A 63,387-nucleotide genomic window follows, 5' to 3' on the forward strand; every position below is an offset into this window, starting at 1 on the left:
TATATATATGTATATATAAGGGGTGGTGGTACCTGATCAGTACTGCCTGGGGAGCCAAGGCAGTTGACTGTACTGTTTTCAAATACCCGAAACAGTCGCCTTAGTAAATAACTGATGAACACCTAGGAGATTTTGATGATGTATTTCTTTGCTGTACATTAATTGTTTATAAACTAATCCTGCTGATGTCATATCTTCATCATTCATATGACACAATCATAGAGAACCCATAATGATCTATTGCTTGCACTTGAATGGCGTTACTTTACATTATTGGTGCATTTATTTCCATCCGAGTGAATTTAAACAGTTTAACTACTTTTGACTATATATATGTTACACAATACAATTATTTCAGGGTTATTCCCGAGTCCCCAAGATGGTTGCTGTCAATGGGTAAATTTAAACAAGCAGAGAGGATTATCAGGAAATCTGCAAAGATAAATAAAGTACAACTTCCAGATGATCTATTCGATGGTTCCTGGAAACCGGAGCCACATGAAAAGGTACTTAGGTTTCATAATTATGTTTGAAAGTAAATTTCAACGGGGGTTGAAGTAGAAGTGTGGCTCTCTATCGACATTACAAATTTGGTTTGAGCTTCATAAAAAGAACAGTCACAATATAACGATGGATATCGATGATGCGTTTAAAGGTATACAGTCACCTGTAATCTAAATATGCCCATATATGATCAAAGGGGCGTTCCTTTGTATTCAAAAAGCCCTTTGAGGGCGCTGTTTTTAAAAAGCGGCCACCCGCTTAAAATCTGTGATTGGTTGGATTTTCTCTTTCCATGGTAACTGTGGCAAGATTGGAACAGGTGACAGTATACCTTTAAAGGGTCGCTGCTGATATAGCGGTCGATTCAAATTTTTGCTGCTTAACCGATCTTAAATCTACCCCTGATTTCACAAAAAAGTTTTCCCTAACTTCATGTAAACTTTCTTTGTTCATTATAATCAGTAGTGCTCCCCTAGCGTGAAAAACAAAGTGGAATACAACTTCAATGTCAGAATGTCAAAAGTCAGAAAAAATAAGTTGTTTAAACTTGAATATGTAAGGCAATCTCTCAAACATTAAATCTTGTGGTCTTGTATTGGATAGTTATGTCCCATGATTAAGTCACAATGGGGAAAGGTTTCCATGACTTCGTTGGAGCGAAGTAAAGCACATCCGTTCGCTAAGCGTCTCCACTGTTCACGGTTCAAAAATAAACGTTTCCCCGAGCTAAACTCCTCTGATGTGGATAAATTAAGGAAAGGCGCTCGAAGCTCTTTTCAGTGGGAAGTTCGAAGACCACATCAATTCAGGACTCTCGTTTGTCGTCACACCATGAGAAGATCATGCTTCTATAGTGGCTCCTTTTCACGTCTTTTTTTTTTCTGAAAACTTTGGTCGGCTCTAAACACCTCAGCCTCTGGGCAACTTATCATTGTTTTGCGATATTTTGTTGACTGGTGCAGTCATATGCTTTATCTTTGGTCGGAAAGCTGCCCATTTACGCCGGCCTATGAGGGCGCAGGAGTCACGTTCCCTCGGGGAAACTTTCAACAGCCTATTCAAGTTTGTCGAACACAGTAACCCATGACCTTCAGTACCCAATCACCGAGCAAAAACGTCACACCTGTAAAGCCTTTCCCTACACCCTGCCTTGGGTACAATGTAAAGTTTAATGACCCATAACGCCATACTGAATGAAATGTTCTTAAGATTTTTTCCCGAAGGCAAAGCTATTTTTATATTTCTTTCCTATCGAACGACATCGAACGCCTAATCCCTTCAAGTACTTAAGTCATGAGACTCAAAGAAATTGTTTATTTAAATTCCGGTGTGTGTTTTTATGGTGTAGGGAGCCTTATCATCGATTTGGTGCCAAGGATTACTCGGTGGAAGTATTTTCTTCCCATTAAAGTAACCTTGAAAAATGCTTGCAAACCTGGAAGTATTTATCAAGGAACAATTCTTAATCTTCACCTCCTTTCGGTGGTAAAACCATTTCAAGCGTGAGGCCTTTATCCACGACGAAGTTGCCCCGAGGACACAAAATCAAATACAAAACGTTTCCCACAAGTTAAAACCGTAATCGCTGTGAGACACTTTTTAAATGGCTTTGCATAGCTCCATTTACAGCCGTTATTTGGACGTTGCAGTAATTTGTCAATTCTTTATTTGCAATGAATATAGGAACGGTATATAACGCTGACTGCCCTCAGCGAACTCACAATCACTAAATTGGTGACGTTTTCACACGTTTCTCTTTAAAACTCCTCCTTCCTATCTTTATTGTCGATCCCTTGTAGTACCCTCCATCAAACAGAATCTCGATTCGATACTTTTTTACAGACTACCATCGATAGCCCCAAAGATGGGATGAAACCTGGAATGTTGAACTTGATACGACTGCCAAATATGAGAAAGAAGACCCTTATTTTGATATTCAACTTGTAAGTTATTATGACTCTGGGGGTCGTTTCGTAAAAGTCAATCCCCATTGCGTTACATGTTCGTTTTCTTAGTCTAACATATACACAATAGTTATACAAGCGCGTCCAAAGTGTTTATGAATAAACTGTATAAGCTTTACCTTTCCTGAAACGTAGAGCTGGCTACAAGACAAGTATGGTGCACATCTCCAAGACATTTATTTTGTATCGATCAATCGCCTTGTCATTCCTGATATCTACTCTTATACTACTGATCTAACTTTGATGAATATTTTTATTTCGAGTTTTGTCTTTTTTCTTTATGGAACGTCTCGAGCGGGTTGTGTGATGTATTGCCGAAATTCATGTCATAATTTTATTACCTGAAATATATGGTCAACGGTATCTCACAAAGCACTCCTGAGAGTTAATCCAGAGATGAGCGCACCTTCAAAAGTAAACAGCTGAGACAGATTTACGTGTTAAAGGGACATAAGCTGTAACTTGTGGCAAGTTTTTCAGTATTCTGCCTCCGTGTATCAACTATACCGTGTATGACCCTAATCCGTTTGTCATGCAGAAATTTCGAGTCTTCTTTTTTCAACACAGCTTGTATGCGTGTAGTGATCATTGTTTATTGTTTACAAATGAATTCTAGTCCGGACTTGAATACTAATTTTCAACAATAATTATGGAGATTATACTCATATAGGTTGTGTTGATATGGTAAATACTTGGCATTAAATTACAGTTTAGAGATTCAATGCAGAAAGTGTAGGGAAACCAAAAAAAAAGTTCTGAAAAAATAGCCAAAAGATACAGCGTATGGAGCTTTAAGGTCAGAAGCCACAGCCGATGACACGTATACGGAGTGGCAGTGCTCAGAAAGAAACTATCTTCCTCTTATATGAAGATAATGTAGCAGATTATGTTTTCATTGCTGTGCAGTCATCGAAAGTTCTCGTCACCTTTTAACTCGGGGTCACCGAAACAATGTGCAAGCCTCTTGATTATGAGAACTTATCGTTGCCATGATAAAGTAAAAATCGTGAGAGAAGTGACTAGCTTCTCCATACCCTGATACACAAGTTTGTGAGATTAAATATTTCTCAAGAAACTTTTTTTTTTGTAATTTCATCTTGCAGTACGGCAAACAGCATGGTGTACTACGGTTTGAATCTGAACACATCATCCCTCGGTGGTAGCGACTACCTCAGTGCCTTCATATCGGCAGCAGTGGAGATCCCAGCCTACTTGATGCCGATCTATCTCTTAGAGGTTCCATATGTGGGACGTCGCTGGTCTTTGTGCGGGACGATGGTGCTGAGTGGTTGTGGGTGCATCGGGGCAGCCTTCGTGCCGCAGTGTGCGTGACCTTTGCCCTCTAACTGCCCCTCATTCGATTCGCATAGGTTCTAATATCCGCCTCAAACTCCTATGCGCCCTAAATTTCTGACCGAGAAAAGCACAGACTCCATTTTATAGTAAAAGTATGCATGACCCGGGGCTAAAACGCCCCCTTTTTTTATAGGCAGAGAAGAGCCATAATATGCATCCCACGAGACAGTGAGAGAACCTGCCATGAAATTCATTTAGGGATGGACCGATATCTCTTAGGAGGGGCAGTAAATTAAAAAGCGGATCCTGCAGAGCTAAGATCGTTCTACAAATAGGCAGCCATACTGCTTTCGAAAGAAAATTTTCACATGAATGTCGACCGGAAAGAAAATATCGGAATTAAATATATCTGAATTTGTATGCCAAGCAAAATCAAAAACACAGGATTGTGAAGTCGTGAAACTCGAAAAATAATTGCTCGTTGGAACCCTTGCCCGCCCTCTTTAGATCTAACCGGCTACCCCTTACTTCTTTTCACGTCAGCTGCACTGGGCATTTGGGATAAATTCACTTCGGAGTGTGTGCGTGTCCACAATTACAAAACAGAACTCAATCGTTATTGAAAGTACCTTCCGAATATGATTTTCGAGGCCGTATATCGCATCCTGACTTTTCATGACATAATTCTTTCGAGGAACGGTAGAACTCATGAAATTATGTGGACTGGATCCGATACATACAAAACAATGGTTGTATCAAATATGGGGAGAAAAACTATACACGATTCCACTATAAAATATATAAGCTTAAAAATGTCGACGAAATATCAATTTCCGACTGGCGTACCATTGCTCACTTATTTCCATCCTTCCTTTCGATGTTTTACTCTTATTTTATCTTGTGCTGCCATGTTAAGGGTACAGACAATTAATTAATTAATTTGTTTATTTATTAGTTATTCATTAACTAACTAATTATTAATTAATTAATTGATATTTATTTATTGGTTTATCTATTTATTAATGCATGCATGCATGCATGCATTAATTCATTCATTCATTCGTTCATTCATTCATTCAATCGGTCGTTCATTTTATTGATTTATTTTTTCCTACGTCACGTCATTAGGCAAAAAATTAGAGATACATGTATGTTTCTAGTCCTTGAAATTTGGCAAAAGTTATCCGGTGATGCGATCCTTTAGAAACCTCTTCGGTGTCACATGAGATTCAGGAACAGTTACATTTCCATAGTAAGTTATGAAGGCAAGGCTACTAACACATCGAGTCTAATCATTTCACTAAATCGTTTCGGTATTATGTCAGCCGTTTGTTTTTGGAACATGAGGATGTTCTAAATCTCCGATTTTTTTTCCTTTTTTCTCCTTACAGGTGTCGGTCTCACATGGTTACGAATAACGTTGGCGATGATCGGAAAATTTGGCATTTCATCGTCATTTTCAATCGTGTATATCTACGCCGCCGAACTTTTCCCAACACCAGTGAGGTAATGGCGCTTTGCTATGTAGTGATTTTACACCTAAAGGATGGACCTTATATCTTGGTGGGAGTGGTCGAGAGGACGTATCCAATTTTTTACTTTCCAAATTTGGCAATCGTTTCATCTGTGCATGCCATGCATGCCTTTCCCCAGAACTTCCCAATTTTCGACCGATCAATGTATGTACTATATTTGTTCATATCAAACAGTAGCACTGTTAAAACGATCTTTATCTCCCTTTTTGCGACCCCTTCCCTAATGGTCCATCCGTAAATGCCGTACCTATGTCTTTCTCATATTCCATATTCAATATTTACTTCTTGAACTCTAATACAGCCCCGATTTAGCCTATACTTGCGTATTTAACTGTTTATGTTGCGGTTTGATGCAACCATTAAAGGAGTAGATCGTTTCTTATGTTTGTAATAAGCGCGGCACTTTGATGAAGGGAAAGCAGTGCAGGGCTTTTGCAACTGGGATTTTTGCCGAGGAGTAAACCTGTTGCAACATTGAACCGCCAAATAAAAATAAAGCCTTTTAGTAAAACGATTTAAGTTTGAATGCGCCTCGGAGAAAGGTATACGAACTTTTACAATATTCGTTTGACCTAACACTTGTGAGGCTCATTTTGAAGGTCATTGGGTAAATACATGTATTGTTCTGACTTGCTTACTTTTGTTAAAATCGGGTGACTTTGATTTTGCTGAGGTGAAAACTTGTCGCAAAACTGAACCGCTAAAAGCCTATTGGTTAAACGATTTAATGTAAACAGAAAGATGAGGACATGCGCAAGTGACGACCTTGCGCCCTCTAACGGATGTACTCGTCTCGTCACAGGTCAATTGGTATCGGACTGTGTTCCATGTTTGCCTCTCTAGGTGCGATCCTTTCGCCGCAAATACTTCTCCTGGATAGACTGTGGTTGCCCCTTCCACCGGTAATCTTCGGTGTTATCACCGTCATGGCCGGTGTATTGGTGTTGCCCTTACCGGAAACGAGGAACAGGAAGCTGCCGGAAACAATGGAGGAAGGAGAACAGTTCGGAAAGTATGTGGTTATAAAATTGAGTGAAAAAACAACAACGGAAATATGCCCTACGAAATTCTTTAATAACTAACCAACCTCGTCAAAGTTTGAGAGTAATTCTCTATTTATCTAGTTTTGCATTATTTTAAGGATGCGCCTAGAGGACATATAAACTTACTGTCAATAGGATGGCGGCCATTTTGAATTTCAAATATCGGTAAATGTTAGGTAATTCATTTCTCTAGTACCAAATTTTGCAGAGTGACCCTGATTTTCATTATCGATTTGGTAAGAAAATTATTGAAAGTGTCATTGAGGAAAGATTAGGCTAAAGTTTAAGTCCCTCACTTTCTAGGCGCATACTACCTTAACTGTAGTAGTTTTTCACTTCCACTTTAATTTGTCGTGTGCACGTGGTTTTGGATAAAAATAGCGATAAACTGCGATATACCATAAATCCCTAATTCTAAAGTCGTAGCTTTAGCATAATCCTTAAATGCAATCATTGTATCCAGATATTAACATCAATGTTACAATACTTTTACTGTTTTACAAGTTATCAAATACTTAAACACCACCGAATTTTGAAATTCTCTAATCGGTTTAGTGACGGTGAATGCTTATGTTGCTATGCGTTTACTAAATGTACATCAACACACCCACCATTCCCACTTTTCTTGTCTGTCTGTCTTTCTGTCTGTCCAGTGTCTTTCTGTATCTCCATTTATTTATTTATCTACCCAACACAAGTATCCGTCTATCTATCTATCTGACTTGCCAGATGGCTGGCTGGCAGGCTGGCGCTCTAGCCACCCACCTCCCTTCAAGTTGTGTTCTTCTCTCTCACTTCAGAAAACAGCGGCCAAATCGATACAAAGGCTACGGACAAATACGGAAAGTGCTCAACAGTGACTTCCACGACACTAACAACGGCATGCAGGTAGAGCTCGTCGATGTACAGTCCGAATTCGGAAATTCAGAAGACTAAATGCTACCCTCGGAGTAGCTTGAAAGGGAATAATACTGTTTTGTTTTAGAACATTGAAAGGAGAGGGTCGTCGGAACTGCGCCTGCGCGACTTTCTGTTTATTCATGCACGATATCTAGATGCACCACGTCGACATAGCTGCAACATATACATTTTCTGGCGTACATTGTGACAAACATTTCTTAACTTTCATCAATCGCAAACGTACCTCACATACAGTGTTTACATCGGTCGTAAAGGTCCAAAACGACCTTTGACAACAATTCCGACGACCTCCTCCCTTTAATATTAAGACATCATTAGTGTTTTGAAATTTCTGGTCCTTTAAATGGTAGATACCTATTAAACAGCGTCTTATAAAGAGCTACAGTTATACTGCATTGTGATGTTCACTTTCATTACCTTGATCTTCTGGTACTAAAGCACCACGCTTTTGATGAGTTTGAGTTTTGCTATTTTTCTGTTATCATTTCAAAAGTATAATGACTGACTATGCCTTATGCATTTTGTCGCAGTACGCCTATCGAGAAGGATAATTTAAAGTGATCAAGTTTATTACTATCTTAGAAAAAACAGTTTTTATTGTACATGAAGTGCGCTAAGCACTTCACTAAGTATCTCAAATCTCAACTGATATAAAATGTATATAGTTATCGCTCAGGGCCTTTACTCTGGTATATTCATGGTATATGAGATGCACATAAAGATTGAAGTGAGACGTAGTGTATATGCAAAGTATACCAATATAGATAAAGATTAGTACGAAAATGTAAAGAATAGCGACTGATTATAATATTCATGTAATATGCTTATATGTATGTATATGGTATGTTTGTGAATTATATAATAGGGTATTTCTTTGATAATAAAATATGTCTCTACGACCATATGGAAATAATACTTGTACAATTATTTGAATTTTGCAAGAGTTGCAGATTTATTGTTGCATTTCCACTCAGGCCTCATCAGGTCAAGCAGATCAGTCTCTACAAAAACACTTCGGTTTACAAACATTGCAGGTGGGCCATTGTAATTGATGTCCTAATGCTATGCAAATAGCAGATTGTCTTAGCCAATCATAAACTTCTGTTTTCTGACATGCATTTTTATTCGCCATTCATGTATACATTTTGGTAGTACAGAGATGAAACCATTGCTTTAGTTGAATGCACCTCGGGGAAAAATTGTGGATTCTGAAATCATTACAATACTTTGCCGTTATATTGTCTGTATCCACTCATCTTGAAGCATGTAGGGGTAGATGAACTTTTCACCGCTTGCTATTTTCTTGCTTTTTTAAAAAACTTTCTCCTTGATAGGGTTATAACACATGGAGGCATCTATTTGAATTTCAAAATATCGGTAAACTTTAGGTAATATCTTTTTGCACAATGAACTTAAATTCTTATTCTTGATTTGGAAAGAGGATAGTTCAGTTTAAAGATTCATTGAGGAAACTTTTGTGCAAAAGATTTCATCTTTCATTTTCTCAGTTACATCTTTCAGACGCGTGTTACTGTAACTGGGTTTTTAAAATTGAGTGTTCATTGTCATCATACACCGTCTTTCATCGATACTCCACTTAATACAGTGATATGTTAGATATTTGGATCACTGTATGGCTTCAATAAATAGCTTGAACGGTGCAGGAACCTAGCTGCAAGTCCCTCTTCAACAACCCCCCCCCCCCCTTCCTCCAGTAAAATCCTTTTCTCCTGTGTAAAGAGGTGAAGCGAGGGCGATCAACAAGACGGTGATGGTTGACACAATATGTAACCCTGCAAGAAACATCAACAACAACAACAACAACAACAAACAACAACAACAGAAATCAAAATTTAGAGTGGATTCTTTTGACTGGTCTCTATACACCTTATTTGCATCCTTCCTAGGAAGGTGGTCAAATGAAACCTCCAAATTCCCGGAAGGTGTTTCAAATATAAGGTTGTCCCTACGATGCTTCATTCGGGTTAATTGAGAACGGACCGTTTTACTTTCTAACTGCGATGTACATTTAAACTCACAGAGGGCAATTTAAAATGGAACAAACATTCCCTCTGAAAGGGCCACTTTACCTAAATAGTTCGTCTAACCTGATCCAGGGTAAAGCCTTGCGTTTGTTCTCAGTCAGAACGGAGATCGGTAATTTGAATCATAATACAAACGCCGTGATCCCCGTTGAACTTTGTAACTCAGCCACTTATCGTCCTGCGTTCCGTCGGTGTGGTCGTCGCAATGGCCCAGAAGAAGAAAGGTAAGATTTTTACGGAGTTTCCATTTGATCTTGTGATTTCCTTGGAGCTACCGAACTTTGAGTAATACTCTTAACTTAACAGATGTTGCAATGAGGTTTGCGATTCCATCGCACCCAGCGATTTCAGAAATGGTGACGTTAGCCTTCCTTATTGTTAAATTTGCATGTATGTCTCGTCCTCTGTTGCAATATAAACAACGCCTGATCTTTGTTACTGCTGTTCGTACCCTACCCAAGCCAAGGTCCATTTTACCGTGCGTCACATAAGCTTGGAAATAACACATGGATATATCAGTTATACGTTTTAAAGGAAATCGACGCAGTTGATTTGACCTTGGCACAAATGTCATAACGGGTGAGACCCCTATTGAGAACAATTCTGCAAACGTGGTTATGGTGGTAAACAACAAGAGTTAAAGGGCCGAAATTGGACTGTTGACTGTGTGTGGGGAAGAACATTTGACTATCTGATGGGTTGACCATTATATTTTGAAGGATGGATGGTCAGATAAAGATCTACATTTACAAAAGTTACAAAAAGCGCAGTCGCAGGGATTTTCGACAAAAATATATTCACGATCGCTGAATGGTTTACCCATAGACAGAGAAGCCAACCTACTCCACTGTTTAAACTTTACCGGAAATAAACTGAAGTAAATGTTATGCCATGCAAATCTGAAAATGCAAAATTTTTGCACGCAAAAAAATTCACATTAATTTTCTTACCGCCCCTCTCAGAATCTACTGGAAACGACTCGTAGTGACATCGGTCGATTGAGATGACCAGCCACTGCAACACGCCTTTGGTTCTCCGGTGTTTTTTTGTAAATGTATATCAAAATTCTTACCATACTCGGAGTACATCTTCCCTCCAAAGGCTATATAGCAGCCATGAAATGACTCATGGAGGAAAACTGTGAAAAAGATTATACATTTTCATTGCAATAGCTCCAACAAGTTCACCACCATGCGTTCAAAGTTATAGAAACCAATCGCATTGCTATGCTCACCCAAGGAATGTGGGCAGATTATCAACCGAGCACCTGGTCGAAAATGCAAACCTAATCTCCCATGTCGAAAGCTAAATCCTATGTCACAAGACTCAAATTCAGAATAACAACTCGATTGCTTACCAGTACGGCCACTATTTTCAGCCTATACCTGACCTGAAAAGGTAATTTATATGTCTGAAGAATGCATTTTCTTAATATTATGCGTGCTACTTTGTGTGAATCGACTTCAAACAAGCGAAACGCTGATGAAAATTTTCAAGACATGATGCCTTAAAGCTTCCTTTGCAGTAGAATCTAAACTTAAATCTTACCACCTTTGAGGTGCCTAACTATTTGTCTTTTTTTCGATCGAAAGCTGACAAAGGATCCGTGGACGTGATTTGAAAACTGACTGAATCTCTCGTCATTAGCTGGGGTTTCAGGCGAACAGACATTGTCCAAATGTAATCGGGCCAAACATGAAATTAATTTTGAATACAGATTCATTCGTGCAAAGGGAAAACGGCTGGAACAGCTGTTACTGACCGGAGATAGAGAGAATTCTCTAGTGCAGGGTAAAGTTCATGACTCTTTTTAACCGGAGTACCACTTCCATTATGCCGTTAAAATTGCAATGTTCCCATGTACTCAGTGAAAGCTTGTCAGGGCTGCGAGTGTTTAGGTCAAAGTTCACCCAAGGAGAAGACATCGCTTGCAAAGCACAGCAAAGAGCCATTAATCTCATTAATCGACATCAAGGCATTGAACGGTCAGAGTACAGAGTGTAGGTCGTTCCAAATGATGGTTGCAGAGGCAGGGGTGTGAGAGTTGTGTGAATAACAACGAAGAGATAATGCGGTTATATTAGTCGCCATGTTGACTGCCAATCTATCCGCGTACCTTATGGTATGCTATCTCTCAAATGTGGATAATATGACGGCAGAAAAGGATCAGCGGGCATGGCTTTTACTACAGAACTTCTCAATTGGGTAAAGTGAGCCTCTCAATGGGAGAACTGCTTTGACCGGGGGAGCCTTTGACGTGACATTTTTGGTCCATCCTTTCATATGTAAAGCAAACAATGCATATACAATCGCCCTTAGTCCGTTGCATACGTGCAATTGCGAATCATGAGTCATCGCGGGGGTCAAAACATTAAAGGTGACAGGGTATGTATTTGAAGTGAACTCAACAATTATGTTGAAGGAGAGAGTTGATCGAGCTTGACAGGTACAAAATGGGCACGCTCGGGCGTTATAGTCAATTTATTACGTGCTCGAAAGGTGGTAGATTTTTACGAGAAGATACCAAGTAGGCCACAAACAATTTAATCCCCGTGTAAAGGCACCCTTCTCAATCCCAGGTTCTCGCATTAGCGAATGTGTCAATAGCCCATTAACAGTTTGTCATTCTTTTGTTTTCTGTTGAATATTTCATCAAGTAACTAATATTTATATTAGATAAATCTGATAATTGAGTGGGGGCTTTAATCCCCGGTTATTACATTGGTAGATGTGAGAAGTACTTGTTAAAATTTTGTAAAAAATTGATCCTTATGTCAACTTAATAATGTCCTGTCAGATAAATTTGATATTAAAATGGGGCCTTTAAGAAAACCTGAGTCGGTTATATTCAGAATGTAAACTTCAAGCATGTCGAAACTTTTATGTTAGGTGCCTTAAATAAAATTCTTTGCTTGCCTTCCGCGTGCTGGTAGGTTTTCAGAGAAAATTAAGAAAACAAACAAAACGTTAACTCTATTACAAATAGAAATATTATTTTTCCAAAAGAAACCAAATAAAAAGTGAGGTTATGTTAATATACTTGTGTTCTTTGCCTGCGTTTGTTTTTTTTACCTGGCTTCAGTGCAAGTAGCTTTTCAATATTCCGAGGACAGCAAACAAGGAAGTTTCTTTAAATGGTCTTATATATTAATTTTAAACTGATGCTTTTCTTAGCTGTACAGATCACGGGTTCAATAGGCCATGTTCCTGCTGGCTTACTGAACAAAATAGAGTTCGTTTTCAGCTATTTATAACTCGGAGAATGCTTTCCATTCGGATTTAAAAAAATCAAGGTAAACGATTCTTTTTGTATCTCAAAGGTTCAACGCTAGAATACGACAACGTGTTGAAATATGTGCTCGGCGAGTTCGGGCCGTACCAGGCCATGTGTTTCTGCTTCCTGGCGCTGACGGCGATACCTTCCGGGATGATTGCTTTCTCTGTCGTCTTCACGCTGGCGGAGACCGACTCCTGGTGCAAGGTCCCGGATGTTCATCGCATCAGCCAACAGATCTGTATTGCCAACTTCAGTGAGAACTGCCAGGGCTTGGTGAAGAACCTCACCACTCCTTTAGAAATGAGCCCCGATCCCTGCGGAGTGGCCTGGAAACACAGTCAGTGCTACCGGTACAACGTCACTGCCAATGATGTCATACAGTATTCAGCCTCGTCCGCAAAAGAAGAGTGGGCTACCAAAAGAGATTTGTTGAAGTGCGATCAAGGGTGGGAATACGATAAATCCCAATATAAGCTCACGATATCTCAACAGGTAGGGATTATAATTCGTGTTTACTTCTTAATTAGAACTTTCATATTTGTCTGCCGCTGATTTTAATGACCTTCGCTAAATTATTGTATTGCTCGGGTGAACAACGCCAAATGCCACAGACTAGGAATTGATAACATTAGGATCTACACTTGCTTTTTGCAAAATACACCAGTGCAGTCTTATACGGGTGTTACCGATGCCGCAGCGCAAGAATCAAATAACAAGCCTTAAAGGGCCCAATTTTCTTACGACCAATCTTTGAACTAATTCGGCTATTGCGGCAGCCAAAAATTGCCTACACTGAAAGCTTGTAACGGTGCGCTTAGTGCATAAGAGTGTATATTTAAGATTTAATTTACAACGATTTGTGGGGCTGCAGCAAATGGCTTGTCTACCATTCAAGACAATAACCTCTGAACTTTTCGACGTATTTTCACACATGTAAACGTGAGCAGAATGGTGAATGGACGTTAATGATCAGTATGCGTAATTTCGACCGTCTATGAGGTTAGCCAGTGCGTTCGTTTCCCTTTGGCATTTCACTCAAGACCACAGGCCGAGGGACACTATGCTGTACAGTCAGGGTGACTCAAAAGCCGGAGAGGGAAATATATGCTGAAAGTATACCGAACATGGCAAGTCAATAGTGTTTTCGTCTCTTACAAAACGAGAGGTATCTCTGCTGTCTGTCATCTAAGTTGTTACCCCGTTGGATAACAGTTCCAAAAACGCGGTAACTATAGCCCTTTGCGTGTATCGCCAAATGATACTTACTACGTGAACGTAAATTGACCCATTTCAACAGAGATTTGAAGCTGTGTTGATGAAGAAATTGCGGAGGGGAAAGATAGTAGAAGAAGAGCACTACTCGGCATAAAAAGTGGAATGCGCTTGGGAGACAGACGTTTAGACTCTCAAACATTTACAATGCGTTTTCGATCTACCTTCCATGGGTCTTACTTTGAAGCTCGTGGTATATAAACTCTTCACTCGCTAATTTTGTTGGTTCGAAAATTTTATTTTTTCGCTTGACAGTTGGAAGGCGGCCATCGTGAATTTCACGTGCTGGGAAATAAAAGCTTTCTCTTGCACCAAATAATCAGCAGATCCCTTGGAGTTATTTTATCTTAATTTCGAAAGGGAATGGGTTACATTCCCCGTACAGAAAGTTTCAGCAAAAGTTCAAGTCTTTCAATTTCGAGGTGTGAACTAACTTATCGATAAACCGCTCGAATCACACAACGAATGGAGTAGCCAACAGTCATAATTTTTTGTTTCATACATTTGATCTTCTTTGTTATCAGTTCAATCTAGTCTGTGACCGCTACCACTACAACGCCTTGCTGTCGTCAATTTCATTTGCTGGGTCCCTCATCGGTTCCTTCGTCTTTGGAATGTTCCTCGACAGGTAATTTAACATGGAATTATTGATTCATCAATTGGACCTTGATTATCAATTCCACAATCTAAATTTTTATGACTGTTTGTTTCTGTGTTTTTCTCATTATTTGCTGCAACCGCAACACTGTATATTGCATTGTTAGACCATATGTTTTGTACGTATTGTGGACGTCTCCTTTCTTGACACCGCTCTCTGTCCCTCTGTGTGTACCCTCATAACTATAAAAATTTATACCAAAAAAACTAATTGTATAGAAGTAAAAAGACAGCTGTTGTTTGATAGTTTCATTTTATTGTCACTACTTCAGCAGTGACTCCTACGACCTTTATTGTGCGGTAAAAGATGTCTTCCTCATGCATGACTTTGGTAACGTCTACATCAAATTCCAATGCACATCTGTCTGTCTGTCTCTCTCTCTCTCTCTCTCTCTCTCTCTCTCTCTCTCTCTCTCTCTCTCTCTCTCTCTCTCTCTGCCCTAACTGAACATATGTCTGTTTTTTCCAGGTATGGTCGTTTGCGCGGGCTCATGTTGTCTGTGGTGCTGCTACAAGCGTTCGGCATCACCACAGTCTTTTCGCCTGACTTAACGTTTTATACCGCCTTCCATTTTCTACTTTTCATTGCCGTTTACGCCGTCTACCTCAGCGGTTTCGTTCTAGGTAAGTATCTACCCTTGACTTCCAGGGAAGTACTGCCATGGATTGAAGCTTAATCCACATTTAAGGCGTGACAGTATCCATGTTTCCACTGCTGCGAAGTGTATGGCTTTTCTGAATAATGATGTAGACGCAGTGATGGATAAAATGGCAAAATAAGTTGCAGATAATGAATGTTTTTAAACTATTGCCTATATTTCATTGCAGCCCCTCAATCTACCCCGTGTAAGCATTGACGTCAATCGAACAGTGTTAGATTCAACGCATGATTTGGCCTTGGGCATAGTAAAAATGACACAAATACAGACACTTGTGAAAAACATTGCATTATTTCGGACCAATAGCTATTCTCGATTGAAAATATCTTCTTTTCAGTCGATTTGCATACTCAGGCAACGCTTATAAATATAGCTTGCATGAATCAATACATTTACGAAGAAACCGAGTATTAAATGTTGTTGGATAATAAGCGATTTATTACCATATACCAACACAATAATTGTCAAGTACATATCCCATGTCAGTGTTTTGATTTAGGTTGTATAATATTGTGAAGTGAAGTAGTTTTTAAACCACATCATAAAAATGGTTATAAACTGTTCACTTCGTTTTATCGGACAGTCTCGAGCAAAAATTATTCATGACATTAAAACCAAGACTTTCATCAAAGCCACACAAAACAACCAAAATATATATTACGCTTTACAATCTGATGTAGACTTTTTGCGAGACGAATGATGACGTAATCATGTCCGTATATTTCGGGTCCACTACGATCCAAAGTTAATCATGCGAATAAGTTTTTTTTTAATTTCCGCATACACTTCTGTACCGTAGCTACTGAGCACGTGGGTCCTTCCAAACGCACAACAGCCGGCATGGTGGTTGCGATGTTTTACAGCGTGGGTTACATGCTACTTGCCCTGATGGCGTACAACATCCGGGTGTGGTGGAAACTTCAACTGGCCATTATCATACCACACACCATCTTCCTGACCTATTGGTTGTGAGTAGATCACACACTTGTTGATCGACTGCCTGAGTGGAGGGTCTAACTCGTAATGTATTATATAAGTTTCATGTCCAAGTTGCTACAACCACAGTCCGGCCTCTGCTAACCAACTATTCTGTTCTGAAAAGAAAACATTTAAAGATAGACGACAAATTTCAAAACTGAGTGTTGTCAAATGTTTGATGTATGATAGTATGGTATGGTCCAAAATATGCAATATTTTTAATTATAAGTTAACCGTGAATATAATATATGTCAAAGAATGATATGATATGATATGATATGATATGATATGATATGATATGATACGATACGTTATGATATGATATAATAATTGGAATCTATTGCGTGAACAATCAGAAATAAAATATCTGTATGTATGTATGTATGTATGTATGTATGTATGTATGTATGTATGTATGTATGTAGCTAGGTAGGTAGGTAGGTAGCTATGTGGGTAGGTATGTATGTATGTAGCTAGGTAGGTAGCTAGGTAGCTAGATAGCTAGGTAGGTAGCTAGGTATGTAGCTAGGTAGCTAGCTAGGTAGCTAGCTAGGTAGCCATACTAGGTAGGTAGGTAGGTAGATAGGTAGCTAGCTAGCTAGCTAGCTAGCTAGGTAGCTAGGTAGCTATGTGGGTAGGTAGGTAGCTAGGTAGCTAGGTAGGTAGCTAGATAGGTAGGTAGCTAGGTAGGTAGCTATGTGGGTAGGTAGGTAGCTAGGTAGGTAGCTAGATAGGTAGGTAGGTAGCCAGGTTGGTAGCTAGGTAGCTAGGTAGGTAGCTATGGGGGTAGCTAGGTAGGTAGCTAGATAGGTAGGTAGGTAGCTAGGTAGGTAGCTAGGTAGCTAGCTATGTGGGTAGGTATGTAGCTAGGTAGCTAGCTAGGTAGCTAGGTAGGTATGTACGGGTTTTGATGTAGACTCTCCACAGTCGCTGTGCCTTGTCTTGTGCGCGCCCGGTGGGCCTGCAATCGAAAGCTACGCTGTGCAGCTGTAAGCGCGCGCTGCTAGACACAGCGACTGTCGGTTTTTGCAAGTATATGAATATTCATAAGGGTAGTGACGTCAAAAGAAATACCTATCTAGCTGGGCGGAGAGAATATATACTAGTAGCTGGTAGATCTATATACGTGGTATGTTTTTATTTTTCATTTTGCATTTTATTTGGCTATGATACTTCTCATTTTATTTTGATTAACGGATGTGTGGAGTTCTATGAAGTACCCGGATCAGGCAGAAATCCGACCGGTCGCTTGCAAGAACGTCCAGACCCTGGGATTCGCGGCGCGTCTCTAAATTGGTGCGCGCGTGTTCGAACAGGGAAGAACGCGAATCGCAGGGTCTCTGCCAGACTAGTTTTTTTTTGTTTTGTTTCGTATGAATGGAAAGCGTGGACTGAACAGTCATATATGTGTTTTACAGACAAAGGGAGGAATTCGAGCACATTGTAATTACGTTCTCATGCTTTGAAAATTTAAATTTTCGTTTCCATTTTTTTCAAATCTTTCAAGGTTTATTCCAGAATCGCCAAGATGGCTGCTGTCCATGGGCAAAGTTGAAGAAGCGGAGAAGATAATTAGAAGATCCGCTAAGGTGAACAAGTGGAGATACCGAGCGACCTCTTCGAAGAATCCTGGAAACCTGGACTAAAAGACGTCGAACAGGTAGGCTTGTCTTAAAATTAAAGATTTCTTTTGTGTAGGTCATTAATTATCAAAACCATTATATGGACACATCAACAAACTGCATACAATATATGTTATCAAGGCATATCAATTACTGAATCATATTTCACGAGGAAGGGGTTTTGCGATTGCCAGACAGGAAATTGTTAGATTCCATCACGTTGATTCGTGAATACCTTGTTCGCTAGTCGTAACTTCAACCCAGTAATGAAGAGAAATAATAAGTCATGGAGAACGATACAAATTGTTGCGACAATTATACCCTCTGATGTCCATATTGACAATCTTTCTTGTTATTGCAAACCAGGACTCGATGACAGACGAGGAAACTAAGTCTAGGATGTTAGATTTGGTGAAATTGCCAAACATGAGAAAGAAGACATTAATTCTTGCATTTAACTAGTAAGTGAGTGTTTTTATGCTAAAGAACACACAAGGTGTTTTTCCGTCATCCAGAGGTTGGTGTTACTGTCGATAGAGATCATCATGTGATCGCTTAACAATGGCTATATGACAAGGGCGTCGAACCCAGTGTGATGAACGGCTGTGATCATAGCATTTAGCTCCTTGAATAAATATTTGTACAAACAAACAGACAAATGCATTACATACATGTACGTACGTGTTTGTAGGAATGTATGGATGGATGGATGAAGCGGAAGGATTGCATACACATGCGTATCTACTTATGGATAAGTGAGTAGGAATGGATTGAGTGTCTGTATTTAGGTGCCGTGTTCTCGCATCTTCTAAGTAAAGAAAAGAGTCCCATTTTATCGAACACTTTAAATCATGACTGTTCGTACCATTAAATTTGCGAATATTTCACACATCTGATGATCAAAATTCAAATGAATTTGAAGACTGTGGTGGATTCTTCTCGGTATATTATATTATATTATATATATATCATACATACATATATATATATATATATATATATATATATATATATATATATATATATTTATTATACATAAGAGAGAGGGAGCGTGTGTGTCAGACAGAGACAGAGACAGGCAGACACAGACAGACAGACAGACAGGCAGACACAGACAGACAGAGACAAACGGACGGACGGACAGACAGACAGACTGACTAACAGACAGAGGGAAGAGTTTCGCTTTGATGGGTTTATATTGTTATATTATGTATTTAATTGAGTATCTTATAATTATCCCCATGGCAATAGTTGACATTTCACTTTTCATTCTACTTTCTTCATGTAGTTTAGCCAACAGTATGGTCTATTTCGGTTTAAGTCTGAGTACGTCATCTCTCGGTGGTAGCGACTACCTCAATGCATTCATCTCTGCCGCCGTAGAAATCCCCGGATACGGTCTCCCTATCTTCCTCATGGACTCTCCACGTCTCGGACGCCGCTGGTGTTTGTTCGGCTCCATGATATTGAGTGGGTGTGGCTGCATTGCGACAGTTCTGGTTCCAGTCTGTGAGTATCCAGGAATATATCACTGACATTACAGATCAGGCTAAATTTCTTTCAGCTATGTATTGTCAGACATGAAATTTGAAATTCCAAGAGCTCGTGAACTCTTCTGATAAGCGATTCCAGCTTTCGGCCATACAAGTTTTGACGTGGGCACTATACGGTCAAGGCCCCGAGAACCGTATAGTGCCCACGTCTATGAATATTCAGCGTGAACGAGGGCGATAAAACTACAAAGACTGCTTCGGATAAGGCTGGCAGGAACGCAAACAAATTATCTCCACTGAGTCCCAAATTCTACACTTGGCTCTTCTAAGTATTTCTCTGCATTCCCACCTGGCCAGTCCACAACGACTGGATTTTCGGTAGTTGAGAACGGCGACACCAAACGATGTGAGTTGAAACGGATACTAGCAAACTATTAAAAGTGTATTTTATGTTGTAAAATACCAAAGTCACCATTTTTGCTACAACTTCTCGGGAAAGAATGCGACTTGGGGACAGATATTTGGCCTCTCAAACTTTTACAATTTTCTTTCGGCCTATCACTTGTAGGGACTCATTTTGAAGCTAATGGAGTAGATAAAGTTTCCGCCGGCTTAGTTTTGTAAAAATCGGGATTTTTATTTCCCCCCCCCCCAGGAGTTAACACAGGGGTGGCGGCCATTTTGAATTTCAAATATCGGAAAATATTGAGTAATTTTTTTTTCTAGTAACACAATTTCAAGTTGACCTCTGATTTTTAGTCTTGAGTTTGAAATAGAATGATTGACTATGAATATTTGCTAGAGACAAGACTGAGCAAAAGTTTAAGGCTTTCATTTTCGAGACGAGAATATAACGTACGTCCAGGAATTTGTCAAAAGATAAGTAACAAAGGGAAAAGATTCAAGTGAACTAGTCTAGTCGGTCAGTAGTTGATTTCAATATGCCAAGTCTAAAGTCTTTCTTTTTCTTTTCAGGCGGGAACCTTTCATGGTTGCGTGTGACATTGGCCATGATCGGAAAATTTGGCATTTCGGCATCATTCGGCATAGTATATGTCTATTCGGCGGAGCTGTTCCCGACTCCAGTGAGGTAAGAATGAACCTTCTCCCTTACATATCAAAACAATTCCCAGTTGGTCTGCAATTCCCTCCCGTCTTCAAAACCAATATTACTTCTTTGTCTTAACATTCGTTTTCTGCAGGTCTTTTGGAATTGGCATTTGTGCCACGTGCTCTAACTTTGGCGCCATACTTTCTCCTCAAATCTTACTAATGAAGACACTGTGGAGGCCACTGCCCATCATCATATTCGGTATACTAGCGATCATAGCGGGTATCCTGGTCCTGCCGCTACCGGAAACGAGGGGAATGAAACTGCCGGAAACAATGGCGGAAGGCGAACGATTCGGAAAGTAAGTAGGCTTCCATTGTCTAGTTTCAGTGAAAGAAATAAAGGTGTTTTGTTACAATTTGATAAAAATATATGTAAAAATGTATGTATTTCTGGTTTTTTATTATTTTTTTTCTGAAAAAGGCTTTACCATTAACACGATTGAATTCAATCGAAGAATGCTGTCCCAACTTTAAATATGTCGCCCCATTGATGTATGTGCATGTGCACAATAACCGCTCTTTGATTTGGTTTTACCTGAAAGTTTCGAACACTATGGTAAATGAGTGTTGTATATTCAACTTCGCCCTCTCTTAAGGACAATTCTGGACAATCTAGATTCGTCCCGAGAAATACTAGTTTTGTTTATAGGGTGTTGAGAGCTTGTTTGTCGTCGAATAACGAAAAGTACATGCACGGTTGTGTTTAATTACTTTAGCAGAATGTGTAAATGCGCTTGCTCAGAAACGAAGACGAGACTTAGACACGAGGCCAACAATGAATGGCAAGCAAAATGAAAGCGTTTTTGTCATATTCACAAACTGATGAAGAATTCCATCAGCAATTTGCAAAGCTTGTTTCCTTAAGGTAGAATGCGCCTCGGGGACAGATATTAAAACTCTCAAATTTTCACAAGTTTTTTCTGTTCTTAGTGCCACTTATGCGGCTTCATGGAGTGAGAAAAAGTTTCACCCTCTTAGTTTTTTGAAAATTGAAACTTTCTTTTTCCCCATTGAGTTAAAACAGGGATGGTGGCCATTTTGAATTTCAAATATCAGTAAATGGTTGGTAATTTGTTTCTCAAGAACCAAAATTTGCACGTTTACCCCTGTTCATTATTCTTGATTTGTTGAGAGAATGGTTGAAAATTTAATTTAGGAAAATTTGAGCAAGAAGATCAAGTCTTTCATTTTCGAGGCGCATACTACCTTAAACTCACCTTTAAAATAAAACTAGACCACGAACAATTTTTTGTGTTTTGGGTATTAAACCATAGATTTCTCGAGGGTCTATGATTAAACAACTGTTTTTGTTTTCTCACCAGGAAACGGAACAAAAATCAATATCCGGGTACGGTGAAATCAGAAGATTGAATTAAACGATTACTATTATTACCCTGAAAACGGTGTCAAAGCTCCATTGGCGGAATTCTAGTTATCACGTCGCCCTGCAAGTTAGTTCTTAACATACTTCACGCAACACCCGCTCATTTATTTTGGGTTTTGCTCATTTTAAGAAATCTAAAAAAAGAACAATGTCAAGACCAATTTTTGGCGAATTAGAAGGGAAAAACAAAACTTTGGACATGTGAAAACTTGTGTTTCTTATCATGGAAGAGAATAGTCTCCTTTTTTCAACTGCAAAAATTAAAATGTCTGAAAACATAGCATTAAACTTCATTTTGTGGATGGCAATTCAGTAAATCTTTCAATTTCAAGTTTTTTCCATAAGTAGAATAGTTTACATTAAAATTATAGTTTTTGAAATACCTGTCTCAAGTCATGACTTTTTTATAACCTAAAATCAAGGTTGGAAGGCATCTTCTCTATGAAGCATTTTGCATCATTGAATTTATAAAACCTAATATAAAAATCTACAAATGGAGAAGAAAATTGCTCAATTATTGCGTTGGGCAGTATCTAGTATGCCGAGGTTAAAAAAAAATGATTCCAGTGTGGTTCATTCTTTAATTTTATAAAAATGTATGAATATGTTTCTCATTTTAGGATAATATGTGTAGTAAAATGAAATAATGCACATCAACAATCATTTTTTAAATTTAGCCATAGGTTTTTATTTAAAACATGCACACTCCATAAAAATATTCCACATAATTTATTTTGATTGCATTCAAAATCAAAATAAAATGTAACCATCAACAGGTAGCCTTTAGTAAAATGTTTTCAGGCGAAAGCAACTGACTCAAGAGTCTAGCCATAGGAACACTGTCAACTGGTAGCCTTAAGTAAAATGTTTTCAGGCGAAAACAACTGACTCAAGAGTCTAGCCATTGGAACACTGTCAACTGGTAGCCTTTAGTAAAATGTTTTCAGGCGAAAGCAACTGACTCAAGAGTCTAGCCATAGGAACACTGTCAACTGGTAGCCTTTTTTAAAATGTTTTCAGGCGAAAGCAACTGACTCAAGCGTCTAGCCATTGGAACACTGTCAACTGGTAGCCTTTAGTAAAATGTTTTCAGGCGAAAGCAACTGACTCAAGCGTCTAGCCATTGGAACACTGTCAACTGGTAGCCTTTAGTAAAATGTTTTCAGGCGAAAGCAACTGACTCAAGAGTCTAGCCATTGGAACACTGTCAACTGGTAGCCTTAAGTAAAATGTTTTCAGGCGAAAGCAACTGACTCAAGAGTCTAGCCATTGGAACACTGTCAACTGGTAGCCTTAAGTAAAATGTTTTCAGGCGAAAGCAACTGACTCAAGAGTCTAGCCATTGGAACACTGTCAACTGGTAGCCTTTAGTTAAATGTTTTCAGGCGAAAGCAACTGACTCAAGAGTCTAGCCATTGGAACACTGTCAACTGGTAGCCTTAAGTAAAATGTTTTCAGGCGAAAGCAACTGACTCAAGAGTCTAGCCATTGGAACCTGTCAACTGGTAGCCTTAAGTAAAATGTTTTCAGGCGAAAGCAACTGACTCAAGCGTCTAGCCATTGGAACACTGTCAACTGGTAGCCTTTAGTAAAATGTTTTCAGGCGAAAGCAACTGACTCAAGAGTCTAGCCATTGGAACACTGTCAACTGGTAGCCTTAAGTAAAATGTTTTCAGGTGAAAGCAACTGACTCAAGCGTCTAGCCATTGGAACACTGTCAACTGGTAGCCTTTAGTAAAATGTTTTCAGGCGAAAGCAACTGACTCAAGCGTCTAGCCATTGGAACACTGTCAACTGGTAGCCTTTAGTTAAATGTTTTCAGGCGAAAGCAACTGACTCAAGAGTCTAGCCGTTGGAACACTGTCAACTGGTAGCTTTAGTAAAATGTTTTCAGGCGAAAGCAACTGACTCAAGCGTCTAGCCGTTGGAACACTGTCAACTGGTAGCCTTTAGTAAAATGTTTTCAGGCGAAAGCAACTGACTCAAGCGTCTAGCCATTGGAACACTCTCAACTGGTAGCCTTAGTAAAATGTTTTCAGGCGAAAGCAACTGACTCAAGAGTCTAGCCATTGGAACACTGTCAACTGGTAGCCTTAAGTAAAATGTTTTCAGGCGAAAGCAACTGACTCAAGAGTCTAGCCATTGGAACACTGTCAACTGGTAGCCTTAGTAAAATGTTTTCAGGCGAAAGCAACTGACTCAAGCGTCTAGCAATTTGAACAGTCAACTGGTAGCCTTTAGTAAAATGTTTTCAGGAGAAAGCGACAAACCGAAAGTCTAGAATTATTGAATTGTCAATTGCTACCCTTTAACCCTTTGAGCACCAAAGTAAATTTCTGTCGCTTTATAAAATATATCCTAGTCAATATGTTTTAAGATTTAGGCAAAAATTTTGATAAAAACTGTAGCTAGTAAATAAGACTGACCACAGGGGCTCTGTAAGCCATGATCATGGTACAGTGTTAATTACTGTAATGTATGCAGTATGCAGTGCGCCCTCTATTGTGAACCGTTGTTGGATTTTGCCTTGACCTTCACACTGTTGCACACTAAACGTCTTATGAGGTCATCGTGTGGCATGCCAGAGGTTACCGTGGAGTGCACTTTATATACTGAATACATAGTTAACACTTTACCGTCAATCCTGACTTACAGAGCTAGGTAACAGGCTGAGAGAAGAAGTGAACAAGGGAAAGGCTGGTACACAACGAAATAGGTTTATATTCTTTATTATCTGTTCATTGGCCATTGACAAGCCCCTGTGGACTGAAATAGCAGATGACAGTCTCTTATGACACTGGGTAGTTTGGTTGGGTAGGTATGACTTATGGTCATTTCTCATAATTCAGAACAGTATTGAAACTAATCTTTCATTTGTCTCAGTCTTTCATTTGTCTCATTTCAAATTTATTACACATCACTTTCCTTAAATTAAAAATACCGTCAAGGACAGTGTGCTCACATTCGGTTTGAATTGGTAAATTCAAGAAATATTTAAACCAGAAAAACAAGAATGACAAAAGCAAATAAGGTCAGCAACTTAGGTACTGGAGGTCATCTTTAGGAACATGCATATCAACTTCTATAGCAATGGACAAGCAGATCCTACATACATAAAGCAAATGTCAAAAATAGCGTCAATGATGACACTGTGCTCCTCAGTGCATTTAGCGGTAGGGATGCAAGGAGAGAGGTTTGGGGAATGTTGCTGAGAAAGATGCAAAGAAAGGGTTGAAATGTGAAACTGTAATAAAACCTATTGTTTTTTTAGCAGTGAGCGTCCAGCTTGGTAAACACGCCATCTTGTAGATGAAGGCAAAAAACATAATTTTCACATGTCCACAAAACTTGGAATTTGCATAGATGTACATAGATCATCCAAATTGATTTATCTGCAAGATTTTGTATGTTCCTTGCTACAAATTCTGACCCAATTGAATTATAACAGGAAAACATGCACGCATGATCGGACAGTGTGGACTGTGTATTGGATGCACTACATCTGCCGTGATGATGGATTGCCAGACGACCACACTGCATCAAAGAACTGTAGTTTAAAACGAAAATATAGTTCTAAACAAGTCATTGACAATGACATAGTAATAGGAGTATTAGTCTTGATGGGGCAGGGAATGTGGTCATTAAGAAGTATCACTGGAGTGTATATGTTGAGATCTATGGGCACATAGGTCTATGTCGTTGTTCCCAATTTGAAACACATGAGGCATGTCTAAGTTATGGTTCTAAATTGGGAAAAAAGATCAGACCTGTCGCTGTATTGGCCAGCCAAGAAATACATATGCGCATAATAAATGAGGTACAAGATGTGACATCTTAAGGTCTAATATCCTATCAAAATTGAAGTGTATAGAACTTGTGGTTACTGAGATATGCATATATATGTATAATCAAGGTCAAAGGTCATTGAGGCCACGTGACATTTTGAAAAAAAAAATGTATGCTAATAAATCCCTATATGCCAAAAATCAGACCTCTACCTCTATTCGCTTGCCCAGAATTAGATATGTGCATAATAAATGAGGTAAAGCGTGTGTTGTCATAAGGTCTCCCATCCTACTAAATATAAAGGACATAGCACTTGTGGGACTTATTTATTGACATAAACGTATATTTTAGGTAAAAAATCAAGTTCACATGACATTTTGTCAAAAAATTTCTATCCTATAGTTATCCCTATATACGAAAAATCAGACATCCAGCTCTATTGGCTTGCTCAGAATTAGATATGCACATAATTAATGAGGTACAGTATGTGGCGTCATAAGGTCTCCCATCATACCAGATATGAAGGGTGTGGCACTTGTGGTTACTGAGTTATGGACAAATATGTATATTGAGGTCAAAGGTCATTGAGGTCACGTGACATTTTGTCAAAGAAATTGTATTGCTAAGTTATCCCTATATACCAAAAATCAGACCTCTAGCTCTATTGGCTCGCTCAAAATTAGATATGTGCATAATTAATGAGGTATGATATGTGGCGTCATCCCATCATACCATATATGAAGGGTGTAGCACTTGTGGTTACTGAGTTATGGACAAATACGTATATTGAGGTCAAAGGTCACCAAGGTCACGTGACATTTTGTCAAAATGTCTGAGATATCTGTGTGAAAGGATGGACGAACGGATGGACGAACGGACACAATAACCCGGACACCATGACCCAATCTATAAGCCCCCTGGACTTCATCCATGGGGACTAAAAACTGTGTCAATGCATCCTTTTTGCACTAGAATACGATGAGAAACTAAATTTTTATTTTTCTTGGCCTTATACATGGGCGTCTACGGAGAACTGACTTATACATGGGAGTCTATGGAGAACTGCCTTTACATGGGAGTCTATGGAGGACTGCCTTATACATCGGAGTCTATGGAGAACTGCCTTATACATGGGAGTCTATGGAGGTGTAAACTAAAAAGTCCTCCAAGTCTAACACGGCCAAATTTGATCGCATTGTGAAACAAATCGACATGAATCTGTATGGGGTAGGGTACTATCCTTGTGCAAAGTTTGAAAGAAATTGACCAGGGCATGTCTGCGTGAACGGACGGACGGACGTACGCACGCACGCACGGACAGACGGACATGACCCAATCTATAAGTCCCCCCAGACTTCGTCCGTGGGGACTGACAAACTTTCTTCGTGTCATTGATGGCCTTGGATATTGAATGGGCACATTTATTAAAGACGTCACTTTAGCTTGTCATGACAGTGAAATGATTTTTTGCAGAAACTTGATCGGTCCAGCCAAGTACACATGCTTACTCATAACAGCTGGACTGCGATGATCACAACATTGTTTTGTGATATTCCGATACAAAATTAAAATAATTTTATTAATATGTCGCATTGACTATAAAGTTGCAAATGTTTCCTTGGGTGTTGAAACATGTTAGCATAGTGTATATAAAGTGTTACAAATCAACACACCAAACAGCAATGTTCATGTAAGAACAACCTGCTTGATTTCCATGGACTTTCTGGTCCGCCCATCACACTGTTATGTCTGTTTCCCCTCTAGCTTCCGAAAATTCTTGGTAAATTTACAAATTCAGTCTCAAAAGTTTTGAGTAAATTTCAAATTGATTGTATTAATTAAATTGTCAGTTATTAACAAATTCCTTTCGATGCCAATACAGCTCATCTCAGAACCGGACATACTTATATACACACAAGATTTGGCAACACCCTGACACTTAAATAATCTTCAACAGCACTGATTTACATTTACAAATTATTCTATGTGAAGTAATTCTCCAATTGCAGATACTATGACAAGCATAACATTACACGATGGTTCAGAATGTTCATTTACAAAGTTCACTCAAAATGTACTTTTAAAACGATAGTATTTTGACAGCTGTTACCGCGGCTACTTACTATAAAAAGTCTGTTGAAAAAGAGTACTAAATATCGTTGTTTTTCAGGTCAACAAGTGATTGAATCAAAAACATGTGTCATGAAACAGTAAAACAACAACTGATAAATAAGTAACTTTTCTCAAGAGTAACTTGAAACGCCTCGCCTGAAAGAAAATTTCATCCCGTTTCACAGAAACTGACTGCGTAGTGCGTATTCGAGCGCCACAGCAATGAACGAACGGTCGGGGAATCCCCACGAAAATCGCTCACACTACGTACTCGTCCAAAACATTGATTGTTCACTTTTTAGCTGCATGATTCACTTGCCAAAAATATTTTTATTTTGTAGATAAATAATTGAATATCTCAGGGTTTTTTTTTCGTTTGTTAATGAAAAGTCATTTTAATGTTTTTAGATGCTTTAAAAATTTCAAAACCCGCTAAAAAGCGACTATTTGGCCAAAATTCAAACGAAAAACACGAAAACCAAGCTCGAATCATGGGCTATTTCTGTATGAATACTCTCAGTCTCTACTCTCGCCGATGCACGATTTTTGCACCGAAATTTTTCACTCATTTTCGTTGGTATGACTTTGAAACTCCAGGAAGCGATTGAGAAGAAAGGGTTACCTTGAATTATTGAGTTTTTTGCTGATAATTTGCCAAATTAAATGAGAAAAAACACTACGAAAATTTCCACACGCTTAGCTACACACTGAGTGTTTCAGAGGCCTTTCGTGTGGTACAACATGTGATCATGGAGGTAGCAGGAGACTGAGGTTTCTTGCACGGTCGCGCCGATGAAATGGGAAGCTGAAATTTTCGCTCGTAATTTTGCAAACGAAATCGTAAATCCACTCAAAACTTCGTATTTTTTTACATAGTTGAAACCCATGAGGAACGTAATTCATTCTCCCCTGCACAGTAAAAAGGAGATCGAAACGACATGCATGTCAGACAAAGACCAAACGCACGCAAGATGTCCATCCACATCAACCAATCTCGTAATTTACACTGACTGAACAAAAACAATTTGATCGAGCATGGACGTTCTAACCTAAATGCATCATTGTCTATCGCATTTTCATGTAAGCCAATACACTCACACGTACGCTCTAAGTTCAATTATAATGTCAATCCAACACGATACTATTTTCGCTGATAATGAGTGTGCAGCGTGAATGGTATGCTGTAGTCGTTAGATAACACTGATCACGTGGTGTGACAAAATAGTTTTACGGAAGTTGTTGACGGAAATGACGTTAACTTTGCCTCTCCCAACCCTATAAGCTTCCTCAGTTACGTAACTTCGTCGCTAACAAAAAAATTAGCCAGAGAAGCTTGACAAACAGAAAAGGTGGGAGATTGGGGAAAAAATAAAGAGTGGGAAAAAATGTACAAGGGATCTGGTAAAAAGTAATGCTACCTCATCAATCTTCTAGCCCTTACCCCCTCCTGAATATCAATGTTCACCCCCTTATATAAGACCAGCTGGCGGGAAATGTATTTACAACCTTGGGGATGCTTTAATTAATGCTATGAGTGCTATCATTTGAATATAAACAACACTTAAATCAGTTACAGATAGGGAAATGCCTTCCACTGTGGGGGGGATTACGACATCTGGAATTATCCTGGATCCAAATTTCTCATCAGTTCTTGTGTGTCTTACATGCAAAAGTTGTAAAAATTGGTTCGGAATTAAAAAAATTTACCTCAACGTTGTTTTCTGGATCAAATTTTACTACAAATTGATATTAAATATGACAAAATTATGTTCACAGCCTTCAAAACTCTCTCACAACATATCCTGGGTTGCAAACATCCAATCAAAATTTGAGAGCAATCAGGCTAGCGGTTTCAGAGAAGAATAAGTTTTACTTAAAATGAGAAAAATAACCAAAAAATTCAGCAAAAATACGAAATTCAAGATATCTTCACAATATTCATAAAACTGATTTTGATCAATCTGAGGAACCTGTATACTAAATATCAAAGCTATCAGATTAGTACTTTTTGAATAAAAAAATTTTTGACCAAAAATTCGGAAAATTGCCCCAAAATTACAAATATGAAAATTTCAATTAAATTTGTATAAAATTGACTGAGGTTATCCTGAGGAACATGTATACCAACTTTCAAAGCAATCAGATGAGTGTTTTCAGAGAAAAACATTTTTTGACTAAAAGCTGAAAAAAATACCCCAAAAATAGAAACATGCAAATTTCATCCCAAATATTAAAGACCTAATTAAAAATACCTGAAGGAACCTGCACACCAAGTTTCAACCCAATCTACCAACGGTTACAGAGTTTTAGCAATTTGCAGTGTTTTTTCTTTTTTCTCGTCATTTGCATAATTTTGACACTGACACGTTCATTTGAACAAATTCACATCTCCATCCCTAGGTGCACCTGTACACCAAATACTAAGACAGTAGGTGCTGCGGTTTTGGTGTTTTTGATGTGGACAGACATACATACATACTTACATACAGACATGCAAATCGGACGCAAATGAACTGATTCAGCTTATACGATAACCTCACATTGGTATACCAGATGTGAGCTAATAATATGTTTTACAGTTGAGCTGTTGTAATGAGACACTGTGTACTAAAATGTATCAATGCCATAAGGCTATGTCATGCAGGTGTTGGCTAGAAAATATCCTACAAATGTTTTGAGCAAAACATACCTGCAGGTGCTTTGGTTAAAGCTTGATGATCTGAGTTCGGTTCAATATAATCCAAGACTGTGAGTGGTATTTTCATGATATGATGACACAATTAAAATTCAGGGATGTACACCAGTGAAAAGAATGTCAGTGACAATATGTACACTATCATTACACTATCATGTACACTATCTATTTGCTTTCCTAAATAACATTAACATGTTTCACAGTCCCTTGTTTTCATTAGTTCTTCATATTTTGCCCTCAGTATTTCCTTTGTTTGTTTTTTTCAACATCTTCCTGGTGGTCAGTTTGAATCCCACATTATGGCAGACTCCATTTCCTGCATATCCTCCCAGGGCACTCTCCTTCTTCCTGCCTTGGTATACCATGGTTTCCAGGCAGTATCCAGGATCCTTGATACCAGTGAACCTTAAATGATGTAGCTGTCCTGGACTTCACTTGGCCTAGCTGTGGGATTTCATTGTATTCGGGACAATACAATGCCACAAAATCATCAACTTGTATTGATGAGAAATCATCAACTCTGTCAATGTTTCTGTACTGCCTTCCTTGTTTTCCAATAGTTATCTGAGAAAATACAAATTAATTGATTTAAAAAGTGTGAATACTGTTTTCATTTATTTTTTGAGATTACAGGTTTCCAGGCAGTGCATCATCTGAGAAAAACTAGTATGCTTCCAGTTAAAATGGCCAAAGGGGTATTTAAAAAGGATTGTAGCTTTTGTTCACATGTGTTGCTATGGAACTCGAAGAGGTCACTTCACATACATACATCCTGAAAAATAGCTTTAACTTAAGTGATACAGTACAATATAAAAAAACTTGGTCAGACTGACTGTGAATAACATTGACATTAAATTTATGTGGTTTATTCTCCACACACAGAACAAATTAAGACACTTTTACACTGACTTTAGCAACCTGCCCAATCAAAAGGCATGCTGGCATTGACTTAATATGCATAAATTTGATGTCAATCATTCTACCACATGAATGTTTGTGTAATTGTTTATTTGGTCTGCGTGTTTGGCAAGTTAGCTAAACTTAAAAAGCTCCATAGGCTGTATCTTTTGGCTATTTTTTCAGAATTTTTGTTTTGTGGTTTCCCTACACTTTCTGCATTGAATCCCTAAACTGTAATTTAATGCCAAGTATTTAGCATATCAACACAACCTATATGAGTATAATCTACATTGTTATTGTTGAAAATTGTATTCAAGTCCGGACTAGAATTCATTTGTAAACAATAAACAATGATCACTACACACATACAAGCTGTGTTGACAAAAAGAATACTCGAAATGTCAGCATGACAAACGGATTAGGGTCAGACACGGTAGTTGATATACAGAAGCAGAATACTGAAAAACTTGCCACAAGTTACAGCTTATGTCCCTTTAAGGTTAGTCTGGCAGAGACCCTGCGATTCACGTTCTCCCTTGTTGGAACACGCGCCCTTCAGAGACCGCGACGCGAATCCCAGGGTCTGGACGTTCTTGCAAGCGACCGGTCGGATTTCTGCCTGATCCGGGTACTTTATAGAACTCCACACGTCCGTTAATCAAATAAAAAATGACAAGTACCATGGCCAAATAAACTTAAAAATGAAAAATAAAAACATACCACGTATATAGGTCTACCGGCTACTAGTACATATTCTCTCCACCCAGTTAGATAGGTGTTTCTTTTGAAGTCACTACCTTATGAATATTCATACCCTTGCAAAACGGACAGTCGCTGTGTCTGGCAGCGCGTGCTCACAGCTGCACAGCGTAGTCTTCGAATGCAGGCCCGTCGTGGGCACGCACAAAACAAGGCACAGCGACTGTGGAGAGTCTACTTTAAGGTTTGATGGCAAAGAAACATGTAATGCAACTGTTTGTTCTACAGCCAATGAGAAAGAAACAAAATAAATTTGTTCTGTATTTGGAGAATAAACCACAGAAATTTATCTCAACTATATTCTGCCTCAGAATTAAGTATTGAGTTTAACAGCAAGTCAAGTGAAGAACGCCATTACTCTTTCATCTAACTGCAGTTCTGCAAAGGCTATATATAATGCGTGAAATTCAAAATTTGGCTCCAGAAAATATACTGCAATGAAATATGTGGAATTCTGTAGATCTCAGAGTCACCACTCCCACTCAAACATACCCCATCAATCTATATGAATGAGTCCTACCAATTTGCTGAGATTATTATTCCTGTTAAACTTGCAACACCCAGAGAGAAAGTTTGACATAGAAGCATGCTTCAATTGCAAGGACGCTTGTTGCCTGCAAGTCATCATAGCTCCTGCCATTTTCCAGAGTCCCAAAGAGTACACAATATGTAATATTATGTAAGAATAACCATAATGAACAACTGTGATATAACAGCAAAGTTTTTGCAACAAACATAACTTGCAGGATTAATGATTTTAATGTGAACATAATGCACCAGGATTTGATAAGTACTAGGTGGATGCAATGCTTGGGATTGACTATTGAGGCTTCAAATGCTGACAACTCTTGTCCAATTTAAAGGGTCTATGACATTCCTTACAAAGTTTATATTGTTCCCTGTCAGAAACTCAGCCAAGGGACCTAAATACCCAAAAGAATGATTTTACTTGTTGAATGGGGCATGTCATAGACTCTTAAGAATACTTGGCGTACTCCCATTTATTTCTAATATTAGTACAAAATATTAAATTAAACGTACATGCGTATCATCCTGAATGTGACGTTTGATGACAGCTTCAACTTCCTCTGACACTTGGGGTACAGTATCTCTAGCTTGGCTTCTTTGTTTGCAGAAATCTGCCAACTCCTTTAAGGGCCAGTTTTGTCTTTCCTCTGGAACCTAATCGAATGAAATCGACATAAATTGTTTAGGCCAGTAGTAGTGCCATTCAAGTAGAAACAGTATTATTACCGGTAATAACAAATGACCAGCAGCCAATATAGCTTCACTGTCACAATGACAAACCTACATACCAAAGTTCAAAGCAACGGGACAAGTGGGCGATAATTGAAAACAACTTGTTGACCAAAAAATGAAAACATTTGCCAAACCAAATGCAAATCTTAACATAAATCACTGACAGCAGATGGCAGAGCTAAAAATACTCCAACAAAGTGAAATACACATGAGTAATTAGGGGCTGAAAATGTGTAAAAACTTTCTTGTAAGGACAATGAGCCTCCATTACTGCTCTTCTCTGCATGACAATTTACAGTGCAATTGTGAGACATCAAGAGATAACTATTTCATGATAACCTATTTAATGGATAACAAAGCCCAGATACAAAAGACAAGATCTGCTGTGCAATATTCTTAAATCCACTTACTTTTTCATAGTCTTTCACATTTTCGAAGAACTTTCTCCATTCCTGAATAGCAGAGTCTGGCAACCTATGTTTGTATCGTTCTGGGATGTCTTTCTTTATGGCATCTACATCCATCTTCTCCAGACAAGGCTGTACCCAATCAGGTATATCTTCCAAGCTAGGAACAGTCTTGAAAAAGAGCGCATACAATATAGATATTTATCAGTAAATACATCAGATGCAACCCTTGTTTGACGTTCAATGAAATCGTCACTGATTTATCATGTATTATTTATTTTATCATACCGGTATATTGATGGTGCAAATAAAGCGATCTGATGGTTGAGACGTGTAAAGAACCATGGTATATTGGCGATATACCATGGCTAGCATACGCGCGAGATCTCAGCTTGAGCAAAAATCTGTTTTTGATGTTTCACGCCAGAATTAAATATACTGTTATGATATAATAGCAATAAATCACACCCAGAGACGGTACACCACTCAATTTTGACCACTTCGATTCATATATGCACGAGCGATAGCGAGTGCATATATGTTATGAACTGGTCAAAATCTTGAGGTATACTGTCGCTGGGTGTGCTTTATTGCTTAAATATAGAGTGTTTTAAGAGATTCCAACTGAGTCTCCCAATGTATAATTACTGAGAAAGATGGACTAAAGTGGAGATAGTGAAGTGATCACAGTGCTCAAAATTACTGACATTACCTTCAGACAGATTAGACCTTTGCTTTCTTCAAAGTTGTCATCAGTTTCTGGCTTCCATGGCAAATTGCTCCACTTCCTGTAGTGCATACGCACCTTGCCATCAACAGTTTTGAAGCGGAAGCTGTGCGGCTTGGAATGGCCTCCAAATGTTCCTGACATGTGTGGTTCAAGCCATTCTTTAATGTTGAACAGTGATCCAACTAATGTTGCATTGATGTTTGGAGAATAGCTGTCAACCACCGTGGACATTAAATCTGAAAACATTTCAGTCCATTTAAATCAATCATCAATCACACAGCCACATGAAAAAATCAATTACATCAATCTGCATTATGACTTTACATTTTCCAACACCAATGAATCACAGTATTCTACTTATGGTAAAATATTCCGAACAAAAATCGAAAATCAGTACAGCATGCATATTGTAGCATGACATAACGCTAGTTGATGAATTCTTGTTTTTTTCACTTTTGTCTTTCTTTCATAAATGGTACACCATACACATATATTGAAATTGTTATTAGTCCCCGCTTTTTCAGGGTAAAATTAATCTTTACGCAAAAAGTCTTTGTGGTAAAGGTGGGGCATTGGCATTAAAATCATTACCTGAAATGGTGTAGACATCACTTCGGAACAGTTTCTCGGCAATTTTGCTGAACATTTGGTCTACATCTTCATGTGTATGACCTACTGGGAGAAAATTGAAGAACACCTGTGGAGAAAACATTAAGATGAATTTTAAGTGGTTATATTTTGAATAATCAAAAGGCAATCGTAGGCAATCTTACTGCAATCCTACACAGTCTCATTTCTTAGAAGCTGTGCCTGAATGTTCAATAGCTTATTGTTTATCTCAAGAAATTTACATAAACATGGTATGTTTTATGTTCGTATATCAAATACCTGCCACTGCTGTTGACTTGATGACACAGAATTCTGTTTACTTTATCTTATTTGTTACTGACTGTATAATGCAACTCTGCAAAATTGTCCAATCTCATGACACCTTCCAAATGTCTCAGATATTCATTACTATCTATAAATTGAATAATATAGGCCTCTACAACTTTTGCTTGTGGCAGCATAGGCAAGTTATTGAACAGATTTTTGTTCATAGTAAATTTCCTGCCATTTTAAACATCTTCCCATGTTATGTGAAAAAAACAGAGAAGAGTGTGCCAAAGTGGAGTACATCCCTTTCCTGTCCTTTGAGTGGGTTGCACCATGTTGTACTTAAAAAGACTCAAATGTGTGCATGCACCATTTACACTGGTATCATACAGTTGTATGGAGGCTGCCATATTTGTATGCAGTACCCGTTTATCATTTGTCTTACTGAAACCTCCCAATAAGTGGATATCTCAGTAAGAACATTTCTATTCATATAATTTAATCTAAATATAAAAGCATGACAAGAGTTTCAATAGTTGCAGCTCATGTGTCTTTAATAATTGCCTGTGAGCTCTACAGTAATGATTTTGCCTGTGACTTTTTGTGTACTGGTATTTGACATTCCAAAGAAAGTTAAACACCTACCTCTTCAAAAATTGCATACTCCACCAACAGTGATCCCAGACAGAGTACAAACTTGTTTTTATTTTCCCGATAACAGTTATCGAACTGGGCGTGGAGGCATTTCCCTAACAACTCTTTCTTTTGAAGGAGCACATTCAACAGCACATTCATGGTGAGGTTACTGTCATGGGGAACTGTCGTAGATCAAGTAGGACATACGGTATTTTCCTTGAGCAGTGTTAGTGTGGTGTAGTGATCCTGTAATGTAAACAGTTGACGTATAGTTTCAATGATAGCACTGCTTAATACCAACAAAAAGGGGTTACATTGCATAGGGGACATTTTTTTATTTTTGTGTTTCTCATCTCCTGACCGACCCTATATTTCAGCTCTAACATGAAAATAAAAAAACACATTTAGTTTGTGACGCTCATTGCCTCTGAGGCGATCATCCTTGTAGCAGTGTTAAAACAGCAAAATTGTGAAACTTTGAACAAAATACAGGGACTGTGTGCTAATTAAATCTTCATCATGGCATCCCCTGCTGTCGTGTCGGAACAGTGTGTATCACTCTAACCAAAATACTTTGACTGTTTAACTACAGATTGAAATCTCGCATGATGATAAATGCTCATCTGCTTATAAAGTTGCAGTCTGCACAATCATCTGAATTGCACCAAAAGGAAGGAACTAAACAGTCTGTAACAAGGAACCTAAGCAAGAGAAACTAAGAAACTGTAGAGACTGATAGGGCAGACAGGACAGAAAACTGGCCTGAAACAAATACAGATTTTTTTTTAAAACTTCTTTCTTTTATTTCACCCGACCGCCCTGCCTGACCATTCCTTTGGACATGAGAAACAAAAAACTAAAAGGGTCACCCATATTTGGTTGATACAGCATTACATGGATATTCACACTCCATGAAAACTTGTCTAAATTTTCTTCTGTTTGGGCTTCACATTCTTTTTTTTGGAGATTTACACACTGTTAGCTTTACAAACTTCTGATTGTGTTGCTACGATCTTCTTGTTAGTGTTACTTGACACGATCAATGTGGTCATAATTTATTATATGCAATTTGGTGCAGTAGGTGTGAGTTCAAGACCAAGCATGTACATGAAAAAACTTGCATGAAAGTACAATTGGGGCATACCTGTGATATGAGTCATTAACTGCAGTAATGTGTTTGAATCCTTGTCCTTGACAGCAAACCGGGGAATGTTGGTCTTACTCTGATCCATTCCATCAATGATAATTGTTGTCAGTTCATCTGGTTCTAAACGAGCCCGCTCTCTTGCAGCATGGTAAACTGCCCTCTCTGTGCTGCAAAATGGAATTACATGTAGACATTCTATCAGTTACAGTTTTGCTATGAGAATCAGAAACAATTATAAGTAAGCATTTTACTGGGATTCTAACCCAGGTTAGGTCAGATTAACTGCATTGCAAATGCACCATAATTTTTTTAGAGTAACATCTGTAAGTACATGAAACAAGTCGTTGTTGATGACACAGTCCCCGCTAACGGCGCTTGTATATTTTGTTATAATCTTTGGTGTCTAGCTATAGGTAGCTGTGGAATGACATTGATCCAACTTGCATTAGGTCTTAGACTTGCAAAATAAAGTAATCTGAGCAGTGTTCAATAAATGACCTATCTCTAATGACCGCTGAAGGAAGTTTTGATGACATCACACATAACAATGCACTCGGTGCCTCTAGTGTCATGGTGGCATGTACATGCATGGTTTGGTGGAATTTTTGGCAGGGGTTGGGATTGGGTATGTTGTTATGATCAGCTATTTTGGATTGTATAATTAAACAAGTTAATGTGCATGTGTACACCATACTACTTTATCTTTCTACCAAGTTTGAACAAGATCAGTTCATGGATCTTAGAGTTATGGTTCAAAGTCTGCAGGGAATAACAAATTTTAGTTGATTATGTCAAGAAAACATTACTTCCACCTGGTCAGGTAGATACAGTGTACTAAACTTACCATACAGCATTATCATGTACTTCTATGGCTTTCTTCACTCTTTCCCGTTCTTCAGGTCTCTTTGCTTTAATTAATTCTTCTTTCAGGTTGACACATGTTGTGCAGATAGCAAAGTCTCTATCAGCCTATGAATTAAACCAAAATAAAATAATTTTTCAGAACTTTGATGTAAATAAGTATGTGTACTGTGCAGGGTCTTCCTCTCATTAAAGAGTACCAGTGTACTTCCTATAAAAATTTGGTAATACCTACTGATATAAACAATAGATATTTTCTCCATGAAGGCTATACAATGAATAAAAAATTGCACATGTTGTCAAAATTTTAACACATCTCATTCAAGTCATCCAAAGGGACTTACAGAATTAGATTACCCTATTTGACATCAACACAAAACACCAAAAAGTTATCTAACCAGAGCTTTAAAGCCCACCTCAGTGGGGCCTGGGATCCAGCTTATAGTCAACCCTGCCTAAATCAACATGCCAATAAATTGAGTGTTTATGAAAGCGATTAGTAACAGACTAGAATAATGGCAGTAAACAATTTCTTACGTACGCTGAAAAATAGCCCATGGCCAGTTTTTCTCTAAAATATCTTTATTTCGAAAAAATGGGCATGATGATGCATATAGCTATGTGGACACTTTGTTTATGAAAAAATATATGCTCATTTCAAGCTGTTTTGGCAAAGTTGAAGATAATTTAGGGTGATTTTCACAGAGCACCAACTAGAGCTGTTGCCACTGGTCACTCTTATCGTTTATGAATTGCCAATGAGCTTGATGGCCTTTATTCCCCACCGCGGGATTTAAGGTAATATGCACCTCGAAAGTAAAAGACTTAAACTTTTGCTCTAACTTTCCTCAAGGAATCTTTCAATCATTCTCTTTCAAAATTAAGAATAAAAATAGGGGGTCACCGTGCAAATTTTGGTACTAGAGAAACAAATAACGGTTAAACCCAAGATTTACTGATATTAGAAATTCAAAATGGCCGCCATCCCTGTGTTAACTCTATGGCGAAAAATAAAAATTTTCGAATTTCAAAAAACTAAGCCAGTGAAAAGTTTTCTTTCACCAAGAGCTTTAAAATGAACCCACACATGTGGTATATCAGAAGACAACTGTAAAAGTTTGAGAGTCCGAATGTCTGTCCCCGAGGTGCGTTCTACCTTAATGAAAAATTTCACTATTTTTTGCATTTTTCAACCATATGCAATATTTTTGATGCTGAAATAAAATGTTGGGATTGAACACTGTTTTTCAAAGAAATAGCTGCAGCCATTTTCACATTATTGTCCTGCGTGCACATAGCTTATATTCAGGCGAAGATTAATTGTGATAAGAAACTTAGGAAATGCATGATCTTTACCTTAGCAATCTTAAATTCTGGTAGATGATGGCTCCAAATTCTCTTAAAATGACTAAAGGATATCACCATGTCTTTACCAAGTCCTCGTGCTGTAAGTTCTGTTTCCATTCTCTTATATAAAGTCTCTTTGGTCCATATTGGAGGTAGATGCACTTCAGTCTTATGCGGCATGTAGTCACCAATTCTTTCAAACAGATACTTCATCCATGCTAGACATACACTTGTCTTTTCTGTCATGCCACGGCGACCACAGTTACCATGTTGGATCTCTGTCACATTTTCTCTATATAATTCAATCACTGTCTTGAATCTCTTTGGGGAAATATTAAGGACATTGCACCAAGCATTTGCACAAATCTGTGTACCCCCCAAAACAAAATTTGAAGTGACTGTTGTCTTATTGTGTAATGACCTAATGATAGAAAATTCTTTAATTTTCATCAAAATGTACTTCTTCTGGCGATCTTCATTACCAATCGACTTAAATTCAGTCTCAGCATCAAGAATTGTGTTCATTGAAAGTGATTTCATACATTCATCACCACAGCATGACAGCTGCAAAACATCAATGGGGCTGCGCACAGGCTGACTGAATCGTCTTTTGGATTTATTAGGTGTTGATGTCATCTCAGGTTTGTCTAATTTTGCAGGTGTAGTAATGTCTTCTACAGTACCTTCAAGATTCACAAAATATTCATCATCAACATCTAGAATGCTTGAACCTCCAGTGATCTCATCTGATTTGGATTCAAAACTTTCCCATGCATGGGACAGGTCATCATACACTGTGCCACAGCTTAGATTATTACCGGTACAGTAGTCTTCACTCATTAGACTTGAGCTGTATGGTAAATCCTCATCATAATCTACAATTAGAAAATGGACAATGCAATAATACATACTGGTGAAGTCAATATGTGTTAGGACACTCAGTAAATTTTAGTTATTATTGTATGCAATAGTTGCTTTACTTTCTTTCTGGTCGCCAAAATAGGTTTGCATATAACACCCATGTGAAAGTCACTTTGAAAAAGTGTGTAGAGACTTAGAAAATCAGCAATTCCTTACAATGTGGTGTACTAGCATGTAACTTTGGCTTCTAGGCGGTCACCAAAACTATCCCGAGTCATACAAGCAAAGGGCATAAGACTATGAGAGTAAGGTATATGTATCAAAATATGAGATAAAGATAAAAATTCCACACACCTGTACTATCCAGAAAAGTAGCAGCAATACTGATCATTGCTTTGTCCATTTTGTTTCTCAAACCCTCAGGGAGTGAATCTACAAAACAACAACAATAATAATGAAAATAACAAGAATAATAATAAATAGTGTCAATGATACTGAGCTCTCATTTAAAAGCCATAATTATTTAAGTTTTGCTTCCCCCCCCCCCCCCCCCCACCACGAAACTTAATTGTTGAATATTGATCAGCCGGACACTCTCGCCTACGTGTAGAGCAAGCAACTGTCAAATGACAATTTTGACAGCAACATGTTGATATCATTAGAAATGAAATGAAATGCGGACAAATATTTATTTTTGCATATTAATGAGAAAACAGTGACATAAACTGTGAACAGCCCTATTGGTTAGAACTACATATATGGAAGAAATTTTGCCCACTAGAAAATATCGAAACAAGTAGCTCTACTATCACTATCATAACAGGTCGACCATGGGAAAACTAGTATCGCCTTATGGATGAACGGCGAGGCTTCTTGTTGTTTGGAATTTTAAAAATCATCAGTCAGACTGTAACTGCAGATAACTGAAAATTTCATAAGCTGGACAAAACTTTGGAGAGGGTGAAAGATAGTTTCTTTCAACAAAATTTTTTAGTATTTCCAAAAACTTTTTTTCGGAAATCATGTCTTGGCCAGCAAAAACATTGACCACAGCCATAAATGCAGTATGCTTGCCGGTAACTGCAAATGCTTGCTTTTTACCCGATTTCGTTTTTTGCAAATTTTGACACCAGGCCTCTTGACCTGGGTCAAAGGTCATAAGGTCTAAAATGGGGTCCTAAAATAACGAGATTTTAGGTCTAAAATGGGCCGCACACCCCTCAAAGAGCAAGTGCCCCCGGGATTAGGCATACCCTGTTACGACTGTGTTCGGGCCGTATCGTCCAGAAATCGAAAATTATGCCACTAGCACTGTAACGTCACGTTCAAATCAACAAGGCGGCGCGTATATATAAGAATGTGCGACGATTGTAGCGTCCATCAGCGGAAAGAGGCCTTAACAAATAAGTGACTATAATTACAGTTTGAAGTTGGGTATTTTCAAGCATATCGCTCATTGATTTCTGAATACTTTCTGGAAGTTACACAAAACTTTTGAAATTGCCCCACACGATTTACCGCCCGGGCGATTGTGCAGCGTAGCACCCACTCCTAAAACACAGCCAGCAGCAAGGGATTAGTCCCACAGCCCCAAGTAAACAAACTCTGATACTAGCCCTGCGTGTGTGTTCTACCCTCCGTATAGATGTGTGTGTTTTCTGGCGTTATACGGCCGTTCGCCGCGAACACACAGACCTGTACACAGGGCCCGGCTACGTCGATATATACACGTATACACACTTACCTGAATCATAGACCCTGGAGCGACATTTGACTTGAATTGCGGTGATAGAGGGACCGAGCTTGATTACCGTTGAACTTGAAGACAGCCGAATTCTATCGACACATCAGCTGTTCAAGTGAACTCACGACTTTGCATTTCACGCGCGAAGCGTATACGAGAATGTTTGTTTGGATTATTACATTTTGAAGTAGGGTATGTTCGATCAAATCGCTCACGATTTGAGCGTCAGAAAAAGAATAAAAACTCGCAATACACGAAATTTGACGCTTCTACTGTCGAACAGGCGATTTTTAAAGCCAAATATCTAATTATCATCACTTGATGTATTCAAGCATCACAGCATTTACCTCTACGGTTTACTGTGTGGATCGAGACTGGTGCATCCAGGGTAGCGAGTGTTGTGTTCCTTAAAAAAACACCTCGTCCCAAAATTCACTTACTCATCCGTATTTGATTTGTACTTTACAAAATAAATTCAACTATACCAGAAAGATGCAGACTACAACGGCTTGTCATGACATGAAGCAGGCAGGTCACATAGCCCTACCGGCTTTGGCTCGTGTCCAGCGTGCGAAATTCAGGCTAACCCGATGACCCGAGACCAGCTATTTTTATGCCGGGCCAGTAACTCTTGAAAGATGTCCTGCTGCATGCTGTTCCTGAAGACGCGGGCCAGTAACTTTCACCATGGATGTAAAAAATCTATTTTTACATCCATGCTTTCACTATATGGAAAGGAGTTAACTCAAATGTTTTGCTAAGCTAAATACCTGACAAAATTATTCAAAGAAACGAAATTTATTCTTTGAAGAGATTTGCAAAACGTGAAAATCGCAAAAAGCTCAACAGACAGACACACCTCGTCGCGACATTGCACTTTTATATGATATCGGATGTAATTGTTTGTTCAGGTAAGCTTATGTGAGGTGGTGAAATCTCCAACATAGGATATTTACCCTCAGTTTTAGACAAGGCTAGTAGAGTCGGACCACGAAAATTGGGCTTGGCCAGACTGCGGGGCCAAATCATGCAAGGTACAAGTGAAACCCCCGATATTTTATCGAATATTTAGCCTACCCGCGATTTGACAAGTAGGATAGAATCGTCAAGTATCGAAGTTTAGGGTTGGATTGAGGAAGTCGGGCTTGTCAAGATCTGTTAGGTGGTAAAATCTCCGATATAGGGCCTACATTGGATATTTGCCCGCGATTTAAAAGTCTAGAGTTGACTAGTATCGATATTGGAGTCACTAGCTGTGGGTCCATAGCTCTGGTGTTTTCGGACAGGATTTCTGTCTTTTACGGGCTGGTTTTGGCCTTTACGTTTCCCGCCACCACACACGTGCAAGAGACCCAAGGCAAGTCACCGTAGCCTATAATAGACCCTATCGATGTTATAGTCACAGTCAATAAATATCAAGTAAATATCTGTGATTTCACGTATCGAGGCAATGAATTCTAGAATTGTCTAGTATCGTTTATTAGAGTCCCAAAATCGCCGATAGGTACCAGCCTGGAGTAAAATATAGGCGACGAGTCGTTCTTGTACACAGGCGCTCCCTAGCTGTAGTCTGCTAAGTAGATCAATTTTCAGCTCGATCTTTCAATCCCGTAATCGATATGCCCGCGGGCATAACGATTACGGGATTGATAAATCGAGCCGAAAATCGATCTATTTAGCAGACTATACCCAGCTAAGGAGCGCCTGTGTTCTTGTATGGTTCAGCACCGATATTCAGAACGGTGTATAGATTGTTATGTATGACAGAAATATTTTTGACGTCAAACTTCGATACTAGAAAGTATATGTGCGATATTTAAACATTGTGCAAAATCGCGCCGTGATTGTAACTTGACCTCTTGATTGCCATTTGCCTTAGTCACCTGTAAAGGATTAAGCTTATACATTTTTGTGATGCGTCTTTTCACGTGGGTTTTGACAGTTCAGTATTTTTCTCTTAACCTTTCCAGGCCTGACTTTCTGGTAACTTACCACAGCAACCCCTATACATAGGGCTTTTAGCCCTGAAAGGGTTAATCAGTTGCCCTAGATTTTATGTATTCCCTTCCTTGAATTTTATTACAGTTTTCTTCCCTCAAAGAGGAGAAGCCAGAATTGCTTTTGAAAGAGTCAACTGTTTTAATGACTCTATTTGTGTGTGATCCGGTGTTTGTGATGCCAAAACTTATACCCGTCCCTGATCGGAGTTCTGGACTCCAGTAAGGTGCGGGAATGTGTTTTATCGTTTTTAGAAAGTTTAGCTAGAAGTTTAGAAAGCTAAATTAGAATTGTCTAATTAGAACGCTATTTAGATTGGGCTAAATATCATATTTATCAGATATATCGCTGGAAAAAAATTGTACTTCTCAGAGCTGAGCTAAACTCCAGCTAAATTAGAAAGTTTAGAACGATATTTAGATCGTGCTAAATACCGTAATTATCGGATATATCGCTGGAAAAATTTTTGACTCAACAGAGCCGAGCTAAACTCCAGCTAAATTAGAAAGTTTAGAACGCTATTTAATTGTTCTAAATATCGCAATTATCCGATATATCACAGGAAAAATGTTTGGACTCAGCTCCTCAGAGCCGAGCTAAACTCCAGCTATTAAAATTAGAAAGTTTAGAACGCTCTCTTAGATAGGCTCTAAGGAGTCAAAAATTTTTTCAGCTATATATCTGATAATTACGATATTTTGCCCGATCTAAATAGCGTTCCAAACTTTCTAATTTAGCTGTAGTTTAGCTCGGCTCTGTTGAGTCAAAAACTTTTCCCCGCGATATATCCGATAATTAGGCCTACGGTATTTAGCTCGATCTAAATAGTGATCTAAACTTTCTAATTTGCTGGAGTTTAGGAGTCCAAATTTTTTTCCAGCGATACATCCGAAGATAGGAAAATGCATTTCCATTAGTTTGTTAAAAGTCACTGTGGTAAAAATGAGGGTCTTCGATTTATTCCTCCATTTTGACTGACAGGTGTAATAACCTTCTTTCCCACAATCTTGGCTCACAGAAACAAAAAAGTTTGTTGATAAGGGCAATTAACACATTTTAATCTGACGATTGTCAAATTATTAGATCACTTGGCACGGCGACACAAATATGCTCGACCACACTAAACCTGGAGTTCCCTGGGATCAAGTTTGTTCTAGTCTGTAAGCGCACAATGGAATGACATAACCTTTTGTTTTCCATTGAAATTGTAATCTACTAAGTTGATTTCCTCGCAAAACAATCTGACGCCAACCTAGGAGAAATGCATGAATTCAGTACTTGTTGATGTGACAAAGCAGTACATCGCTGGGTAAACTTTAACTTACTGGGTATTTTTATCTCGGTTCAACAAGTTCTTGGTATTGTAGACGCTGCCTGCCAAAGAGGTGGGAACTGATCAGCGAATATGTCAGCGAGCGTGGTACAGGGGACAATTCATAGAGAGTTCAAATCGGAAGCAAACCAACAACCGCTATTTTTACCGCATAACACATCAACTATCGAGCAGCGTAAAAGTTAATTTGGTTGCCCTCCTAGTATTTTATATAATTTTCTGGGTTCTACAACATGTCGTCTTCGTACTTTATCATTCTTTGAAACGCACGTTACCAATATATCACATCTAAGAACAAATCGGAACAGAGAATTACCTTAATTGTGTTCTGGGGCTATCTTCAGAAATTGGTCCCATTTTTAAATTTAAGTCAAGAATTTTTGTTTGTCCTCCTAGTATTTTTTATAATTTTCTTTAGTTCTACAATATGTCGTCTTCGAACCAATCCATCTTCAGTTTGAAACACTCGTTACCAATATTTCACATCACAGAACAAGTTGGAAAAGAGAATTAGCGGTGTAATTATTCGGATACTTTGCTGAAATAACTTTTTGCTCTAATTCAGGGCCGAGCTAAACTCCAGCTAAATTAGAAAGTTCAGAACACTTTCTAGATCGGGCTAAATATCGTAATTATCGGATCTACCACAGGAAAAAAATGGACTCCTCAGAGCCGAGCTAAACTCCAGCTAAATTAAAAAGTTAAGAACGATATTAAGATCGGGCTTGATATCGTAATTATCGGATATATCGCTGGAAAACATTTTGGACTCTTCAGTGCCGAGCTAAACTCCAGCTAAATTAGAAAGTTGAGAACGCTTTCTAGATCGGGCTAAATATCGTAATTTAGCTGTGTTTAGCTGAGTTTTATCGTGTTTAGCTTATTTAGCTTCCATTGACAATACACAGAGTTTAGAACAGGAACACGGCGAGAGACACAATTCCGCACCTAACTCGCTGAGCGGGTAAAAAATATGCTCTATGTTTGTATTTAGCTTGCAAGGATCGGACCAGTTGATTTTCTTTAGGGCCCAGTGATTTTCTAAAGTTGCTGGCCCGCTTGGCCAGTACACTCGGCAGTGTGCGAAATTAACGTCGGTCCGACGGTCCGAGACCGACAGATTTCTCATGGGGCCGAAAGTTTTTAGCAACATGTCGGTCCTTATGACCGACTGAGATTTGGAATAAATAATGAAAATTTCTCCGTCAAGACCTGTAACAGATGCAGATGATGACTGACTCTGAATCATGTGATTCAGACTTGAATGTCATGCACCTATCAATGTTTTCCACAGTGGGAGTGCGTGGCAACAGGGGATATTGATCTCACTTCGTGCCCTGGTAGTGGGGAATTCAATCTCTATGGTTCGCCAGAGACCGGGGGGGGGGGGGGTGACAGTGTCGCAACATAGTAATTTTTGTCTCGTGACTTTTTACATTTACGAAGAGTCTAATCCCTCATAGCAGCTGATTACATTCAGATCAGTGTCAATCATCCATGCATGCAGATTCTAGCAATGGAATGAATTGATTTTGGTGCAACAATCCGATACAATATTATAATAATTTTTTATTTGTCCAATGAGTGTAACCCTGGTAATGTTAGCATTAACTGATCGTGGTTTTCAGCAGAATCGAGTGTCTGTCAAACTTTTCAGAGTCATTCTAATAACTTTACGCTCTTGAAGGGCGATGAGACCCAACAATCGCTCAGGCAAAACTTTTCGATCAGAAAGTATGCATTCATTTCCGCGAGTGGTGACGTGTGCCATCATGTTGTCTGCATGCGCAATTTCTATAATCGAGAAAAAGTTACGATACTTGTCCTTTTAATTAAAACTATAACTTCATCTGTTTCTTTCATGAATGCACCAATGGCCATATTTAAGCATATTTATTTTTTTGAAAATTTTTGAAAGTAATCCATACGTCATATCAAAATACATACCAGGTATTTTCTCCCTTATGTTTTACATAACAATAAAAAAGAACAATGTTTGCATAAAAAAATTATTCATACACTCCCCTTACTCTAAGCTATTCACTCACTCTTCTAGCACAGGCTCGCGTTGGCTAATTTCAGAAGTGATTTCAGCACAATATCACATGCCCAGGTGTAGTGTACAATTATACAGAGCAATTTAGAGAACACCATCATGACAGACAAACTTTCTCGCTTTCAACAGCCACATGTAGCCTGTGCATGAGCCTGTATTCGCCGGCCTCTGGGTGTTTGACATAATTTTATAGTCCGAGAGTGGGGGATTGGACATGACTAGAAAAAATTTCAAATTCTCCTTGGCCTGTTAGTCCCATAGTCCCCCCCCCCCCCCGTGGTGGAAAACATTGATAAATGTGTGCGCATGACAGTGAGGAAGATGAGGGCTGTGATCTTTTTCAGATTCCAGATCATGTAGCTGAATGATTCATTCACTTACACTATATATTCTGCAATCTATGTGAACAATAGTCCTTTTCAGAGAATACTTACTGACTCTATTGATAAAAGGACATGAAAAAATTAAATATTACAACATTCAAAAGCATAATATTGGTGGAGAAGTTGACTTTAATTGTCGTTAACAACTTCATGTATTGAGGACCGGCAGTTTTCTGTAAGGACCTGAAGCTTTGACTTGGTGCAGGTCCTTATGACCTGAAGCTATTTCTTAATTTCGCACACAGGCCAGTAGGCCTAGAGATTTTGTGTGAGCTTCACGCACTGCTCGTGTCGGACACTCTCTCCACACATTAGGCCTATGCACATGAGCGACCGCAACATGCTTGTCATCATCTTCAAATGCTCAGGTTTGTGTAAAATATATCGTTAAGGTTTATCCGTTTATTTGTGAAAAAAACGATGGTTTGGCGATGTTCACAGCAAGAAAATTGCAAGCCCAGTCCCATTAAGTGGCCGTGGCACTAACATCAGTGACGTCGCAAAAATTGCTGTACCAGTGTCCAACGTAACTTTGCCTTTCTACGAGGTAGTTCCCGAACGAGGTGACTTGAATCAGTGGTGTGGTACATGGTAAGCGAGCGAGCCCGTAGAGAGGTAACCGGAAATCGACGAACTGTATTTAGCTCTTCTCAACAAAAGACGGCGAGCAAGGTGTTAAACGGCACGCGGCGATGATTCGAGGAGAGATTATGAGTACTGCATTCACTGTTGGTTTATTCCGACAGCCGTCATCGACACTCCAACATTGCAAGAAGAAGCTCTCCGACTTCGCGAATCAGAAATGTCTTCAACCGCATCGAGTAGCAACCGTAACAATTTGTGGTGGTTCGTGTGGCAAGACGAGTGCAGCGTCCGTCCCTTCGTATTTGTGGCACCTCGCAACAAGACAGACAAGGGCAAACCTCTTTTCCACCACCCTGGTAGATCAGGAACAGCCGGCAGAAAGTTTTCTGCGGTTAAGCATGCAGAAGTGCCGTCTGATAGCGAAAAGAAGGTGACGCATGTTAAGGTATGGAACGATACATTTGTACTTCTACTTGTCAGGCTTTTCCATTTGCATATTTGCACAGCTTCATTTAGCCGCAAAACCCGGCCGCAAAACGAGCATGAAATCGTCCAACCGAAAACCAGACATACAATACATTCGAGCAACAGTTCTCTGCATCTACCCATGCTTGTATGGCAATGATACTCGGGTATGTAGTTTGTGTGACCGTGGAGGTAGCCACAAGACAACACGCGTTTTACTCAAGCTACTTTTTGTACTCTTTTGGGGTTGTTACTGTTGGTTACAATCGTGCGTTCGTTGCACATGTGGACCGTGGAGTATTTACCTCCGCGCTAACTTTTATAGGGGAGTGTTTTCATCATATGCGCATCACATTACTCAACTGGTTCTGATATATTGTGGCTCTATAAATCACCTATGGCAGTGAGATTAGAGGGTTTGCATGAGCTTTGACAAGTCAAGAAACTATTTCCTTAACCTAGACAACAAAAATGCCAAAATTTTAGCTTTCATGCAAGAAAATTAGGCGACTATCACAACTATGGCATTCTCACACTGGTACACATGAGTCCACTGTCTCGTGTCAGTCTTTTGTAAGTTTGAGATGGTGTCAACAGGTTGTCCAGGATAGTGTGCAGGTTGAGTAAACATGGCATTGTATTTGTATTATTTAGAGCCTGTGTGTACACAACATTCCCTCCCACAATCAATTATATACCCAAGAATGTAAACTAGGTGTCAATACCACAAGGTGACTCTATCAGCAGCCATGGCTTGCAAAAATATTTGAAGATTTAGTACTTTCTGTCAGTAAATCTGAATCGATGGGTTTGTAAGTTGAAGAATATGAGCACTCTATTGGATCAGTGAACAGTGTGTGTTGTGAGCAAGATGTAAACATGGGAAGATTTTACATGTGTATTTTCCACTGATATGGGTCCTAGACCTCTCTGTGTCATGAAACTGCTTCCAACTTTCAAGGCAAGCACATGCATTACAAACAGCCTTACAATATTGGCATTTTCCTATCTACAATGTCTCATCATAACATCACAGCTATAGACCAATCCTTGATTTTGGAGACATGTTCTAAAATAAATTTTATACAAACAGATAATGAAAGATTATGGTTCATACCATTCTATTTCTAGCACTAATGGAATCACCACATGTCATAACTGCACAGTCAAACAACTAAGTGGGGGTATATTTCATCTACGATGACATGCTGCAAATACTGCCTTTGAAACCAATTTGTCTTCATATTATATGAACACAGTGCCATTTTCATTTGTGATTCCTTTTTCCAACAGCTTGTTTTTATGGAGGAGGAAGATAGGCCACGGGCTGTACATATTGACAACTTTTATGTGGGAGGAAACAGCTTTTGCAAAAACTTTAAAGATAGCAAGACTGTGCAAGAGTTTGTTGACAAATACAACACACTGGTTGATGCTTCTCCACCAGAAAACAATGACAGTCTGTCAGATGCAAATTCATGTGATTCATTCATTGCAAGCTCTGGAACCACACCTGACACTGACAGTGATAGTAGCAGCCAGGAGCCTAATACAAAAATGATGGAGGACCTCACGGAAGACCTAATCACTGCCAATAAAAAGTTAGTTCTTTTCTTTGTCTTTCTTTTATGTGATTGTGGCTATGAATTGACTGCATGACTCATAGCTTCCATTATACTGCATATGTGAAAATGGTCAATAACAGTAATTTCATTCTGACAGTGGGCCCTCCCCCTTGACCCTTACCTTACCAGTGGAATTATTGAGTGATTGAATTTTTGCACAGTTATTTATCAGATTTACTGTGACAGATTACTTTTTGTATTCGCAACAGGTAAGATGAACTAACACGTAGCATGAACATAAAAAGAAAGTCATTTTTTTATTTCCATGCGCTCAGTAACATTGATTTGATGGCAGTGACAGAAGTGCATTCTTATGCCCAAATGAAAATTTTTGGATTGTGCAATGCACATTTTTGCACAAAAAATGTGTGATATGTTCACGACTGTCACAGACATTTGGGATTAACCACAACAGTGTACCTCTATTACACACGTCACATATGCAAAGTTTTTTTTAGTGTTTGCTTCCGATGACTCCAGACAGTGTTTACAGGAGCCATGCATGTAAGATTTAACCAAACATTTAGCACAGTAAGAGTTATCCTAGGTATCCCCCAAAATAAAAAACTTTTCCACACTGTGTGAACATACAATTGTAATAAAATGGTTTGTGTAAACATTTACCGGTATACATCACATCTGTGTCAAAAATCACTTTCAAGAAAGTATGTAGGGAGTTAAAAAGAGTTATCTCTCTCACAGAGGAGTACATGTATCCTGTCACCAAGGGTTTACCATAACTCAGCTGTTGTGCAAGCACAGGGTGAAGGACAAAGGATGTTTTGTAATGCTCATGTCCTAGGTGTGAATGTTTATCACCTAAACAAATACAGGTCTTTAGTCTCCTTCAAATTTGTTGGCATGGTACACCTTCACACCTTGGACATTTGTGAGCTAGTTTTGTGGCCTTTGGAAGCAAAGGTTACACATGCTACTTTGTGACAAACCATCCTTTCTTTACTTTGAGCTCACTACACACTGCTGTATTGTGTACTTATTCATGCAATTTTTTTTTAATTCCATGCCAACACAGCATTGACAAGTGTTAATTTGTTAAGGGCATGGAGAACAAATCTTACAGTCCTTACAGCAGTGTACCATAGACCCTGGAGGGGTCCTTAAGTATACTGAGTGGTTTAAGGTAAGGGTTGGCAAGTGTAATTTTTGTCGAAATGTCCCATAGGGAAGGCTGTTAACCAATACAAGTCATTTCCACCAACTACAAGTCATGCAATTTTGCTAAAATCCAAGAAAATAACTGGATCTGTAGGCCCTCTCAACTCTGTGTATTTCAATCATGGCACTTTTAGCACATGACAGGTCTGAACCATTATTGTACGGGTATAAAAATTGTTGACCTCCTGACATTTCGATGATCAATAGACCAAGATAGATAGCTTATCCATTGTACCCCATGTATTGTTTCTTAAACGGACGCTCAAAGTGAATGAACGATATGCAAATATACAGTTGATTGTCAAAATGTGGGGAGGTCAACAGTGCTTGTACCCATACGTTAATGGTTCAGACCTGTCACATGCTAAAAAGCGCCACTATTTTGTGCTTTTTCCTGTGATGCAACTGTTTGGAGTTGGGGAGGCCCAGTCATTTTCTTGGATTTTAACGAAATCGCTAGACTTGTGGTTGGTTGAAATTACTAGTATTGGGTAACAGCCTGCCCTATGGAACATAGACCAAACTTGCGCATGCCCACCCCTCCCTTTAAAACATGGATTTCCCACAATGCACTTTATATCTGGCACATGCCTGTTTAGTACCCCTGCCTTCCCTGGAGCCTTTGACTGGATTGCAAGTCTTGTAGTGTAATAAAGCCAATTTTGACCACAAACACCCTCCTCATTTCATCATCTTGAATATGTAAAACAAAAATTGTAAGTAAAAATGTTTTCCCTTTCCAGATCGTGAGAAGTATGTACAAGAAATAATGTTAACTGTATAAATGTTTCCATTTAAATATTGTTACATACATTTACATATATTACATATCCCTTTATTCTATTCTCAAACAGACGTAAGAGGTTGTCAGAAGTGTGTAAGGAGCCAACACGCACTGAAGTAAAGAAGCCAAAGACAAAGGAAAACACAAAGTCAAGACAAGAACTGATCATGGAAAATGTCCAAGCTGGATATTGTGGTAAGATTAATTTTTCGTTCACAGAGATGTAGATGGAATTCAGAAAACAATGTGAATCATAATAATCAATAAATACAAATAAATTATGAAAGATTTTGAAACGTGAAAAGCTTTTAAAACAGTGACAACTTATCAGATTGCTTCATAAGTTGGTTTGTATGTTTCCAAGGTAGAGCTCAGTTGTTGTTTATGTCATTTTAAGATGATTAAATTTGTATATTATTGTGAATTTTTTGTAATTGGTCTTTTAAAGGCATTTTTAAGATATTTCCTATTTAAGCGCCTTGGGAGAACCTAAGTAGGATTCGTCCAAAGTTTAGTAAACATTGAATATTCCTATGTAGAACATAAGAGCCCAAATTTTTTTGGCATGCTATTTGTGTAGCACCTTATCTTAGTAATTGGGAGCCCAGTGTCTTTTGTGTTACTTTCTTGTCATGTGAATAAGATAGTTGTGTACCTTAAATTGTTATACCTGCCAGTCTCAACACATCAAAGTATCTCACTGGTGTTTATAGGCTTTACAACTACTGATAATCATGGCAAAACTCAGAGATGGTACTTCAGTTTGAGGTATTTGAATTCAGTCTTGATACACTGCTTGTCACATGCTTCTGTAACTCAGCGAATATAGAAGATTTAATAGGGACTGCAGAATGTAATTTTGCTCTTCGAAAAAAATGCTTATCTATAATTTCAGTTTCTTTCTCTTTTAACAGGCCACTACAAACTGAATATAAACAATTTGGCATTGGGGAAGCAGGTTAGATCAACGGATGAGACATTTCTTGGGAGCCTTGTTGAGAAAATGAGAGTATTTTCAGATGACTCTTACAACGCTCTGTGTGTTATAGTGAATGTGAGCAAGTCTGATTTCTGTGAGCAAAATGTAAGTACAATTGAAATGTGAAAGATTTTCAATGTAACTGAATTTGTTTTTGTCATGCCGAAATTCCACTTTTTCTCCCGATTTGGTGTGTATATGTCTACCAGGAGATGTGTTTTTTGTTTTGGTTGATTTTTTTTGGGGGGGACGTTTAGTTGGCTGTGGCGTCTGTACAAATGCATTTAAGGATGTACTTGGGGTATGTATGTCTGTCCTATGCAGTATCTGTAGAACTGCTCCGTACATCTGAAACGTATGGTATGTACATGTATTGTAAAATTAGAACTTGCTTACTATGGCCAGCTGTATATCACTTGTATGTTGACATTCAGCGTTCTTGTATGCAACATGTAGATTATCGTAATATTAATGCAAAATTGATTGACCCTTTCGCCAACAGAGATAGACAGACCAAGCAACCCACTTTCATTGTTGAATTCAAAATTACAGCTTCACAGAATGTATCACATTAAATGCATTGTAAAGTTTCAGTTATTAATCATGATACTCATTTGTCATACTTGCAGATTGGTGGATACAAATATCACGTGATTGGAGGCCAGCATCAGTATTTGGCAGCTAAGCAGTTATCAGAGGAAAGTGTTGGAGGGGCCTTTTTCAAAACCCGGTATTGTGTTGTGTATGCTGGACTCACGGAGGAAGAGCAACTTTGGCTTGCCAGTGAGCACAATTCTAGTGGTGAATTCCGACACCCAATGACATTCCAAGAGAAGGTACCACATTTTATTATTTCAGTGATGAGCATTAAAAGAAATATTTAGATTTTCTTGAATGGAAAAGTTCAATTATAATCACTACATTACTGGTAAAAGAAAGTAACAGTCTTGAATCGTCATTTTTTTCATGTGAAATCATAGTCTTGTGATTCAATTGGATTTTATTTTCAGTGAATCAAATATTTTAGGGACCATCTCAAATTGTCACATAAGTTCAAAAACATGAAATTTTGGGATATGCGGATATGCATGTTCCTAAAGATGACCTCCAGTACCTAAGTTTCAGACCTTATTTAGTTTTTTCATTCTTGTTTTTCTGGTTTAAATAATACTTGAATGGACCAATTCAAACTGAATGTGAGCACGCTGTCCTTGACGGTATTTTTGAACTTATACGACAAGCTGAGACAATCCCTTAAAGGCCTTGATAGAAGATTACTGTCCTATAACTTAATGAGACTAAGAATTTTGTATAGTTGCTAGCTTCAAATAGCACAGGAAGATCAGTTCTTATCCGTGCTTCATATATTGTTTTTTTTTTATTGAAAATAGGTTGCTTTCTGTCATGACTACTCCAAGAATATTAAATTAAGCAAAGATAAGAAAGAAAGGGATTTAAGGAATGCCTGCAAAGTAATTCTAAATGAGGTAAGTAATTCAATATATATGCATCCATCTGTTTTCATAATGCATTATCTGTATCCATGAATGGCTGTCTTTATCTTTATCTGTATGTCTATCCACTTCAAAGATTTACTGAATCTTTGCAATTCGTGTAGTTGCATCCAAGGTTGAAACAGAATATTTGTATCAAAAATATGTAAATAAGTCGGCACTATGGAAAAGTGCTCAGTATAGAAAATTTGTACAACTACAGGTCAGAATGCTTTGCAAATTGTTGCTATTTATGGTCCTGGGGAGTGCAGCATCACTGTTTTAAATAAACAAGGGACCAGAAATTAAAGGAATGCAGCTTGCATGTGAAGCACTAACAGAGGAATATTTCCGACAAATTTTCATTCATAATAATCCAGTGAATGTCTGTTGAATGCTGTTTCAACAAAATACGCCACAATTCGGTCCAACTCTAAAGGCAAAATTGATCTAATCTTTTGCTGACAGATAGGCAGACTGCATGACCCACTGCTATCTGTGGGACACAGAGAGCTTTAAGGGTTGGTGCTTGGCCTGTTATGAATTTGTAAACCAAAAGCTCTGTGCTTCCTTACATAATTGAAATACAATTTCTCTTTCAGAAAGATGACGTTGTACTAAAGGAAGCATGTAAACTTGCTTTACTCAAGCCAGAGATTTATATGTTAGTGGAGGAAGTAATGAAGATGTTTGGGGATGGCGAACTGAAAGATCAAAGGATTACAATGAAACACTTGAAAAGCAAACCACAGATGAAAAAGTCGTTCTTCAGGGACTATCAAATTTACATCCAGAAGCCGCTGAAGAAATATTGAATCAAGTGAAAAATAAGGAGATTAATGAACATCAGTTCACTAAGGAACTTATCACTTAGTGAAACTGAATGCCATACAGCAATCTTTCGCCTATTTAACAGCAGGTGAGATATACAGATTTAGTGAATGATTTTTTAAATTTGACCATGGCAGTGGTTTGCCTGAAAAAGAAGTACCGTGGTATATTCCTAAGGAGTGTGAGTGGTAACTCATATTTAGTCTTAGCAGTATTGACTTAGTCCATGTAATGATTATACATGTATACTGTTACAACTTCTCATCCATTATACAGTAACTACTGATACAAGGTATGTAAGGTTAATGACCACAGTATGGAAAAGTTATTGGAAATTCTATTTCTTTGACAGAGGGAGATTGGGAGGAAGCTCAACGAAGATATCCAAAATATGCAACTAGGGAATACCTGAAACGCTACATGAAGATGTCTTTCAAGCCCATTCCTCCAGAATTCAAAAAATGGTGTGACCACCTTAAAACACAACGAAGAACCACGCATGAAATCCAAATGGGGATAAATGGCAAAGATGGTGCCCAAGCATTTACCATTAAAGGGGATGTCGGAAGAATTGGTAATGACCAGCTGAAGGAAGGCTATTCTGAATTCAGTGGGTTTCAGCTGGCTGTAATGGATCTACCTAAGGTAATTATGAAATGTTTGATAACAAAGTCTAAAGATATTATTCAGAAATTCACCATCAGCTGATATTTAAAATTTGGTACTGAGATATACGGTGCAACAAAAACATGACTTTTTCCTGGTTATGTTTTTACTGCAGCTAATTTTAATACAAGTTAACATTTCAACTAAATTGTATAATTAATTCCCTGTTTGAATTGAATCAAGATAATGACTTTGTTTGATACTGATTCTGGATCTCTGACCTCTTGTGAGGAGAAAAGGGTTTTCGATCAAGTATCATGATTAATTCATTAGTCCAGAAATACTTTCTACAGTTGGTACGGAGTAGTTGGAAACAAGTTTCCCATGAATCAAACTAATGTCCAGGAACCCCCTAAAGGTAGTTAAGAACTAACTGTGTTCATTCTCTGTTTCGTACAACATTTTAATAGGTATGGTCTGCGGAAGAGCTGAAGGCACTGTTCATTTCCTTGCATGCCATTAACATGGCGAATTCAGTTCCTTTTTACAATGTGGTTGTAACATGTGATATTGCTCAGATGGCCATGGTGAAAGATGGAATTATAAAATCTGGTAACATAGAGAATGTGGAATTTGCCTATTACTATGTTAGCAACACTGATACTGGTTAGTATAAAATTTGTTGGTTTGCTGTATTTATGTTTATTTTTTTATCTGACCACTGGCAGTATTTAACCCTTTTACCACCATGGTTTGTCCCAAATCCATTGTTTTCTATGGTTAAGTTGGACCTGTATACAGGGAACTGGGGGTGAAAGGGTTAAGCTAAGTACAATATATTTTGAATACCGGCAGGTACAAGTGTATATGCCACTCTATATGGACTGCTGCTATGGTCAATCTTATAGGGTTTTTCGACAGGTTAATGTAACTTTTTCATGTGTTTGGCACTTTTCCCCCAGTGTCAACTGGCAAGACCCCAATTGAGTTTTAATTTGGATGCATTTAAGAAAAAAAAACCCACTGCAATTCATATGAAATTTCATCAGGCAGGAGCCTGAAAATATACTTTCTGTTCTGATCTAATACATATTACATATTCTTTTGAAATAGGATCTGCAGTGACTATGGCTCAGTCAGTGTTTGGAGTTGTGGTGTCCTATTGGTCACAACAGGGCACAGTTACTGCAAGCCAAGTTAACTTTGATGGAGGATTTTCTCATCATAACTTTTGGTCATGTACGATGGAAAAACTATATCGTGGAGAAGATGGAAATTGTCACGAGAAAGCAGAAGCCGGTTGACTTACTGAATCAGCTGATAACACAATTCACCCTGAAGATGGTTAGTCTTGGACTTGTGCAGTGGGATTGGTAAGTGTAATCTGTGATGTTAGATAATGCAGCTAACATGAACATGATGTTTATCTCATTTGAATTTGAAAAGATGAACAGTGCAAAAGAGAGCTTTGCATAAAATCTGATTCCATGTGAAGCTCTAACAAAGGAATATTTTTTAACATGATTTTGTGAACTGTGGATACCTTGACATTTCAGTCATAGTAGATAAGCGAAATTAACCAAACCTCTTGCCAAAGGAGATAGGCAAACCGTGCACCCACTGCTGTCCCGAGAGATTCAAATTTACCGGTTTAAGTTATCAGAGACAAACACTGCTTTGCCCATTTGGCCATGGAACTATACACATCAGAAAGTAGATTCCTGTCGTTTATTCCCAAAATGTACAACAGATACTCGTAACTTTGGTTGAGCAAGTGTGTGCTACTTAATCAAAGGGGTTCCCCCATCATCAACTTCATGAATATATTCATGGGAAAAAGCGCTAAGCTATGCACTTTTATCTTGTGTAAAGAAGGGACAATTTTCCAATGGGTATGGCATTGTTCATCCGTTCATAGTCCCAGTAACGCCAGGGTATGTGCTCTTGTGTAGAGCAAACGAACAAGGCAATACACGTTGGGAAATGGTCCTGTCATATCACGTGATGAATGTGCCAAGCTTGGCTTTTTTTCCCATGAATCAATATCCATGAAGTTGATGAAGCCCTAGAATACAACTTCTGCTACAATTTTTAGCCATTTTCGTTAAAAATTGGGCATGTTATAAATAGTCTAAGTGGTGTCTCTTGAATAACATACCCATAGCTAGCACATATTTAAAAATCAGCCTTGGTTAAAGTCTCCTTTAAAGTGTAACTATGGACTTGGAGAAATCACAGCAATGAAATTTCATAGTTTGTCACTAAAATACATACATGTATATTGTATGTTTCAATTCGAGCACCTGACTCATTTCATATTTTCATCTAATATATCTGTTTTCCCTTGCAACAACAGGATCAACTACTGTGGCAGCGTTACAGTGTGGCCGATCGTGCATTGCCATTGAAAATAACACCTACAAATACGACAATCTTGTCACAAGGCTGTTAATAACCTTCAACACAAACGATTTCAACGATTCAGAAGACACTGCTTCATAATTGCTTTGAAAGGTACTGTATTAGCTGACTATCTATTTATGTGATGTCCATCTTGTGCACAAACTAGAGCAGAAAGGCAGGGACTTCAATTTTACTCTTTATGATCCATAAGGAACATAGGTTCAAAAAGTTTAGTGTCCTTTTAGTACATACATTATGTATATTGTAACTTGCTGTGTAATAGATATCAGATCAATCCTACAACAGATTACAAGTGTAGTGGTGTTGTTCCAAGTGAGAATGGGGTAAATTATGTAAAGATTATATCCCTTTCACCACCATGGTTTGTCCCACATCCATTGTTTTCTATGGTAAAGTTGGACCTGTATACAGGGAACTGGGGTGAAAGGGTTGAACTTGAAAATGATCTTAAAGTCAGAACTTGTCTGATAACTACCATGACACTACCATGATCATCTTGTAGGTGACTTTAGTTGAGCCTGTTTAGCCGTGATAAAGTTATAGCAACATTGCCTTGATTCTTTTAAGTGGTAATTTTTAACTTTCCTATTTATTTTCATAATTTTTTTTAAAGGCACAGTAGCTGTAACGTGTGACCCTATCCAAAATATGCAACTAAGGAATACCTGAAACGGTACATGAAGAAGCGATTCAAGCCAATTTCTCCAGAATTCAAAAAATGGTGTGACACCTTATTAGTACTTTGTGCCCTGTGGGCACAAGGTACTATGTGATGACACGGCCCAATATGGCCAACATAGTGGGCCGTATGCTGTGGACGCAGGTATCTCAGAAACGCTTCAGTAACTTTTTCTGAAATTTGGTCTGGTGGTCACTTGGCATGTATCTCAAACAATCTTTTTTCTTTTATTGATTGAATCATTTTAAAGTCACTTTTTTAGCTTTTTTCTGAAAACCACTACGGTATTTTCACTTTTTCCTCAAACCACTGATTTGATTATTGTGATGTTTGGCATGGGTGTTCGTATAGGTGAAATACCGTCAGAAATGTTCAAAATTTGGTGATACATGCCTTACATTATTTTTAAACAATATTTTTTATCCATTTTTATTTTATATTTTCTTGATTTTGCCTCACTTTCGCTAAAGCTACCGTCTGCGCATGCGCACAACTGTAGGACAAAATCTGAGTTGAAGAATCGAAACGGACGCCATCTTGTTTCTCGGTATGGGCACATTTTTTACGTTGTGAACGTTCCACTGTGTATTTCAATGTGTTCTATAGTTATGCAGTTGACAGTGATGCACTTTTGCAGCTGTCGTGTATTTTTTGGTACGAAAGGCGCCTTTGATCGACTGAAGAATGATGGCTTCCGTAGGCGATAAACACCGGTACTGGCAGGCATATCAGTTCTACTGAGGAAGTAATCCACTGGCCCGTATAGGTCAGGGGCTCACTTAGGGGAGAACCACTTGATTTCTGGGGGGGGGGGTTAGGAGGATTTCGAGGAAAAAAAATTGTCACCAGGTGAAATAAAAGAAAAAAATTAAGCCTGTAATGGCTTGAGAAAAAAATATTCTCATAACAGACAGAAATAAAAAAGGAATTGTCACAATGCTGTTGAAATGAGCAAAATTTTGGAAACTTCATTCTCATGTATTCTTTGCTGGCATGCTGCCAAAGGCACGCAAATGTTTTTACCACAAGTAATTCTTATGTGTTTTTTTTTCCAGCACTTATGATATAAGCATTCACTACTTTACACCTCGGTGCACTCGATGTTTTCCTTCCCTTTTCTGACCCAAGAAATCATGTTTCAGGATTTCTGTTGCAATATCTCAATGGTATAGGCAATATCTAGATGGGACTATTTGACTTCTGTAAATCGTGAAAATTTAAAACACAAGATAGGAGTCAATAAACTAGTGTTAAAACCAATACATTATTCTCTCAATATAAATATGTTAGAAAGATTACAAGTTGACAATGAAAATTGAGGAACAACAAATATAATGAAATACAATGTGTGAGCCTTGTTTCTCTGACCACAAAAGATAACATCTCCCCTGAGAACTTAAAAGGAATTGACTGTTTTAAAGAAAAGCAGGTATAGTACTGATCACAGTTGATTTGCCAAAAAGTGTTCCATAATTTAAAGTTGTATATATAATAGACTTTCCATTTTGTTTGTCATTTGTTGGAATGTAAAATGAATAATAAAAACATCCTGTGATATGTGAAACACTGGCTTAATTTGAAAAATTGCACTGCTACTCCATTTGAAAAAAAAAATTGATGCGGTCTGACTGTAGAAATAAAAAAATGCTGTCTTAACAAAAAAATGGTCCCATACCCACTTCCTGCATACCCCCCCCCCCCCCCCCCCCCCCCCCCCGCGAAATCAAATGGGTCTCCCCTTAATATGCGCATGCGCACATAACAAGTTAGCGTTGTTTCTGTTCAAGGACTTTAAAAATCAAACCGACGCCATCATGTTTCTCGGTCAGTTGCGAATTTTGACGTTTTAAAGGTTTTAGCGTATATTTGATTGCTGTCATGTATTTTTTGGCACGAAACGCTCCTTCGATAGACTGAAGAATGATGGCCTCCGTACTCGGTACTCCCCAGTACCGGCGAATCCATTGCTTTTAATAGCGAGGCAATCCCACCAGCGGCCCTACTAATAGCTGGGTGAGAGCGAGGGAATGCTCTGTCCTTCTACCTCCGGCCTCCATGTCATAACAAACTAGCGTCTTTTTATGTTGATGTACTGTCCTTTCGACACAGCGATAACTTTTAGTTTTCTGTTGCTTATTTTGGGTAATTTCGACAGTTGTGCATTGATTTTGACATCATTTTTGACTTCGATCGCTAAAGTGTGTGCTTTTAAAGTTTTATGTTGACCGATTTACTAAGGAAGTACGCGCACTTCAGAATCACGGCATAATCCGACATGGTAATTTGGCATGATCATCAGATCATACATGATCCGAGATTGCACTTTAGCAAGGTCACGATAACTAATGTTGTTTGTTTCACTGTCGTTTAATACTTATATTTCCACTAAAAGACCATTAGAATTTCCTCCTGCTACTTAAAATCGTGCACTGGCATGCATGTAGTTGTCAACATCACTATGCTTTAATGTACAGTAGACTCTCGTACTATGAATATATCGACTGTCACTGCATGTGTGCAAATCACTCCATATCATATCAAAAAATGTAGTATTGCGACGTTTGAGCTGCCAGAAGCCAGAATTTACAGTTTACGAGAAAGTTATCTTACATGTAAAACTCAGTTCTACTGTGAACAAAATGCAAGCTATGTTGTATACTATCGTGAATAGCATAATATTTTGTACCTATCACCATGTCAGAAAATCAGAAGAAAAACCAGTCAGACAAACTGTGGTCAGGATGATACTGTCCAATTTTAATATTTGTCTCTCGGCACACACCAGATGCTCATGACTGTAAAACAACATTTCCATATAATTGTATATTCAGTTTTTATATTTAGTTTGCTTTTCACCATATTGTATGTCCTTCCCTGCACTACATAATTCAAAATTAAATATTGTTTTTGGCCTATACATACTTGAGCGGTAAGCTTATTTAGTCTCATACATTAGGTTCCAAGATAAGAAATGTGACCTTTTTAATCTCACAATTCTCTAACGGTTAATAAACTCAGAACCCCCGTAAAGTATACATTTTCTGAAAGCCTACATATATGGGAACATTTTGGTAACCACAGTGTCACCATTGTTTACATAACTATCACGTGACAAGATAATTTGCATAACCTTTCAAAAGTCGGTTTTCCCTATGTTTTGTCTCAATACTTCAAAATATCTGACTCAAACTTGCTGGAATGCAAGCTGTCACAATGCTCTTTCAAAGTGTGTCTCAGATTTTTTATATCTTGCTTAGTTTTTTTTGGAGCACAATTTTAAAGAAATCAACTATGGTAAAATTCACTGCTCTGGAAGTTTTTCTGGCATAAAAACTGTTTAAGAAGATTTAAAAAAATTCTGAGACACGCTTTTGAAGACTGTAGGATAGCTTGCATTCACATGAATTTCAGCCACATATCTCAAAGCATTGAAACAAAACATAGGGAAAACCGATTTTTGAAAGGTTATGCAAATTACCTGTCACGTGATAGTTATGTAAACAATGGTGACACTATGGTAACCAAAATGTTCCCCTATATCTAGGCTTTCCGAAAATATACAATTTACGGGGGTTCTGAGCTTATTAAACACTAGAGAATTGTTAGTTTAAAATGGTCAATTTCTTGTCTTGGAACCTTAAAGATGCACTGTTGACCTACAGAGTCCAAACTTTTTATCATTGTATTGTAGATAGGTGTACACTCCAAATACTAAGTACAAGTGTGGTGAGTGTAACAAGCAAATGTTTTTTAGTCAATGGTTCATATCAAGGTTGTTGATACTTAGAATCCACACTTGAACTTATGCTGGAGCGGTAACCAACCAGTTCAAATAACTTTCATTTATGTCAAAACAATTTGACTTTTTGCCAAATTTCACATTTATGGCAATTAATAAACAGTAAGGAGGTACAAAGGACGTCGGTGCCCCCGGGCCCCATGTATTGTCCCTGCTATGTAACTGTAATTGTATTTTTCAGAATAAAATGTTCATAAAAGGTAACAGTGTTTTCAGTTTTGTTATTCCAGTCAAAATAATATCCATACGTTAAAATTGAAATGCATACAATGAAAGAAGTAAACAAA

At 38.3% G+C, this 63,387-nt stretch overlaps 3 protein-coding genes, 1 long non-coding RNA gene and 1 pseudogene across 4 annotated transcripts in view; 4 read left to right on the forward strand and 1 right to left on the reverse strand.

Annotated features, from left to right (window-relative positions):
* LOC139141441 (uncharacterized) overlaps window positions 1–2,441 on the forward strand; it is a 4,185-nt gene extending 1,744 nt beyond the window's left edge. Inside the window, exons 4-5 of the long non-coding RNA XR_011554176.1 lie at window positions 359–506; window positions 2,347–2,441. This is a non-coding gene — a long non-coding RNA (uncharacterized lncRNA). The remainder of the gene's footprint in view (window positions 1–358; window positions 507–2,346) is intronic.
* A 939-nt stretch (window positions 2,442–3,380) lies between these two features.
* LOC139142175 (organic cation transporter protein-like) lies at window positions 3,381–8,190 on the forward strand. Its single transcript, XM_070712029.1, has 4 exons — window positions 3,381–3,792; window positions 5,156–5,270; window positions 6,102–6,311; window positions 7,143–8,190. Exons 1-4 carry the CDS (start codon window positions 3,585–3,587, stop codon window positions 7,276–7,278), a joined length of 669 nt encoding a protein of 222 aa, XP_070568130.1. The 5' UTR covers window positions 3,381–3,584; the 3' UTR covers window positions 7,279–8,190.
* A 1,323-nt stretch (window positions 8,191–9,513) lies between these two features.
* LOC139141534 (organic cation transporter protein-like) lies at window positions 9,514–20,682 on the forward strand (annotated as a pseudogene).
* Window positions 20,683–30,638: 9,956 nt separating this feature from the next.
* LOC139142176 (uncharacterized) lies at window positions 30,639–36,115 on the reverse strand. The gene is made up of 6 exons (XM_070712030.1): window positions 35,934–36,115; window positions 35,004–35,109; window positions 34,395–34,648; window positions 33,686–33,853; window positions 33,057–33,197; window positions 30,639–30,920 (listed from the first exon to the last, which is right to left on the reverse strand). The coding sequence occupies exons 1-6, from the start codon at window positions 36,081–36,083 to the stop codon at window positions 30,654–30,656; spliced, it is 1,086 nt and encodes a 361-aa protein (XP_070568131.1). The 5' UTR covers window positions 36,084–36,115; the 3' UTR covers window positions 30,639–30,653.
* Window positions 36,116–48,241: 12,126 nt separating this feature from the next.
* Window positions 48,242–60,563, forward strand: LOC139142177 (uncharacterized). Its single transcript, XM_070712031.1, has 12 exons — window positions 48,242–48,684; window positions 49,998–50,305; window positions 52,360–52,484; window positions 53,204–53,373; window positions 53,898–54,104; window positions 54,660–54,755; window positions 55,364–55,680; window positions 55,945–56,237; window positions 56,669–56,864; window positions 57,312–57,571; window positions 58,555–58,712; window positions 59,236–60,563. The coding sequence occupies exons 1-7, from the start codon at window positions 48,457–48,459 to the stop codon at window positions 55,574–55,576; spliced, it is 1,347 nt and encodes a 448-aa protein (XP_070568132.1). The 5' UTR covers window positions 48,242–48,456; the 3' UTR covers window positions 55,577–55,680; window positions 55,945–56,237; window positions 56,669–56,864; window positions 57,312–57,571; window positions 58,555–58,712; window positions 59,236–60,563.
* The last annotated feature ends 2,824 nt before the right edge of the window (window positions 60,564–63,387 follow it).

This window comes from Ptychodera flava, chromosome 10 (assembly GCF_041260155.1).
Source record: "Ptychodera flava strain L36383 chromosome 10, AS_Pfla_20210202, whole genome shotgun sequence".
In the NCBI taxonomy this organism is placed as follows: domain Eukaryota; kingdom Metazoa; phylum Hemichordata; class Enteropneusta; family Ptychoderidae; genus Ptychodera; species Ptychodera flava.

Excerpts from the sequence above, each read along its gene's own strand:
- LOC139142177 (XM_070712031.1), top strand. The coding sequence starts at position 48,457 with ATGTCTTCAACCGCATCGAGTAGCAACCGTAACAATTTGTGGTGGTTC. Across the intron at positions 50,306-52,359 it reads CTAATCACTGCCAATAAAAA|ACGTAAGAGGTTGTCAGAAG; the intron begins GTTAGTTCTTTT and ends ATTCTCAAACAG. Across the intron at positions 52,485-53,203 it reads TGTCCAAGCTGGATATTGTG|GCCACTACAAACTGAATATA; the intron begins GTAAGATTAATT and ends CTCTTTTAACAG.
- LOC139142176 (XM_070712030.1), bottom strand. The coding sequence starts at position 36,083 with ATGAATGTGCTGTTGAATGTGCTCCTTCAAAAGAAAGAGTTGTTAGGG. Across the intron at positions 35,110-35,933 it reads AGTATGCAATTTTTGAAGAG|GTGTTCTTCAATTTTCTCCC; the intron begins GTAGGTGTTTAA and ends TTTTCTCCACAG. Across the intron at positions 34,649-35,003 it reads TGATGTCTACACCATTTCAG|ATTTAATGTCCACGGTGGTT; the intron begins GTAATGATTTTA and ends AAATGTTTTCAG.
- LOC139142175 (XM_070712029.1), top strand. The coding sequence starts at position 3,585 with ATGGTGTACTACGGTTTGAATCTGAACACATCATCCCTCGGTGGTAGC. Across the intron at positions 3,793-5,155 it reads GGCAGCCTTCGTGCCGCAGT|GTGTCGGTCTCACATGGTTA; the intron begins GTGCGTGACCTT and ends TTCTCCTTACAG. Across the intron at positions 5,271-6,101 it reads CTTTTCCCAACACCAGTGAG|GTCAATTGGTATCGGACTGT; the intron begins GTAATGGCGCTT and ends GTCTCGTCACAG.